At 47.6% G+C, this 72,089-nt stretch overlaps 2 protein-coding genes across 3 annotated transcripts; one reads left to right on the forward strand and one right to left on the reverse strand.

Annotated features, from left to right (window-relative positions):
* Positions 1–11,982: 11,982 nt before the first annotated feature.
* LOC119406372 (uncharacterized) lies at positions 11,983–45,402 on the reverse strand. The gene is given in 15 exon segments (XM_037673113.2): positions 11,983–12,145; positions 14,372–14,473; positions 17,576–18,385; positions 19,609–19,622; positions 19,820–19,916; positions 25,247–25,261; positions 25,263–25,406; positions 25,981–26,085; positions 29,076–29,204; positions 37,052–37,324; positions 40,712–40,855; positions 41,961–42,059; positions 42,967–43,195; positions 44,847–44,934; positions 45,105–45,402. Coding segments are annotated over 15 exon segments (2,472 nt in total). The 5' UTR covers positions 45,178–45,402; the 3' UTR covers positions 11,983–11,995.
* A 246-nt stretch (positions 45,403–45,648) lies between these two features.
* Positions 45,649–51,264, forward strand: LOC119371821 (40S ribosomal protein S21). 2 transcript variants are annotated; one of them, XM_037642283.2, is made up of 6 exons: positions 45,649–45,702; positions 45,785–45,864; positions 45,985–46,048; positions 46,863–46,934; positions 51,102–51,157; positions 51,222–51,264. In XM_037642283.2, the coding sequence occupies exons 2-6, from the start codon at positions 45,815–45,817 to the stop codon at positions 51,229–51,231; spliced, it is 252 nt and encodes an 83-aa protein (XP_037498211.1). In that variant the 5' UTR covers positions 45,649–45,702; positions 45,785–45,814; the 3' UTR covers positions 51,232–51,264. The 2 variants fall into 2 exon arrangements, with proteins under 2 accessions (XP_037498211.1, XP_049275603.1); XM_049419646.1 differs by having other exon boundaries at positions 45,678–45,864.
* Positions 51,265–72,089: the final 20,825 nt, after the last annotated feature.

A 72,089-nucleotide genomic window follows, 5' to 3' on the forward strand; every position in this document is an offset into this window, starting at 1 on the left:
AGGCATGAAGCACTGGCAACGATCAGAGAGAGAGAGATAAAAAATGGTGCACCTGTTCTGCAAGCAGAGAGCATCAAATACCTTTGGCCCTTGGTCTCGTTGGACAACGAGGCCGCAATTAAGAGAGGTCGCTTACATAAATGACGAGCACGCCTTCCCCTTGCTAGCTATTTTCTATTTCTTTATTTTTCCAAATATATTTGGAGTGGTTTTCAGGGCTAAAAGCTGCAGTCTTCAGCTTGACAGCTCTTTGAAACACGTACGTGAGTTGTATCTCTAAGGGTTGAAAATAACTGCGTATAGGGAGAAATTAAGTAAAAAAACAAGAGAGGACTCTTGCTGCTGAATAACCCCTTCGGACGGCACGCCCTGAGAGTGGTGGTGTGCATTGTCAAGGTGTTAACACCCCCTGGAAACATTAATTCCGGAGACCCCGAGCTCTTTCGCGTTCCTTTTGTTAGCGTCAGGATGGCTGGGCCGTAAAATAAGACACAATTGAAAACGCAACGCACGACACACAGTTAAAAGGGAAAAAGAAGTTTACATTTAATTCTCAACAACTTGGTTACAACGCAAAACTCATAACACAAAGTCGCATACGCATATTCGCTCAAATCGCACTACTAACAACGCACAACCGCTCTAATCGCACCGCTCAAACGCACAACCGCTCAAGTCGCTCGCACTTTTCAGACTCTCCTCGTCGTTTATTATTATTACAGACCTCGGATTTCACTCTTGCGCTGCGCTGCTGACGACCAACAACAGGCAGCATCAGCTGTACAAGCTACTGCGAGCACAAAACAGGAACGAACTACACTACCCGAGGCCTGAGTTTCTAGCTCTTTTGGTCAAGATAGTGGTCTTTTTTCGATAAGGCCTCTGAACACCTGCCACGCAGGAATGTGCTAGAAGTTTTGGAAACAGCAGCCCAGCCCTACTTGCAACGCGCTCCCATCTTAAGCTGCCCTGAAGGCGTTGACGACAGCCACTCCCGACGATCCGCAGATCTCATAGCCGAAAAATTCCCAAGATTTTTCCTCGTCAATCACTTAAACCAATTGACTGACGCAAAACGACAAGCCTTCCACCTACGCACACAAGCCGACTAGGAAGCATTTTAGGTTGTGAACGAGACATTTGTGAAGTCCGGAAAAGTTTTCACTTGAAAGGGTTCAACTATTTGCGAGTGCTTACGAGCAATAAATATTTATTTCTAAACCTCAGAATGTCTATACGTTTGATGGCGGAGAGCTGTACTCCCGGCTCTTGCATTTATACGTTTTTCGATAAGCTTAAGCTCGATGCACGTTGCGCATATAAGAAGTCAAAATAAACCATTTGTGCGTCTTCAACGATTAGGCAACTTGTTTTTCAACGCGCGGTGAGTGAAGAAGCGCGCCCGAACCACGGTGTAAGATATATACTCTTTAGGGCAGGGTTCTATTTGGTGTCGCAGAAGTCTGTTGCCAGACTCGGGGGTCAATGTTGCCAGACTGCCGCCAGATTTGGCGGATAAATTTGCCCCTGCGGTTTCAGCTTTCCCGTAAGGCTTCTGTGTCATCCGCGGTGCATTTCGAAAGTGCCTGTGCGACATCGGCCGTTTTAACGAGCGGAACGAACGGACCCCGCGTGCTGCAGAAGTCGGGACGCGTTTTTTCGCTGCGTGCGCCGTACAATTAAGATATCTGACTCGAAGTAGGGAATCCAGGCGCAACGACTCGTTTGAGTCCACGTGCGCGTAGGGGAAACTGAATTAATCGCCGAAGCCCGGACACGCGTGTGCGCCGTGTTGCAATACATCGGACTCGTGTCCCCGAAGTACAGATTATCTCCGTAGCTGTGCGTGCCGTGTCGACCATGCCCAACGACGCTCACACTTGCGATCGCATCGCTCGACGAGTATGAAACATACATACCACGGCTGGAGAATTGATGCACGTCGCATATATCAGTGCTCGTGCACCGTAGGCGGCTTTAAACGCCGCTGCTGGACGACACTGCTAGGTCTGAGCTGGTGGTGGGAGGCACGCGACTCGTGGAACTGTAAATGGGGGGCCCTACATGGAAGAGGGGCTCCACCCACAATAACCACAAACAACCAAAATTCCAATTAATGCATGTTATTTTCTCCGGGCTTGAAAGAGCGCTATCAAAAAGTAACAAAAACGAATGAAAACAAAACAAAAAAACGCACACAGCAGGTGATCAATCTGCATTTGTCGCCCTATCGTCTTCAAAGGGGATACAGGCGTGCGATGGCCTCGATGAGCCGAAGGAACTTGTCCTTCACGTTGGGACGTGCGTTCACGGACCTCCACCACAGCCAGGCGAGGTGAGAACGCATCAGAGCGGGAGTCGTTTTGTTGCCGTTGCGAACGAGTCGTCGTTTTGCTTTCTGCCACTCGCTTTCGATGCGTTGCGTGTTGGCGCCTGTTGCAGGGTCGATGAAGTTGACGCTGTGGTTCACGGTGTGCCAGTCGAGGTTTAGCGGCGTCCCATTGGCATTCACGAGGCCGGGTATGCACCGGTATGCGGCCCACTCGTCACTGAAAACCGTCGTCCCGGGAAGAACGTATTCTTTGCGATCAGAGGACCAAGGGTGGCCGCGTCTCTTTTGTCGACCTCGAACAGCCTTAGCTCCTTCGTGGACACGCACAGCATGCCGAAAATCCACGGGCCCTTATCTGACACACCACCGTAGTTGTTGCGGCGCCTGGGGGGAACATTGTCGCCAGTCAGAAGGCGGCCTCGGTTCGCCTTGCGTCGTCCCCTCATCAGGCACTCGTCTATTTGGACCACCTGTCCTACTCCTCCCATCGGCGGCTGTTCGAGAAGCTCTGCGAGAGCCACTTCTCTGACACAGTCGGTCCGCGTGGTGTTACTCATCTTGAACTCCTTCTCTATGAGTTCCTTCGTGTTCCTCGACGAGAACCCTTTAATCATTGCGTAGGTCAGCCATATCACCTCTCTTCGAGCGATTTTTATGTTCGGACGTCCAAGTACGTCTCGACAAGCAAAAAAGGAGCCTTGCCCCTGCCGTGCAGGGCGTCCGTCCCGCGGAGCTGAGACAGCTGCTTTTTGCACCGATTGCACTTGAAGCTCGGCCTGATCCCTTTCTTGCATGACGACTTCTCCGTCGCATCCTGGCTCGCCTGGATTAAAGCCGAGGTCCTTGCATATCCCCCAGTACTCGGAAGCCGGTGGCCGCCCTTGTAGTGTTCCGGTTGCCTGGGGTCGAGCAGATGGCGTCGGCACCAGTCTAAATTCACGAAGAAAGGCCTCTTCTGCGGCAGGGTATCTGATGATGTCGGCGATCTCGAGAATTCTCGACGCCCTGCACGGTAGGCAGGGGCAAGGCTCCTTTTTTGCTTGTCGAGACGTGCTTGGACGTCCGAACATAAAAATCGCTCGAAGAGAGGTGATATGGCTGACCTACGCAATGATTAAAGGGTTCTCGTCGAGGAACACGAAGGAACTCATAGAGAAGGAGTTCAAGATGAGTAACACCACGCGGACCGACTGTGTCAGAGAAGTGGCTCTCGCAGAGCTTCTCGAACAGCCGCCGATGGGAGGAGTAGGACAGGTGGTCCAAATAGACGAGTGCCTGATGAGGGGACGACGCAAGGCGAACCGAGGCCGCCTTCTGACTGGCGACAATGTTCCCCCCAGGCGCCGCAACAACTACGGTGGTGTGTCAGATAAGGGCCCGTGGATTTTCGGCATGCTGTGCGTGTCCACGAAGGAGCTAAGGCTGTTCGAGGTCGACAAAAGAGACGCGGCCACCCTTGGTCCTCTGATCGCAAAGAACGTTCTTCCCGGGACGACGGTGTTCAGTGACGAGTGGGCCGCATACCGGTGCATACCCGGCCTCGTGAATGCCAATGGGACGCCGCTAAACCTCGACTGGCACACCGTGAACCACAGCGTCAACTTCATCGACCCTGCAACAGGCGCCAACACGCAACGCATCGAAAGCGAGTGGCAGAAAGCAAAACGACGACTCGTTCGCAACGGCAACAAAACGACTCCCGCTCTGATGCGTTCTCACCTCGCCTGGCTGTGGTGGAGGTCCGTGAACGCACGTCCCAACGTGAAGGACAAGTTCCTTCGGCTCATCGAGGCCATCGCACGCCGGTATCCCCTTTGAAGACGATAGGGCGACAAATGCAGATTGATCAACCTGCTGTGTGCGTTTTTTTGTTTTGTTTTCATTCGTTTTTGTTACTTTTTGATAGCACTCTTTCAAGCCCGGAGAAAATAAACATGCATTAATTGGAATTTTGGTTGTTTGTGGTTATTGTGGGTGGAGCCCCTCTTCCATGTAGGGCCCCCCATTTACAGTTCCACGAGTCGCGTGCCTCCCACCACCAGCTCAGACCTAGCAGTGTCGTCCAGCAGCGGCGTTAAAGCCGCCTACGGTGCACGAGCACTGATATATGCGACGTGCATCAATTCTCCAGCCGTGGTATGTATGTTTCATACTCGTCGAGCGATGCGATCGCAAGTGTGAGCGTCGTTGGGCATGGTCGACACGGCACGCACAGCTACGGAGATAATCTGTACTTCGGGGACACGAGTCCGATGTATTGCAACACGGCGCACACGCGTGTCCGGGCTTCGGCGATTAATTCAGTTTCCCCTACGCGCACGTGGACTCAAACGAGTCGTTGCGCCTGGATTCCCTACTTCGAGTCAGATATCTTAATTTTACGGCGCACGCAGCGAAAAAACGCGTCCCGACTTCTTCAGCACGCGGGGTCCGTTCGTTCCGCTCGTTAAAACGGCCGATGTCGCACAGGCACTTTCGAAATGCACCGCGGATGACACAGAAGCCTTACGGGAAAGCTGAAACCGCAGGGGCAAATTTATCCGCCAAATCTGGCGATAGTCTGGCAACATTGACCCCCAAGTCTGGCAACAGACTTCTGCGACACCCATAGAGTTTCCTAATATGACCTAGAGGGAACTCTGGCGCTGCGATCGTTCAGCCACCATGGGAATGATGGGTAGTACACGGATTTGCCTAGTCTTCGTGCTTGTGGGCTTCGAACGCACTTGTGGCTTTGTTTATTGCTATGTTTTGGTTTTCTTTCGGATAAGAGAATGGATCGTTGTGAACTTCGTGACCAGATTTGAATCGGTGAGCCTAAAGAAGTTGAAGTGGTGAAGTGAAACTGCTGATTTTTGCGGAACCTTGTTTTGCGACAAAGCGGATGCAGGCAACGCGGAGCCAAACGGAGCCGAAAGAACGAAGTTTAGACAAATCCGTGTACTACCCATGATTCCCATGCTGGCTGAAGCGCGATTACAGTGTTCTAGAAGTTTATAGTGCGCTCACTGAGCGGCGGAGCGTGACGCACTTCATGTCGCCGCCGACAGGCGGCGCGGCTCACAGCGTCACCTGAAACTTTCCGGCGGGTTGCAGGGCGCGGATAGCGCGCGTTGTTGTTTTGCGCGCAAGAAAAGTCAATCTTACGGTGCGCAACTCACGGAAGTTCTTTTGATGCAAGTTTTCTGTGTGTTGTGAAATAAATTACTGTCGTTGTGACTGATTTACGGAGGGCGAGCGATGTTTTAAGCGGCTATTGCATAAATGAATGCTCCTCCACGCAGCCGCTGCAATAGGTGTGTAATTGGGGGCGTTCGGTTTTTTTTTTTTTTTTTTGTCCGGCTGATCGATACGATTTTCAATGCACTTTCGCCACTGTAGCTGTCATAGCGACTTCACTCCCGCCTTTCGAGCCCCACTATGCCGAATATAAACAACGCCTCATTTAAAAAATTTTTTCGCGTATATATGATCTAGCTGGTCTGTGTAACTAACCCACTTAATGTTCTCTTTTTTTTTCGCGAATCAATAATGGGCGGAATCACTCGGCTTCGTAATAAATGTATCCGCACCGTACGCTTAAAAATATTTTTATTTACAGACGTAGATCGTACAAGGTTACCAAAACTGCAGTTGGACTCGTATACCCAATAAAAAAATATTTATACATAGTTAATATGAGTACATAACAAGTAACATGTATCACGTGCGTACACATTTTTATTGCACCTTGGAATTGCACCAGCGCGGATAAAACAGGACACGAAGAAACACTCGACAGTGTCACGCACTGACATACTGATTTTATATACACAAAACCCTGCCTATGTATGCGCAAATGTTTGCCATATCACAATATGAATTATCAATGCCGAAAATGTCACTCGTGGTCGAACAATAAACAGATGCAACAAACGTGTATGAACATCTGCTAGTCGACTACGAAAATGAAAAATAAAGGACAGCAAGAAACGCCGGCGATGTTTGCAGTCGACAGCCGACGACAACGTCGACCTACCAGCAACTGGGGCATCCCAAAGAGAGCCCAATCCCTTTGGACCTCCCCCGCTTTCTAATGAGAGCTACTTCAGCCCCCATCTACATCTCCTTTTTCTGTACGTCACTATCCAGCCCGTTTCATCCGTCAGTATAGTTCTGTGCTAAGGACTTCGATAGCGAAACAAGCAACGACGTACCAGCATTCTTTATTATTTTTTTAGAAGTACCCCTAACCCCCCCCCCCTTTTTTTTTTTACTAAAGCACGAGTATGGTTTTGTTGTCACCACCCTCGCGCGTTTTCTTGCTTTTATTGCTTTCACACTTGACTCTGCGGTCACTCCTAGCTTCGTTGGGTCCAGCTGTTTTTTGTTGTCAAACGCAGCCCCAGAAATTTCTCTGCACGTACGCTGCATGCTCTATGTGCACGACCGCCTGAGGCTGTAAAAAAGCGCGTCCCTCCCGTCCAGATGCAGCGGCGGGCCGTCTTTGAGACAGTTGCGATTTGCGGATAGACACAGATGCCGATCCTTCAGAAAAACAAGCATATATAAGTGCAGTAAAGCGGCACGCGGGGTGCCGACAAAGGTCCTTCAAGCGAATGAACGGAGTGAACATGCGCTGCAGGGCACACACAAATGGAAACAGCAGCTTCAACTACTTGGATCAGTTTAAAAAAAAAGAATAAAATGCTCGACTTCCCTCCCCTCCTCATTTTTTTTTTTTGTGATCTCTTTTTGTGTCATTGTGGTGGCCCTCTCCCCGCCACCAAGCCCGCGTTTGTTGATACCCCCGCAACTACAGCGTAACCAGCCTAACCCCCACCGACCAAGGGGACGCGCTCCACACCCCGCAAGAGTTTTCAGGAGAAACTGGCGGCAGCGCCCCTGGCGGGCGCTCAAGCTGTCGACGCGGAGAGGGCCGCGGCGGCGCGGCGCAGGGATACGGCAGTGAGCCCACTGCCCCATTCTAGTACACTGTAAGCGCGATGCATCGCAGCTCCCATAGACACTAGCGCCAGAGTTCCCTCTAGTAAGTATTGTAGGAAACTCTATGGCGACACCAAATAGAACCCTGCCCTCTTTAGGTGTGGACACTCCTCGGCTTGCATGCAGAGCGCGTTCGACCAGATAAAGTAACAACGGCGCGCGTCTGTTGGTCCGGTGACCGCAGCGGGTATCTAGCGGCGGGAAGACGCAACTTAAAGAGAGAAAATGCTTTCTGCACCGTTCCTATCCGCCTCGTGCGCTGCTGCTTTCAGTGGTACTGGTGGCGCCACCAACGGCGGACGGTGGCGATAGGTGGATCTGCGCGGCTCAGAGAAGCCGTGGGTAAAGCGCCTGTTACTCTCCGTTTTTCTATTCATGTTTCATTCTGGTTTGATATTTGTACTGCCGACGCTGCTCCACTAGACAACCATGCCGTCTGTTACGTCCATTGTTCTATATTATTTGTTTTAAAATGACAGGCCCGTTTTTTAATGCGTGCGCGCGATGCACTGCGTACGTTTCTTACGTGCATGTGTCCAAGTTGTTTGCGTGATCTGTTAACACAGATGAAATAAAAATTGTTGCAGTACAAAACAGCATTCTTGTTTTATTGAACACCCCAAACAGTACAACAATGACTATTACGGCTGTATGTCTGCTTAAGAAACGCACAAAAGACACGCGATTTTATCTTCGCCCAACACTCGTAGCACTCAACTAGGCCAAGAAAACCAAAATCTAACTTGCTGAACGTTTTAACAGCCGTCACACAGCTGCATAATAATGCGTGAAAGTACTGTACCAAATGACCAACAAACATTCACACAGCGTTTTTTTTTTTTGTTCACAGACCGTATTAACATATGAGGAAGTTCTAACTGCATTGCAATCACATATTTCAGAATATCTAATCACTTTCACCATTGAAGCCACAATCCTCTAACACATGCGCTTTAAATTGAGCATGGCATTACTAAGACTTATATAGGAAATGCGCACGCGTGGCATTACTCAGATTTATATAGGAAATGCGCACGCGTATAATGTATCTCGTATGCTAGATTCTCCTTTGGTACGTGCAGCTCAAAATAAAATGCGATTCTAGAAGTAATGTTCGTGGAGTAGCGAGCATATAGCAGAACAACTACTTACAGCTTCACTTACCTTTGCAAAAACGGTATTCCAATTGCAATTCAATATTAACCGACGCAACAACGATAACAACACGCCTGTTGCACACAGGCGTACCAGGTTGACGCTCGAGGCCAAGCGCGGTATTTTAAGTGTAGCACAATCGTGCGCGTACAGTACGCTAGAATATTCTGGCACAATGTCGTCAAGCTTGCAGTCACTTCAGCGGTTCCCACGATGTAGCACCAGTTGACGTCCTCGAATCATCAAACTGCTACGACGCCGAGAACTACACACACAGCTGACTTGGAAAAACGCGGTCTTGCAGGAGGCCATCTTGTCCCGCAACCAACGGACAAAAGTACACAACTGAGGCGTCTGAAACATTGCCGTTGATGAGATGGCAGCTGAACGAAATCAGGGCTCGTCGTCCGACGTGTGGCCACCGCCTTAACACAATATTAACGTTGCAACGTTCAAGGAAGACGCGACGAGCCCAGCCGGTCTTGTCGGGTGCGCTACAGCACAGTGCACAGCGCGCGCTCTCACGGCCACCGAAAGAAATAAAAGAAAGTGGAGAGAGGAGTTAGCTTGGAGCATGGCCAGTCGGTGGAAGCAAGAGGACGTGTTGCGTCGTCGGTGTGGCGTATTGTCGAGAGATGGCGCTAGTTTGTTTTTGCGCAACGAAATCGCAAACTTGATTCAAAATGCATGGGATCCTATGGGGGGTTGGGAGAGGGCACATCTTCCTTTCTCCTCGCTAGTCACCAGGGGAGCCGAGCGGTGGCGCCACCATACCGATGCACGAGGCGGTAACGCCGGCGTCCGCTGCATGTCTTGTTTTTCGCTCGTGAAAAACGCGGTATGCGTTTCTAACTTGAGTTGCTGGCGTGCCGTAGCCGCGTTCGCTGACTAGGAAATTCAGATTTCCCGCGAAGCGCCAGTTGCTACGGGATGGCTACGGGAACGCGTTTTTGTGTTGAAGTTGCATCGTTGCATCTTCCCGCCGGTAGGTATACCCGCTGCCGTCAGCGGTCCGACGGGCTCTCGGCGTTGTTACTTTATCTGGTCGATCGCGTCTGGCGAGTGTCCTCACCTAAAGAGTATATATCTTACACCGTGGCCCGAACTCATGTGCCGGCGTTGCGCGCGCTGCACGGAGCGGCGGAGGAGGGTCTAGGAGGGTCAGGGTCGCAGCGCCCCCCTCAAAGCAGCGGCGAGAGGCATGTACTACACCCGATGCGAAGGCCGTAAGAAGCGAGCGCGCGCGTGCAGTCTAGCCTGGCCGTGACACAGCCCAATATGACACTCGACCACATATGCCTACCCTGCCCCCGTTTCAGATCATAAAGGTACCCTCCCCCCCCCCCCCCCCCCAGAAAAAAATTTCTGCCTACGCCCCTGCCATGTAGTACCGTGAATCTCTTGCGGAAATAAATGGAATGGCACAGGGAACGTTTCAGTATGGATGTAAGACAACAGCCGATTATACGATGTACGTAAGCCGCCTCTATGCACACAGATTGACATACGGTCCTGTGTCACTGTGTGCGTACTGTGCATTGCAGGCCCGTAGCCAGGGGCGTTTAGCAGCCCGCCCCGTACTCCGACATTTTGATGGGGTGGGTGTGTTTTAGAGAAAATAAATATTGATAATATGTGCTTTTCTCAAACAATCAAGGCCTTCAGCAAGTGCCCCCTCCCCTGAAAAAAAATTCAACCACACACTAGTCTCACGCTTTGTTCGTGCCTTTTGGACACAGTGAGCCGTGTATTCTCCAAAGAAACAGCCTCTACGCGCAGATAAGGCCGGACTAGATCGTACGGCCCTATCTATTCATGCAGAGCATAGTTCAGTGCGAAGGTGGGAGACTCACATGGACATCATGGTTGCCCCTCTTCAGTCGCTGGACTCCGCACTCGCCAGGCAAGTGGAGGACGTCCACTATACTGAGAGGGCCCACACTTGTTCTTGTTCACCTTCAACTGTGGCTCACACCCACTGCGGGGGACACTGCGCTCGTCACTTACCCTCTTCTTCACACGATTCTGACTAACGATAATGATGATCGCAGTAAAACACTTGTTGTTGAGCAAGTTGATACATCCTTACTGCAATGCATAAAAGACGCGTATAGTCATCAAGGAAGAACTCGAGGCAGAAAAGATCTTCCTTGATGGTTACGCGTCTTTTTTGTATTTCAGTAGTAGTGATGATCATAGGCGTGCGCACGGGGGGGGGGGGGGGGGGGGGGGACGCTTGCTCCCCATCCGGCCGCATGATTTAGCAACTAGCACAGGTTTATAGTAGTGGTTTGAGGAAAGACGCTTATTAAGGTCTTAGATTCCTCACCAAACACGAAAACTGACCGTCGGTGTCAATGCAAAATTATGCTGATAATCATCATTTGATGACGTCACAATGACGCCAGATTGCCGATATTATTTGTGACGTCAATACGACGTGATCATGACGTCACACAACTTACCGTGATCACATGACATCGTCGCTTGGTGAAAGGCGGGCCGATCCTGGAGGCACTGCAAACCACATGGGGTGCAGAGAGCTTAAGGGGGGGGGGGGGGTATCAATACAAACGACTGAGAAGAAAATGCGTAGCTTCGATTCACCAACGTCGTGGACGTCGATTAAGAAGTGGAGCTGGCGGCACCAGCGCGCCTTTCCTCCGCTTTAGCCTACGCTCCGCGCGCCCTTGCTCCTTTCACCAGCACCACCTATGCTCGAGCGCACGCTACCATTGGTCGACTCCTTTAGCCGGCACAACCAATAGCGTTCCTGCTCTTTCCTCCTCTCTGCTCCCGCCACAGCTCCCTCCTCTATACCCAGCTTCACCCTCTCAACGTCGCTGCTCTTTCCCTACCAGGCTCAACTAGCATTCGCTCTCACCCACTTGGCTTTTTTCCATGCTCTCCATCTCGCCAGGCTTCGGTTTCGCAACCGGTCTAGAAAGTGCGGACGACGATCCCCAGGGATTTTTCTTCGGCTTTTAAAAGCTCCCCTCTTAAAAGATGGCTTGCGCCTTCAAGTCATTTTAGGTGAATGCATAGGGGACCATGTGACTTTTTCTGAAGCCCACTAGGAGCACGGCTCAGCGACGCTTCAGGGAGGGAAAACAGGAGTGAAGTAACCGATTGAGGAGACGCTATCTTCTCGAGGAATGAGAACCCGCAACACTGAGCGCCAGGCCAGTGTACCACTCTCCCCATTTCCAAAACCGGTGGGATGCTCAGTGGCACTGGGAATCGAACCCGATACCTCTCACATCGGAGGCGGATGCTCTAACCCCTTGACCACTGTGGTTGTGTGCCTCCCTCTCAATGTACAGATGAAGTCCGGCTCGGCTCCCTTGCAGTCAAAGGCACTCATCAAAGGTGCCTACTGTCAGAGGTGCCCGCACAAACCATTTATTTTCAAAACACACCAAGGTGCCAGGTGTGGCAAAATGTAGTGTGCCAGTCCGCTGCTGGCTTAGGCGTTTCTCTCAGTGGTGAAAAAGGCAGCATCGTAACAATTTTGTACAATTATCACAGGGCCTTTATTTTTCCTCTAGACAGAAGCTTCTGGTTTTCTCGGTTCTTGCGCGCCTTGGCCCTGTTGCGGTTCTTCACGTTGGCGTAGTCGTAGAAGTGGTGGCCCACCTTTCGCACCTTCTTCGCCTCCATCTTTCGTCGCTTCTGCAAATGTGAGAACACCGAATGCGAAATTGCAGGATTAGCTCCCTATCCTCGTTTCAATGCAGCTTGCATATAATGCAGAATTTCAGTACTATGGTAAAATCTCGAAATGACGAAGTGCCAATGTTATCAACTTAAGCACAGGGGACATATACGGCAAAACTTTATTATAATGAAATTTCACGAAAGAGAGTTGAAGTTTTGGGCAAGTTGGTATGGGTCAGCACTCTTTGCCACTGTTTGTTCTGCTTCCTAATCTGGTTTGCACTGTTAAAGGAGTACTGACATGAATTTTAAAATTTTTCGGGTTGTTGCTCTAAATGAAAGCACGGGTGTCGAGAACCCTAAAAAGAGTGTCGTGGTGCTTGGGGATGCATTGCATATATTTTTAATACCGCTTCTTTCAACCAGCAGTTTCGGTTTCGAGAGGGCGGCTTCATAGTGACGTGTCAAGTCGGCCCGTGACGTCACGGGCAGACTGCAACCCACGAAATATGCACCTGCTGTCCTTTGCTGTCAGTCGAACGTGGTTCATGATGAGTGAACTGTCGTCCAGTGCCTCCGACAGCGATTTCTGTGATTTAGGCTGCATGCAGAACCCAGATTTCGCAAACCAAGTGAGCTGACTTGAAACGTCATAGGGCTTTCCATGCGGTGAAGCTGCCTTGCAGATGCTGGGACATGAAAACTTTAAAATCAAACTTAAATATTTATACGTGTTTCCCGGATACGGTGTGGGGAGAGCGTTAACACTACATGCCAAGGAAACCAAAAACGTCCGTTTTGCTGCACTTCAAAATCGTGTCAGTACTCCTTTAATACTTACTTATGAAGTTTTGTCTGATAAAAAAAGAAACGGCTTCGTTATATATAGAAATTTGTTACAGACATACATTTGTAACAATGTGTCAATGCCAACAACATTTCTCATTTAGTTCATTATAACTGATAAATCAATAATTGTTACATCCATATTCATTCAAGGCTCAGTTTTTCCAGCTTGACATGTAAAGTTGCGCTCAATATGACTTGCACCCGCCACAGTGGTCCAGTGGTTATGGTGCTAGACTGCTGACCCCGAAGGTCCCGAGATTAAATCCTGGCCGTGGTGGCCGCATTTATGATGGAGGTGAAAATGCTTTAGGCTTGTGTGCTTAGATTTAGCTGCACGTTAAAGAACCCAAGGTGGTCGAAATTGCCAGAGCCCTCCACTATGGACGGCGGCCCTGATAATCATATCATGGTTTTGGGACATCAAACCCCAAAATTTATTATAATATGACTTGCAACACGGGAGTGTGTGGCCTCACGAGTTCAATGACTGTGCATGGCTTCCACTAGCCCTTATTTCCATAAGTAGGGATCGGCGAAAAGTACGGGTGAAGTTCAAAGCAAATAGTAATTTGGTCGAATAATTTAGAATTGAATAGTTTGAATATTATATGTCACATATTACTAAGAAAAATTAGCATCTTTGTCATGACCTAACTTGCACAATATCTGTAAGAATTATAACTAGGCATGTGCAAATGTTACTTTTTTTAGGTTCGAAGTGAAGTAGAAGCAACTTTGAATAGTAGCAAGATTTGTATGGCAGTAGGGTGCAAGTTATAATTGGTACAATATGTCACACTTCAAAAATTACTACGCTTAGTGCATGTGCACAACACGCTTTTAAACTTAAATAATAATTATTTGAGGTGAAGGTAATATATACATTTATCCTTGAAATGCGACTTCGTGACAGTGCGGATTTCTCCTGCAGGGTGGTTTCATGGCATAGCACGCCCATGCTGCCGTGAAACCACCTTTACAGGTGGTTGTCCTTGTATCTTCTTGTCGTCCGTGTTTACTACCGCGCAGTTACATACGTCGATCATGAATCACCAACTCGCCCAATCGTCCACCTTGATTTACAGGGGGTTATATGTGCTTGAACATACACATATTAATTCATTTCGAATACTTCAAAGTTTCGAATAATCTAAATTCGTGTCGAAGTGAATTCGAATACCGCAATATTCGTTCGAATATTCGAAGCGCCCGAATATTCACCCATCCCTATGACCATAGCTAAACGCTGTTCTCTCACTTGGGGATGATCCCAAAGAAGAAAATATCGCTTAGTTGTCGAACTGAGAACATGTTGAAGCCATGCGCAATCTTTCAATTTATGAGGCCATGCGCTCTTGCGTTGCAAGTCATACTGAGCATGACTGTACATACCTCTTTTCCGGTAAGTCTCCTAGCAGGCGTGTCGTCGTCCTCTCGTACAGGTTTTCTCCGCTTGGCCATCGAGCTCACAACAAACGTGCCACTGCTGGTTACCTGTTCAGAAGTGATAAGAAGAAGACATAAATTATGGCTCCATGAACACAATGGTTATGGCGTATGGCACAAGGGCCACGGATGACAACAGCACTGGTAACGTGGCATGTCTCATCAGTCATTGGGACTGAATAATGCTGTACAAAGAACATTAGTATTTTGGCTAAAATGAAGTCCAATAATTAACTGCTGCATGAGCAACTGGACTAATGCATTTAAAATACGGTAATACATGTGGCAAAATACGTTACATACATACAAGTAATGATGTTCTAAAATAATAGTCGAATCTGGATATATTGAATATGAAGGGGATAACAAAAGCCTTCCAGGAAATTCTATATATATAAAGTATTTCATATATTGAAGATACTTGAAGGGGATTTTACACCTGTTCGAGATACACAAGAATTCATTATATGTTTGTTCGATATATTTGCGGGTTTGACTGTGACAGCTCCGCTTGTGCCTCATAAATAACTGCCTACCCATTTAAATGGAAGAACGGCTGGATAGAACCAGCATATGGAAAACTAATTTTGACTGATCTCTCGAACGGGGCATAATTTCAACATGTAATAAAATATGGCAATAGAGAAACACAATAGCATACATCAGTGAACTGAAAACACAATTTAACCTAATTTTCGTTATGAGCACCAACAGCATATTAAACACCTATTAGCTCTCTCACTTCCACTGCTTCCTGAAGTTTCTGTACAAGTAAAGAGGGCCTCCATTATAATGAATTACACTCAAGCCTCGATATAACGAACACGGATATAACGAATTATCGGTTATAACGAAGTCAATGAAGAACAGTCTTGTCATATATAGAGTGTTACAAATATACATTTATAACGAATTTTCGGATATAACAAACTTATTTTCGTATCACATGCAACTTTGTTATAATGAGGTTTGAGTGTACACTGAATGAACACTTACACTTTTCAGTGTCCCTAATGTGCCCTGGCAAGCGCATACATTAGCGGTCCAGGAACTTTAAACAGGCACAAGGGTACCATGATAAAATGGTCAAGCCGGCGAACTTTTACAGTTAAAGGAACGCAGAAGTGAAACATTAGGTCAGCTTAGACAGATAAATTATTGTTTCAGAACTCTATGGTTATTGCATTTGCAATCATAGGACAATTATTGAAAGAGGACATAAAGGCCAAAGTTTCATTTCTGAATTTCGCACCGAAACATCTGCACATGAACGTCGATGCGACGTCACGGATTTCGAGGTCTTTTCGTAGGTTTTTGCCATATTGGTTCAAAGAAATTTTTTGAAACTTGCGATGTTACAACTCTGGGTCCATCAAAATACAATGTCCACAAATCTTATCAGTGAATGATTATGTAGGCTCTAGCAGATGCCGTCAAAATCTATGATGTCCCAGCAAGCTGGTGTGGAAATTTCAGGGTGGTGTCACCACATGTATTTTCTTTTTAATGCGATAGCGTTAGCCCATTTCACAGATATTCTGGTGTCGGTATCGCTGGTGGTGAGCGAAAAATCGGCGTTGTCCGTGACCAAGAAATTGAAACATATGCAAATTAATATAGAATTAAAAAATCTTCAGGTCGAGTCGGAATTGAACCCGGGCCTTGTACTTGGCAAGGAAGTGTTCTACCACAGAGCCACACCCATGCTTGAAATTACTTTGGAAAAAAAAACTGTATGAATGTTGTGTAGTGCGAGAAGTGTCATTAACACATGTAATATTGCATGGCAGTAGCACACAATTTCACCAGGCACCAAAGCATCTGAGTTGCCCAATGAGTGGCTGCGGACATATCTACTAGCGCGAAAAACACACAAAGGACGACGTAAAAGACGGCAGACACCCTTACGAAAATAGGTTTAGACAGTTTATAGACAGTCTAAACCCATTTTTAGGCAATCTATAGACTGTCTACATATATTTTTGTATGGGCAGGATGCAGCGCTAAACTTCAACTGATCATTTACTTCCACAAGAAACAGGAAATCACAGGCTGCGCAGGAGGCTGCGCCACACGGAAGAAAACATTAAAAAAACGCCCCCCATAAAGGTCACAGCTTTTTTCCTTCACATGCCGTAAGTTAATGAATCGCTTCATAACTAGTCCAATGGTTCTATGCGCAGATTACGTTCTAAGTATGCGCACTCTTTGTTGCTGAGGGCCAGCGACGGTACACTTGTCCTTTGTGTGTTTTTCGCGCTAGTAGATATGTCTGCAGTTAATGTGCACCAACTAGCCCAACTCGCTTCTCTAATAATGAGTGGCTGGCCCACCCATTACAAAGCACTCAGGCATAATTATTCATGATCATCAGCAACAGCATCAACAAAGTAGGCAGATGCGCAGGTGCACGTGCTGCCTTACGGACGCGTAGTGGGTACTTTGCAAACTTGTAAAATGGAGCATTATGACGTGAGGAATTCGCAAATGCACTTGCAGTAGACATTCTAGGATAGTTTCAAAGGGCCTATGTTACGCGCCCAGACGTATTTCGCCTTGCGGCCCGGCTGAGTTGTCCACCGAGAAGCGAAGCCAGGCCAAGCTAGCGATCGAGAAGGTGATGCCAGTGGGGCCCGATTACGCTACAGCGTTCTACTCTCGAAGGCAAAGCTCAAGAGTCCCCAAAATTTTTTGAGCATTTCTTTGCTTACCAAGCATCTGCTTGCGGTAAGAGTGGTGCTTTCAGTCTTGTGAAATTGTAATTTACTAGAACAACAAAAATCTCTTTTCTCTTTAGCTTATATGATTCAAACCAAAATGCAGTGTAGGTGATCTGTCTGACTCCAGTGACACCAATTGTACTTTGTCAGTTTCGCATAATGAAAATGACTGACCCTGATCAGTCGCATAGTAAGCTTTGTGAAACATTTTTTGTCTTACTGTCCATTTTTAGGAGGAATGGAAATGTTGCTTTCACAGAACGAGAGCTCCTGGCCCATCTGATGTGTGGTACTGTCCCTGCTCAGTGCTACTTCGTAAGTCATCTAAATGAAAACCCAAAATGAAACATTCATGGAAGAGAACTGCTGCTCTTACAAAAAAAAAGTTTCTAAGCTCATTTACAGACAAGATCCCCGCAATTGCACCTACCAGGGAGGTTGCTCTCTCCCGCTTTTCATCCTCGTCAGAAGAGTCTTCCGCTTCGAAATTCACGGGTGCCGGCGGAGCCGCCGGAGCTTTGTCGACGCTCGGGGCATTGCTCTCGGTTTTCGGTTTCTTCTTTGGCAGGAACTGGGCCCAGGGGCTCTGGGCCATCTTTTTTCCAATGAGGTCACAGAGTTCTACGTGCTGCGAATCTGCGCCTGACTTTTTCCGCTTCTTGGCTGGTGGTCTGTTGACGGGAACGTCGACGGCGTCACCTTGCGATGCTTTGGAGTCCTTCTCAGCTGCACTCGGTGCTTGTTCCTCTTTGGGAACACTGGAGGAGTCATTCGGCTCCTCAGCCTCGTTCTCCGCAGTTGAACGCACCTCTGCTTCGGCAGGTATACTGCTCGCAACCTCTTCGACAGCGGTTTTTGGAACCTTCTCTTCATTTCCCGGCTTCGTGGTAGCTGGCAAACCTTCGGAGGCATCTCCTTTCTGTTCATCTTGAGAAACATCTGGCGAAGACTCAGATTCAACAAAAACGCCACCGGGGCCCAGATCTGACTTAGAGTCCTGCCCTTCGTGTTCCTCCACTGCGGACTTCTCAACTTCGACGGATGAACTTTCAGAGGGTGTCTTATCCTTTGCCTCGGACTTGGCGTATGCCCCTGGAGTCGCCTTGACCCCTCGCGGTGCCTGAAGGTCCTCGGCCACAAACTGCGGACCCACCCGGATTTCGTCAAGGTCTTGGCGCACCTTCGCAGCTATGGCGATGTCGCCAGAGGGCTCTGCATTCTCTTGCGTTCCGGTAGACTCCTGCAAGAATTAGGGTTCTGTAAAGGCACTGCGAAGCATGAGCCACAAGATGCTGCGAGCATGGACCTAGCTTGCCAACTCATCTATTTGTTTCGCAAGGGTCGCACCAAAAGGCATGTAAACTTACGTCATATCAATTTTTCATCCACATTCTCTTGTTGAATTTACCATATTTACAAGATTGTAGGTTTATCAGTTTTATCTAAATTTGAAAGTCAAAGTTGGGGGGGGGGGTGACGTACAATCAAAACCAAAACTAGTACCACCAGTAACAGCAGGGCAAACGAGAAATCAGGGTCGCTGTAGCATTGTTACAACATTACATTTGCTTTCTGGCCATTTGCTTTCTGAGGAAAAAAAAAAGCGAGAGCAAGAAAAAGCTTTTTCTCGTTTTCTGTCTTTTTCCAAGCCACTGTTCACCGTCAGGAGTGCCACCGTTGACTGGCAAAGCAGCTCTTCAATCAATGATCGACATTTCCATAAGAGTCGCGTGCACACTAGTTTTAAAGTGTCAGTCGTTGATAGACGAGCCACTGTTCCAATCAGCAGTAGAATTTGCTGCTTATGGTGAACAGTGGCTCAGCGGCGATTTGTTTCAGGGGCGCCGGTAGTTGATGGAAGAGCTTCTCTTTTTGACATGCTTCTTCTTCTTTTTTTTTAATGGCTGCGTTTGGCAAGTGGGTGAGAATCAAAAGGTGCCCTGCGCCAACCCAACCCTCCCTCAACATCTCCGCTTTCCTGCCTTCTACTCTCCCCACATGCGTCGTACACACTTTTGGGTGCTAGTGTGCCGGAGCCGCTGGAGCCACTGACCTAAGTATTGTTATCTATCATGTGGAAGCGAACGTAGATCGATAAGCTGTGCATAGATTCACTGATGACCAGGATGGTTGGTGTGACACCGTTGTGCTTGATCGTCGTTCTTCACTATCATGAGTGCTCTCGGCCCCCAAAAAAATTTCGGCGCTTCTTCACTGCAGCAATTAAGAGGGCTACCAGTGCATATTCCACGCCGAAAAAATGAACTGCATGGCGGGATGTAAATTTGGAGTTTCTGAATGTGTGGTGCAACAGTGGCGACTGCAGGGTGACCAAATTTTACCATGTCATGCCCAGTGCTGAGGGTTTCTCTGGCTAAAGTCTGGATGCCTTCCGAAGCTTGAGGCACTCGTGAAGAAACTACGCGATCGGTCTCTGCTGATGACTCGCGAAATTGTAGTCACCAGCAGAGATCGAGCTGCACAGAACATTAGTGGGTTTCACAATGTTTCGCATGAAAGCCGTAAATGTGGCAGCAGTGTGCCTAGGTGTTCCAGGCACGCTGCTACCTTGTTGCCACAGGATCCTGTTGCACTTATTAAAGAGATGTCTGATGGCTGCCTGCACATGCAATGCTTCTTGTGAGCAAAATATAGCTGTGATGTTACTCCTTACCTCTCCACCAGGGTGGCTTGACAAAGTAAGGCAGTTTTCCTCTTTGCCAGTCATTCAGAACCATCTTGGCCACTGTGGATATGTCGGGTTCCCCACCCTGAAAAAGTGACGAGCAAAGAAAAAAAGATTTCGGTGACCCTAGGCAACTCCAACGTTCTATAGAAGTGTCTAAGCGCTATGTGCACTAGCCCGTAGCATTTGGTGAAGTTTTGGTTGACTTGGGTACACTATACGTTGACTTTTGGCCGCCGACTTCCATAGCTTCCCTGTATTCCTAGCATTAAATTAGGTCTTTACAGCTGCGCTTCCCTCTGTGTGGTCTCCACAATCGACACCGCCAGCGTGAAGGCATGTTGTTGGATTTGATTCAGAGGCCACATAGAAGGAGGCGCACAGGCCACGTAGAAAGAAGTGTAGAGGCCACATAGAAGTGCATGGTTGAGATTTGCTCTGCTATGTGCTGCAACGATCGCAGGTGCTCACGAGAAAGCCGTCTGGGGTTTAAATGAACACATTAAATTAATTTTCAATAATTATCCTGAGAGTTATATGGCCCTTATCTTAAGTAAACTTATGGTACGTGCACACTGGCGGAAAGCATGCCGGGGCGGTGTCCCGCCCGTCGGCACCTCCGCGCGGCAAGCAGCAGCATTTTCTCCACATTGCCGACGCGAGAGTCATGAGACACAAGCAGACATGTCGGGGCGCGCACGCCCACCGGCTTGCTGCTGGCTCATGATTTCTCCCTGAAAGACGGAGAGGGGTGGCACGAGTGAGGAGAACAGTGTCTGGTTGCTATGACGACAGCCCGTGTAAGAAGGAAGAGGGGAAAAAGCATCATTGCAGGGAACAGCACAGATACATGAGACTGACAGGACTTGACGCTGGCTAACCCAAGAAGCACATATATTTGTGCACATACAAAATAAACACTCATGTTGTTAGCCAGCGTCAAGCTCTCTCAGTCTCTCTTGTCTTGTGTATCTGCGCTGTTCCCTGTTATGAAGCCAAGCCAGCAAGCTCAAGTTTACACCCTTTTAGAGAAAAAGCAGGTGCTAATTAGTGGTTTGCTTGCGCAGCAGCCGGCGGCAGTGGTGAAAATAGGTCCCCAAGCAATTGGGTCGGAGGGAGAAAAACTTTGAAGCTCCGTGGGAGAAAGAGAGATAAGCAGCGTCGAGCAAGTGGTGAGAGTGCTGCGCCGCCAGTGTGTTTGTACCTTTATGCTCTGATATCATATGCATCCAATAGAACTCTTAACATGACCCATTACTTTCTTTTTATATGAGCTTCAGGGTTTTTCGTACACAACCAGAAATCTCAACTTTCGGTTGACGAGAGGCGGATAGGAATTCACCGAGCAAGGAATATAATGTCGCAAGAAGTTAGTGCCATAACATTCAACACAGCACACATGAATATTCCAAGGCCAGGCAGAACAGTGCGCTGTCAAGTGATCCCTTTTTTTGTAGTGAAAGAACTGAGGTTGTAAATGTTACTCTAGCAAAAATGAAAAAAATTATGCGAACTGAATGGAACGGAAGAGTAAAACAAGTCTGCAGACTTCAGCAATCGCTCCGGCTCTGAACTCACTTATTACAACAGCTTTAGCTACTTACACGTAAGACCCGCCTTTTCTCAAGAACAAGACGTTTATTGGCAATACTCATAACATTGTCGTTACAACATTCATGGTCGTGACTTTTGAGAATACGTGCACAGTCTCAGAATCTACCGTGTGACGCGTCACAGTCTATACAAGTTACAGAGTCAAAAGTGTGCCGTAGTGCAGTGGGTCGTGAATCCACTTGCCAAATGGACATTGGTAAAGGAAGATACATTCAAATCCAAGTGGTATTGGGGGGGGGGGGGGGGGGGGGGATGCACAGTTTTGTTTTTCGTAACCTTTTGTTCAGGTTCAAGCTGTGGTAGAGCAGGTGGCTTGACGGCAACATGATAAATACAGCCATCCACACAGTCTGCAAATACAGCTTCGAGATTTTAACTGCGGCTGCAGTAACTCACTGTATCAACAGTGAAAGCATTACAATATCTATGTGCTAACAATGTTAATTTGGTTCTTTTATGGCGCAAAAGCAGCTGAGGCTATGCTGCACCAGACTGCTAACAACAATGCTAAAAATGACGCTTATCAGTTCATTCTTGCATAGCCGGCACTCCTTCGACACTTCATAGCTTAAGCACGCACAGACAGGATGGGCAATAGACCTTATGCAAAATTGCTGCCATCTGTCGGAGGTTTGACGAAGCTACCCATTCGGCGCCATGTTGGAGGCTTGTGGCCGAATCGTATTGCTGTCACTGCTATAACTTCTTGCTTGTGTCTGCTTTGATAGTGGGCAATCGGGGCACAAAAACGTCAGATGAGTGTGTAAGGGCCTGTACACGTTACCGGCATTTCCTAGTTATTAAGTTGACGTTTATTGCGTGTAAAGAACTGCCTGACAGCGAGAAGAAAATACAAGTTTGACACTGTGAGTCACATGTAGGCCTGGCGTCGTCGAGAATGAAACTTCGCGCTAGGTCACAAATTTGGTCTGTCTGTTTTCTATGTAGCGAATAAAGCGTTGTTAGCTATCTGAATATCATGCATGTAGTATAGGATGGATGGGAAGAAGCGTTAACGCGCGACACGGCTAGGCACAGCGATGACGGAAAGAAAGTGCTGTAGACCCAATTTAAAACGTATTTCGTAAGGGACAGCCTATGTCGAGCTGACGCATTGTGCATCTAATTTTAAATTAAAGGCGTGGTACTCGTTTTTATTTTTTAAATTAAAAAATATTTCGCGGCATTAGTCACCGACGTATGTTATGTATAAAATTACTGCATGATTAAAATGTAAGATATTTGCGCATCTCACGCACGTGAAAAGTGAACGTGAAAAGTGTTGTGTCTCCAAGCAGTAGATGCCGATCAGCTGGTGTTTATTGAATATCCTTCCGACATGTGTTCCTATATAACACGATACGCCAAGAATATCCACGTGCACATCGTCGCTTTTGGGGCCTACTGGTGCCTTACAGTGTCAAGCCTAAGCGGCAAGGCAGTTTTGCGTCGCCGACTGAACGCCTGCGAAACCACGAGCAGTAGCGCACCCATGGTCGAATGCAGCACATTTCCCGGAACATCATTTTCTTTCACTTTCATAAGAAAAGTGCCACGCACTTGAAGCACATGTTAACATTTCCTAGCACACAGCGGTGAATTAACCAAAAAAAAAAAAGGAAGGGGTGAGGGGCAGTCAGGATATCCGGGCCACCCGTCTGAATCTGGCAGTGATACCACATTAAATGCTTCAAAAATACGCATAGTGAAGCAAAACGCGCGCTAAGCTTCCCGCCAAACGCTACCTTGTTAAACTCCACCAATCGAAAACAAACTACAAACAACATGCTGCAGCACAATCGGTCCGTTCGCTGAGAATCAATGACGTGCACGAGCTACCTGTCTAACATGTAATTGTTATCGCAGTGCAATAAACAAGGTAATGTCAACAGCAGCACAGGCGTGCGCGAGTAGCCGCGATGCAGCTTTGAAGCTCGTACACGAAGCGGGTTTGTCTGTGCCTGTAAGCACACGGCGCGAAAACTGTCTCGTTCCGGCATGACATGAAAGAGTGTTTTCTGATGAGTGCCGATGCTGTCCCATACCGCATATATTAAGAACGGCGAACGTAAACATGGCGTTAGTCATAAGCAGTAGCCGGAGCAACGAAACGATCTGCTCATTCTCGTCGGCCGTAAGAAAATCTAATAATATGAAGGTTAGTTTCCTGCAAACGTTTTTTCAGCATCGCAATTTCTTGCGATGCTGAAATATGCCGACCGCGAAGGGGGGGAGGTACAGCGATAGCAATTATATGGACACTGTCAGCGGGATTTTGCGGTCGCCGCTGATCTGTACAGCGTCCAAACCGATAACATCGCCTACGCATCGTCTGTTTCACGTGCGAGTGAAAGCACGCTAGCGATAGGTGCGAACGTGGTTGAAGCAGAGATATAGCGACCCGGCCATCACCGTCGCGCAAAGGGCACATGCAATAACATCGCTCCGCGTGCGAGGCCTGTCGTCGCTTGCTTACCAGTGTTTTCATCGGGCAAGATTTTGTGTGCACACAAACGCATCATCTACGAAATATTAACTGCTGAAGGAAGGAAGAAACAAGCGGAAAGACAGGGAGGTTAGCCAGTTCTTAGACCGGCTGGCTAACACATGTGGCCAGACAACTTTGCTCATGTGACCAGACAAAGCACTGGACGCGCGGGGCAAAACTGGATTTTCGGGAGATTTTCCTATGACCCGTACAACTGGGAGAACGGTTCCAAATCCGGGAGTCTCCCGGGTAATCCGGGAGACTTGGCAGGTATGTAATATAGACTGAGCCCCTACGGTTTGAGATACAAGGAAGGGACCAATGGTTTTTTTTTTTTTTTTTCAGATATCTTACATAAGCGTAATAAGTGTGGTGAGGTGGCAACAACTCATTACGACGTTTTCAAATGCGAAAAACAACTTGGTATTCAAACATGCGCCATTTGACCCGAAACGATTAATTTGGCATACTGATATCAAGGAAAGAAACACAACAGAAAAAGGCACCTTAGTACATGAAGTATGAAGGAAATGACTGCAAGCAAAACAATCTTTGCCTCATTTTTACTGCAGTCCGATTATTCTTTAGAGTTTCGCTAATGTTGGCTGACACAAGTTTTCAACAAAAGTGCTTGCAGAGAGAATGTGACATCCATAAATGCCCACTGAAATTGCTGACGCACTGCGCCGACTGTTGCGCAATGTGTAGGTGACCCCCCAATGTTGCAGCAACTACAGTCAATCTGTTGCATACTTCTGTGTTCTTTTCAAGCGAAACTTGTTATAACTCACAGAATTCGGTGACATCATGTGCAAAAACCCTGGTGGCTGCGAGCGCAAAGAAATGCGGCCCTGTAAGGTATGCCAGTCAGATGCGTATTTGTATGTGCCATTTTCCAATTACTGGCGCTCTCTCATTCATGGGCTCGTCGGCATTCAGTCGTACCTGATACGACAATCTGATCTTCTATCGAGGTGACTTGTCATTTCGCGTTACCACATTTTATTGTTGCCTGGATATCAACACACGACCGCTGTTGTTGCATGTAGCAACTGAAGTGTTGTGCTGCTAAGCACGTGGATGAAGGTCCAATTCCCGTCATGGAGGAGAAAAAGTTAGGAGGAAGCATTGTACAATGCAAAAGACAAAAAGAAAGAAAGAAAGGGAGTTATTACGTCAGGCACACACACAAGCCAAGCTTCGCTTGACCTCCATTTCCCTGACAAGGCAAGGGCTCCTGAATTTTTTTCTTCAAAAGCCCAGCGACAGCATCTGCACTGCTAGTTCAAGAAAGAGCATCCGGTTGTCCATACCTTGAGCAGCTTGCCAGATCTTCCGGCCCAACTTTTCGAGGAAGTCCTCCGGGTCGTCCCACGAGTCGATCTTGTATGTCTTGACAATGTATTCGGGCCTAACGCGGTCTAGGACCGCTGGGATGTGATCTTGGGGGTCCTCGATATTCTCGACACGAACCTGAGATTATAAAGAGAGTGCACAAGCCTTACTCCACCGACACTGTGTAACAATAAGGCCCAATAAATGCTCGAAAGCTGCGCTACAACATCTGCGATGGATGTACCTGACCAACAATTGTGCCGAAAAATTGCAATAAAAATGCTCCTGACCTTCAAGGAAAACGTCGTCACGTAATGAACGAAAGCCGGGGAATAGATCAAGGGCTCGTTTTCTTTGTTAGATACAATCTAATTAAACCAACTGTCAATGAAGCCAACGAAGACATAGGGGACATTATAATTTTAAACTGCAGTGCATACAGCAATAACATGTAATAAAAGCAGTATAACTATAACGTAAATGAAAAGGAATTAAAGTGGTTATAAAAAGAACTTGTTGCTGGTAGGGACCGAACCTACAGCTTTCGGATAATGCATCCGATGATCTACCAGTTGAGCTACGGCGATGGCTATGATACTGTATGAAGATAATGCTGTGGCACCTCTTTAGTTACGGACAGTTTGGATGACTTGGTATGCCAGCATCACGTCAGTGAACAGGATTTCATGAAAGGACACAACTGGGTACTTACCACTCCTTTGAGGACTATATCCGTGTCAGTGTCGCCTGTGGGGTAGACGACACCGGGACAGTCTATTAGGTAGATCTTGCGCATTAACGTGATGTACTGCCAGACCTGCGAAGTACAGTGAAAGGTAATGTAGCCCACTTACAGGGAACAGCACACTTGCCATTTGGTTAGCACTGACTAGTAGGAACACTAAAGGAAAATAACAATTTATGTCAGAGAGAAAAGGTAAATGCTTGAGAACGTCAGAAAGGTCAATATTATATGCAGCAGCACTTTGGGAAACGAGAAATTAAGGTAAATGTAGGACACGATTTATGCCACCAGTGGGACATTCTGGAGCCCAATGACATTAGAAGGGCCTCTATACAATTAATCACAAGTACTCAAACTACCCTTGACAGAAAAGAACTACAAGATGGAATGAAGTGCAACTAGTGTGTTTCAGCCTGATTCACGCAAAAAAAAGAACTTCTTGGCGATACCCTTCTGTTTCATTTTCGCCGGGCTTTGCTCAGCTAAAACACGTAGCTCTGTTATGCCACAGCGCCAGCTGTCGGGCAGTAAAGTGTGTAAAGGGCGGGCATAGCTACGTCAGAAGGCTGTTCTCGGAGGTGGGCAGTTTGAATTGCGCTAACGGTACCTAGACCACTAAAACGGAATTTTCTTTTGAACTAAGAATACCCTTGGCACGAGACCAACACTACGAGGTTTATGGAACGCTATTTAAACAATCAATGTCGGTTTAATATTTGCCTTTAGTATGCCTCTTGGATGGGATGATGATGATGATTCCGATAAAAATGTAACGCTTCCATTGAGCAGCCTTTGGTTAAGAAATGAGGAGACTCTGGGCTAAGGCGAGAAGAGCTCATCACCAAGTCAGTTCTCGGGATGCAGACTAGATGGGCCATGACAGGGGTCGGGAAAAGGGGGTATGTGGGCGAGTGAAAAGCTATGTGGTCTCATCTTCTTCAAGGCAGCAACTATTGCTGCCTTGAAGAAGACAAGACCACCTGTGGAAATGTTGGCTTTTTCATCTCTGCAAGCCTCCATCTTTGCCTGAACTCCTGTCTTGTTTGGATTACATAAAGCAGTGTTCTACACCTGCACATGTCCATGAGCCATTGAGGCACTGTGGTGTGGGGGGCATGCTGGTGTAAATAAAGTTTGACTGGCGTATGAAGAAGACTGAAATGTATTTGGTGGAGGATGCAAGCTTCGTGGATCGATTTGTAGGACTGCGGCAGGGTAGATCTGCTTAGCGTGACTTTTGGTGTGTCTATAGTATCTTTGTACTACTGTACACTCATAGCCCGCACTGTGTTAATTTGGTTTATGGGATCCCCAGCAGCTGGTCTATAGCAGTGCAATCGAGTAAATAAGCCGGCTCGTTGCCAGGGATGCCCATGTGACCAGAGATCCACCGAAGTTTGATTGCTCAGAACAGTGAGCGTGGCATAGCCCAAATGTTTCTGAAGTGTACCCTGAGAGCACACCTTTTATAGCGTAAATGAACACCGCATTAGCATACATATATAATACTGGTGTCACACAGTCACTTTTAATCGGGATAGGGCCTGATCCGGATCGAAACTTCTTGACCGTGTTTGGCTGCAGAAGGGAGCTAATCACTGTTCGGAAAAGTGATACAAATCATGCTTAATCGCCATCAGAAGTGCACCGTGTAACACTGGTATTACATGATGTATAAGATAATGAAATGATCGCATATTCACAAACTTCGTGAAAAAATTGAGAGAGTTAGCATGCATACAAAATATCCAGCGCTTTGCCATGAGTTAAGTGCTAACCGGCAAAGAAAAACTACACCATCGAGCACACATGACAAGTGATGCAACGATAAATTACAACCATGGCATAAGAATGGTAGATGCTGCATGATTTATGCAGCGCTAAAGATGGAGACGTAAAGGAACACAGAGTGCACAGGACGGGTGATGTATCGCAACTGAAAGCTTTATTTCAAAAAACAAACCGAGAAAACCAAGAAGGGCATAGCAGACATGCGCATAAGACCGTAAAGCAAATTAATGAACGACGACACGTGCACCTTCTTTGGAGCAAGTTCAAACATGTCACCTGTTATAGCACGAGCCAAGCAGATAAGCAAACTCCTTGTCCGTCAAGACAATTGACGGATGGCTCACGCATGCGTGTCCCATTTTTTTAAAGGAGTACTGACATGAATTTTAAAATTTTTCGGGTTGTTGCTCTACATGAAAGCATCGGGTGTCGAGAACCCTAAAAACAGTGTGGTGGTGCCTGAGGATGCATTGCATATATTTTTAATACCGCTTCTTTCAACCAGCAGTTTCGGTTTCGGTTTCGAGAGGGCGGCTTCATAGTGACGTGTCAAGTCTGCCCGTGACGTCACGGGCAGACTGCAACCCACGAAATATGCACCTGCTGTCCTTTGCTGTCAGTCGAACGTGGTTCATGATGAGTGAACTGTCGTCCAGTGCCTCCGACAGCAATTTCTGTGATTTAGGCTGCATGCAGAACCCAGATTTCGCAAACCAAGTGAGCTGACTTGAAATGTCATAGGTCTCTCCATGCGGTGAAGCTGCCTTGCAGATGCTGGGAGATGAAAACTTTAAAATCAAACTTAAATATTTATACGTGTTTCCCGGATGCGGTGTGGGGAGAGCGTTAACACTACATGCCAAGGAAACCAGAAACGTCCGTTTTGCTGCACTTTAAAATCGTGTCAGTACTCCTTTAATGTGAAGGGCCTCGATAACTTCGCGTGCACTGTGTGTTCCTTTACGTCTCCGTCTTTAGCGCTGCATCAATCATGCATGCATTCCAACTAGCCAAACTTTCCATTCTACTGTAGATGCTGTATTGATTACAGAGAACTTATGCATTTACTAATAGTATTCTAGCTAACAGCTTATCTGTTAGAGCAAAGAAATAGATGCCCAAGAGAAGGAAACCCACCTGAGGGCAGCAAATGATTAGATGAGGGTGATGAGATAAATTTGCAGGGGAAGTCTTTGTCCTACAATCCGTTTACTCTAAACTAATAACAAAAAGGAAGTTACAACCAAAATATCTGTTCTCATGAAACTTGCCTTGGTCTCCCCAGCAATGGGTGCCACGTTGCAGACTTTCTTAGACCTCAAGGCGTTGATGACCGACGACTTGCCAACATTGGGGTAGCCGATGAAGCCCACGCTGATTTGCCGCTTGTCTGTGTGCAGCTGGGTACGATGATAACACAGGTGATGAACAAGATATGACGTCGACATTGCTACAGATACAGTGGACCTACACAGCAGGCTTCTATTAAAGTAAACGCGTGAACACTTTTGAAATAAAACATCACACAATCAACTTCTGCTACCTTGATAATGAAGGGACTGACATGACTCACTGAATTAACCAGTGGGCCGATTCAAACAGGCATAAAAGATGTCCAAACACATTACTGTTTAACTTGGTGTCTTCGAAACACATGATCAAGGAGAATTTATGAATTCCTAGAACAATAAATATGTACATCCAAATATAATGAGCCCCAGATTAAGCGGTAAGAAAGCGTGGCATGCCAACAATTATGGGAGCCACAAATAAAATTAAATATGTAGAGTTCACCTTCACTGAATTGAACTTTATTTATATTTCCACCTTTATACTTCCACTTTATATATCCAACATTGTCAATTTTGAACAACTTTCATTATTTCTTATAACAGAGCTATTCCGGCACCAAATGCATCTGTTATAAAAAGGCTAAAGTGTACTTATGCACATTTAAATGGACTGGTAAACAATTCTCATGGCACCTGTTTTCATTAGTGCAACAGAAAGCTTACCGGTCAGTGTCTAATCATGGAGGGGTAATGCGGAAAATGCCGTGAGGCATCTTTTGACAGAATTTTTCGATCTGCAATGGTAACGATGTACGCACAACACATACTGAAGAGAGTGGTAGGTGAGCACAACAGTGGTTCGTGTTTGTGTGCTGCAGTTTGCTACGCACGCGGGTATGCTGTCTGCATGCGCCACGGCTTGACATGGTCTTACTATTGTCGCGAGGGCAGCGCTGCTTCTCAGCATCAACTCGTTTTACTTATAATAAGCGTAGAATAAAGTGGGGATGCCTAATAATATACAGAGTGTAATTTTAAGGGGAGATGCGGGTCGAAAAACACGAGTTTTCTAAAAAATTATCGATTTTTTGTTTTCGCCTGTTTTGTTAAGATTAGTACCTCTACTGTTCTGAAAAAAAAAATCAATGTCGAGACTCAACTGGAAATGATTTAAAATTGCGTCCAAAGAGCACAAGGTGGCTGTCAAAAGGCCGAAAGTGTGTCATCTTCGAGCACCTTGCTGCTGATAATGCGCCGCCGCTCACCATTGTCGACCGCATGAGGCGAAGAGCCGAGCCTCACTCTTCAAATAACAACAGTTTCCCGCGCTGCTGCAGCGCGGGAAATAATAAAGAGAAGCACGCTTTTGCCGTCTTCTTCGAGCGCCGCGACTGGCTTTAAATCACGTGGTACGGATCGGGAGCCGCCATTGGCCGCTGCGCGCCTGTGTGTGCTGTGAAGCCTACTTGCAGGATCCATGTCTCGTCAAGCAGCGCAGCTGAACAAAGCTTTTCTTGAGTGCTTATCCGTTATGGATGAAGAAAGCCGTAGGAAGCGCGGTCACCGGCCTGTGAAGTTTCACGCGACGCACAAATTTCGAGGACGCCGGCGCAAATCAAAGCCGAACACTCAAACCACGAAAAGATCGTCTGCTGCCGCAAGGCGTAGTGGCAGTGACGCCGATGCGTCTGACGAGTTTGCCACGGCATTCGAATATGTGAGTGCCTCCCAGAAAAAGATCGGACTCTTCGAAGACGAAAAAAACATCACAGGACGACGAGTCTTCGTTGATTGCTGATATGACAGCACTGAACATGTTGGTTTAATCGAGGGCACTCCAGTTTTGAACGTGTTCTGGAAGAGCTTGGCGTGCTCCCGTCTCATGATCTGGTTGCTCTTGGCACATCACGGGACAGCACACGCCAGAAAAAAATGTCTCAAAAACTAACAGGAGAAGCAAGGGCCCGTCGGCGTGCGCTGAAGAAAAAATCTCTTGTCGAGGAGTCAGCTCGAAAGAGCCGTGAGGGCCAAACCTATGGTGCTGGCGCATTTTAATGGCAGTGGCCACTACAAGGAGGATTGTTCTTTCTTGTGTACAAATTTCGTTGCATTCAATGACATCTTTGATAAATAAACATGCAATTTTGACTTTAAAACTCGTTTTTCTCAAAACACAAATTTTGCCATTTTTGTCAATGTGCCCCTCCTTTTTCGGGTACTTCTGGTGCTGAGATCTGCATGAAATTTTTCCCAAAGTTTTTCCAAAGTACGAGAAATGCAATTATCTTGTTTAAGTTTCCATATTTTTATTATAAAATAAAAAAAAGTTATGTAAACTTTCACTAGGGTAGGAGAAATATGAACTTCCAACGTTAAAATTTTTCACGTCTAGTACATATTTTTTATGGAGTTCCTAATTAGTTATTTGCATTCCGCACTTTATTTGAAACATTATGAACTATCAATTGTAAAAAATTATTGAAATTTAGGTCTGAAAAGAGGGGGGGCAAGATGCTTCAGTTTTTCACTTTGTCATGTTGCATAACTAAAAGTATGCAACTTGCAAGAAAACTAATTATATATTTGAAATCAGCATAAAAAGTTCTATAAGCAGCTCAAGTTTCATTGCTCTAGGGTGAATATTAAAGAAAAAGTGTCTTCGAGTAGCATCTCCCTTTAAGCACGAATTGTGGTGTGCCCAAACCAGAGCAGACTGCATCCAGCAATCTGAATGGCTCATTCGTGCAGTACTAAGGCTTGCCCACCAAGCGACACGACGTGCCGGTTTTTATTACTTTGAAACGCGAGTTAGAAATACAAATTCTATTCAAATTGCAAAAGAATGCTCGACTGTGTCACTATATTTCACAGCCTTTGCAGTTCCACCAGTGTCTTGTTACACATTCTGACCTGCTGTCCGTTCCTTTAGCCCTTTGATGCGCTTTGTGCACATTTGTGTACGCAACTTGTTTTTGCTAGTTGTGTCGACTAGTGGCTAAAAAAGAGCAAGATACATCGAGTCTTGGACGAATTGAAACTCCTGTGTAATAAATATCTTTATTTAACTTCATTTTGCAGTGCACTGTTGCACATGAACTCTTTGCTGAAGGCGCTCCCATGCTCGACGAGTCGTTCGACGTGCCGCTTCGCGCAAACCCCGTCAAAAGTACAATTTTTCTTTGCTCAATATGAATATACAGTCGAACCCGTTTCTAACGAACTCGAAAGTGCCACGAAAACTGGTCGTTATATCAGTAGTTCGTTGTAAATGGACTCACCCTCAAAAACATGCATTTAGCGACCCAGCCGCTTTTTTTTTCTGCGCATTTTTATTGAAAAGTGCTAACAACTCCTCCGGTGAGAAGTTAGGCCTTTTCGCGTTGTGAAGCGAGGCCCGCTGCGTGCACGAGTGAATTAAACAGCCTTTGCAGTGAACCGACACCGTTTCACTGAAGCGCGGTACCGCTACGTGGAGCCGATCATCCCTGGCTAGTTGCGTGCAGCGCGTCGTCTACACGGCTCACGCCATCACTGCCCGGCCGCCTGCATTTGTATGCGCATTTGTGCGCTCTTTGTGCCCTCTTCACTTCAGACCGTACACGGGTGCGGAGAGCGGCCTGTTCGTTCAACGTGGCGAAGACAAGCATTTTGCAAGCAACGCGCACTACGTCTCCGCGATGCTCTGACGGCCCTGCACGACAGCGCAGCGCGCTTGGGTTGCCGCTTAATAAAACACGCAGTATACGCTCGCTGTAAGTGCATCGACGTTTCTCGGTGCCCGTGTCGCTCAACAACAGCGAGCTAGTTTCGTTTACACGAAGCGACGCGCACTTTATCTCGCACGGCGCGGCGGCGGCGGCGGCGAACTTTCGAACGGCAATGGCATCGCGCGCTTGTACTGCTTGTACCGCCGTCACCCCGAACAGTTTACGCCACATGTGCAGCCGAGCCGATAGCTGCAGATGAGTGTGATAAGGCTGTCGGCGATAAATCATAATGGCACGTTCATCGCCGGCCGCCACATCGCCTTCGCTCTCTTCTGATGCTTATCCGTGAAGGAATCGCCGCAATCGCGCGGAAGTCGTAATGATCGGCCGGTCTCTGCCGTTACCGAAAAGATGAAATACATTTTGCGGCACATTGTGACGTCGACGCACTCGCAGTGAACATTTAAGCGCCGAAAAGTTATCGCGGTCATATCGCTTATTGCATTTTATGGCTTCTTGCGTTCCAAGGCATAGGTTCATCATAGGCGGTCGTAGCTGCAGAGAACGGCGCCAGGATAGGTTGCCGTGTGAAAGCTGACTGCAAGGCTTCATGCTGCCTACTATTTCTTTGTTTCTTTCTTTCCTTTTATTCCCCACTGCCATTCTGCCACTGAAGAAATGACTGGAAAGCGAGCGACCTCGCTCGTAGCGTCCGAAAGCAGCGTGTGCGGTGCTCGTCGATATCGGGTATCTTCGTCACGAGTAAACTGGACCGCGGCACGCGCGAGCGTGCGCCTCTCATGCTTTAGAAGGCCTACTTTAACTTTTTTTTCGCCTTGTATACGATATTTTTACCGCGACCGTGTCTGAAGTGTTCGTTGTAAAAGTAGGAGGCTTTGAAAAATGTTCGCTATATGTGGACGCAATTTCAATGGGTACATAGGAAAATCGTAAGTGCACCGAAATATGGTCATTATAGATACATACCTGCCAAGTTTGGAGAAACGGAATCCGGGAGATTTACTCAACGGGGGGGTGGGGGGGGGGGGGGTACTGCGATAGCAATTATATGGACATTCGACAGTTATAGAATAGCGTACGCAAAGCTTTGCGTTGGCTTTTCGCGCAACTGCACATGCGTCGTACACTAACCGCTTGCGGGGTCCCGTTAATAGGCAGTTTTAGAATAGCGTACGCCAAGTTAGCGTTAGCGTTTGCGGCCCGCTATTTCCGTCACTTAACGGGAGCCCGCAAGCGGTTAGCGTATGACGCATGCGCAATTGCGCGAAAAGCCAACGCAAAGCTTTGCGTACGCTATTCTAAATGACGGAAATAGCGGGCCGCAAACGCTAACTTAGCGTACGCTAATCTAAAAAAAAAGCGGGATTTTGCGGTCGCCGCTATCTGTACAGAGTCCAAACCGATAACATCGCTTACGCATCGTCTGTTTCCCGTGCGAGTGAAAGCGCGCTAGCGCTAGGGACGAACGCGGTTGAAGCAGAGATGAAAGGACCCGGCCGTCACCGTCGCGCGAAGGGCACATGCGATAACATCACTCCGCGTGCGAGGCCTGTCGTCGCTTGCTTACCAGTTAGGGGCGCCGTTGAGACGGGGACGGTCGCGATCTCGACAGACATCGGTAACGGCTACCCTTTTAAGTGCTGGTCTCTCCACTTAAAGCAGTAGTGACACAAAATTTTGAAGGCGAGATAACTTGTGGGATAGATTTTTTAAATTGCGTGTAGCGCATCTGTACGCGAAACGTCCCACCTCGCGTCACGACATCAAACAACAGCCACCTGCATCACGTGCTTGTGTTGGCGCCATAATTCTTGCGAGCGCTCTCTCCTAGCGAAAACGGAGCGCATCTTTTTTATGTGCTTATGTACGCATCACAGGCAAGACGCGGCTGCAGCGCTATGACACGTTTGCGTTGGCAGCACTGCGGCACAAAGTGCACAGCTACTTCATACGCAATGAAACTGAGTTGAACGTTTCTACCATCGTTAAAAAAAAGAAGAAGAATCCTTTCTACTACGTGGCCAGACAACTCGATCTGCTCATGTGGCCAGACAAAGCACTGGACGCGCCGGGCAAAACTGGATTTCCGGGAGATTTCTCTATGACCCGTACAACCGGGAGAAACGTTCAAAATCCGGGAGTCTCCCGGGTAATCCGGGAGACTTGGCAGGTATGTAGATAGATCGTTATATCTGGGATCGTTATAAGTGGGTTCGACTGTATAACTAAAAATGAAATTGCCCTATATTTCTAGACTGAGACACGATCCTAATATGCAAAAACAGAACATGGATGAATTAGTTCACGATAAATACATACTTAATTACAATTTATTTAGCATTCATTACTACACTTGAACCTCTTTATGACAAAGTAACACTTGACACGAAAATAACTTCACTATATCTGAAAATTCGTTATAAGCATATTTTCGAACCACTGTGTCTATTACCAAGGCTATTATTCATTTACTTCGTTATAACCGATAATTCGTTATATCTGTGTTCGTTATATCGAGGTTTGAGTTATAACACGTAAAAAAAGAAGCGTGGGTCTCAAATTTTTATTTATTTATTTATTTTTTTTTTGCGGTGAACTGAATGAAATTTAAAGGGGTACTGACACCTTTTTTCGAAGGTGAGTTTACTCTGCCATACATATCTCCTGTATGCAGAGACGGCTCTGAGCAAGTGTGAAGCTCAGCGAATGCTGATAAGATATTTCAATTTGATATTAGTCAATTTTTCCATGGGGCACCTACTGACATCGACACTAGCTTGACGTCAGGCTACAGTACAAATTCAGTTGACTCCACGCAGCAGTCTGGCTGGTTGTGATGACGTTAGGTACCAAAACTTCCAAGATGGCCGCTTGTGCATCATCAATACTTCCAAAATGACCGCTTGTGCGGAGCGGCCGTGGAAACGTCACTATATATTGTGCGAGCATGTGAAGAGAAGCTCATACCGTGTTGTGACGTCAGGGTACAGTAGGAACCGAAACTAGCTTTTAAGAACATATTGTAATTACTTTTTCAGGGCACACTCGTGCTTAGCACTACCTTTTTGGGCTCTTGAGGGCTTGACCTTTCATCGGCGAAAAAAAAAATGAGAACTGAAAATATTCGTGTCAGTACCCCTTTCATACACTTATTCATTTTGTTCTGCAGATTCCAAATGTCGAAGTAAAATTTAAATGGCTGCATCAAAACAAAATACATGTGCAATTTATATTAGTATGTTTCTCACGGGGCTTTTTGGCAACTTCTTTTTGTCAAACACAACTAAGTGTGTGGCAAGGTTCCTAGATAGCTTGTCTAGCTGGTGATGCAAATTTGATTGTTTTCAATGAACTTCGAATGCCAAGTAAACAGACGCAAACATGAGTAAATTTTGCTGCATGCTATTTAAGATTATTGAGAATTATCATTTGGTGAACAACATTATACGAAAATAAATAGCATCACCAGCTAGATCAGCCCCCTGGCAATCCTGCCACGTACTTTGTTTTTCTGTTTGACAAAACAAAGTTGCCAGAAAGCCCCATGAGAAATATGCTAAATAAATTTAAGAAATTGCATATCTTTTGTTCTAATGCAGCTAATAAAAATCTAGTACTTAGAGATTTGGAATCTGCAGAAGAAACTGAATAAGTGTATTAAACTTCATTCAGTTCACCCAACTATTAGAAAAACATTTTTTAAAACCCATGTGTCCCCATCTATCAATGAATTATGACGTCATTTTTATGTTAAAGAGACAGGGCACAGAAACACGGACACAAGATGGTTGGCTCACGCATGTGTGAGCCAACCATCGATTAACCTGCACAAAGAAGAAATCATGTGTCTGAACAGTTATCTTTCACGTAGACCACCACGCGTACCGGACAGAGAGGTTCGCCTATTGCATGGGCATGCACAGATAAGTTTTCGTGCCTTCTTTCTTTTCTGCTGTTGTGCTCCTTTGCAGTAGTTAGCCGGCATTTGTGGTGTCTTGATTTCTCTCTTGTGTCCGTTTAGCACACCCTGTCTCTTCAACATGAATGCTCACCAACTAGCTCAGCTCTCTGTTATTCTAAACATCATCTTTGTTGCAACAGAATATTGAGAGCCTTGAAATAATGTTTTGCATACTATTTGAAAAACTTGCAGATGGTTCTTCATGAGTCGTGCCTGAAAGGGTAAACAAACATTTATCTTCCTGAGCAAATCAGCAGAGCAAGTACCTTGGAGAACTGCCTGAGGAGGTTGATGAAGGCTCCCTTGCCGAAAGGGTTCGTAATGCTAGCGTGAAACGCCATAGTCGGGTACTCGGCCGAGAGGAGGGCAACCCAGCGCTGGGTCACCCAAGTGGGCACCAGGTCGCACTTGTTGAGCACAAACACCAGGTGCTTGTGGGGTTTCTCCTTGCGCATGAAGCGCTCGATGAAAGGGCTACGCGTGCCCTGTGGATCCCGGACGTCCAGCACCTGGATCACCACGTCCGACGAGTCGATCACCTGCGAGGGAGGTGTTGGTGACGACTCTACAGGCGCACTTACGAGTGAGGAAATAAATTCTTGGGGTTTTAAGTGCTGAAACTGCGATATGATTATGAGGTGCGTGATAATGGGACACTCCTAAGTAACTCTGACCGCCTGAGATTCTCCAAACATACACCTAAATCCAAGTGCACAGGTGTTATTGCATTTCGCCCCTATCAAAATGCAGTCGTCATGACTAGGAAATGAACCCGCTGCACCTTTGTGCTTAGCAGCACAATGCCATTGTGGTTGAGCCACTATGGCAAACGCAGACTTCAGCCGGCTATTTTGTAAAAGCTACATGCTAAAAACATAATTGCATATTTGAAATCAGCACAGAAATACATATAAACTCAACGAATTTTGCCTGAATCAATAAAGAATTTTAAAACAAGTTTTCAAGCGCAGTGTGCCCCCTTAAACGTTTTCCGCTTGTACGCGGAAAGCAAATTCTTTTCTTCTTTGCAATTTCTTTTGTTATTTCATTTGTTTTATAAAATGGCTGACTGAAAAGCGCCCTCTTCGTGTGTTGAAAACTTTCAACATGTGCCAATTTAAAGTGATGCAAACATCCTGGTTAATGCTTTGATGCTGACAGTTGTGGCTGCCAGGATTATGTGTTCTGCATGAACACAGGATTTTCGCTGCTGTATAATCCTGCTCACAGGGCTGAAATTCACTACCCCAGCAGCTTGTGGTATAAGTGGGCTATGTTACACACAGGAAGGAAGCAATTAATAATAATAATATCTGGGGATTAATGTCCCAAAACCACGATATGATTATGAGAGACGCCGTAGTGGAGGGCTCCGGAAATTTCGACCACCTGGGGTTCTTTAACGTGCACCTAAATCTAAGTACACGGGCCTCAAACATTTTCGCCTCCATCGAAAATGCAGCCGCCGCGGCCGGGATTTGATCCCGTGACCTGCGGGTCAGCAGTCGAGCGCCATAACCACTAGACCACCGTGGCGGGGCAAGGAAGCAATTAAGTAATCATGAAAGTGCGTTTAGAAGTCATTTAGACTTCTAGAAGTCATTTAGAAGTCATTTAGAAGGCTCTTTATATATTTGACGCCATACCTCCCTGTTCCACACCATTCATTGACTGACACTGGAAATACATTGCTGAAAGGTGAGATATTTTGTAGCATTTGAGGTGTCTGTTTCGAACACCCCAAAAGTTTGCGCTGCACAAGTGTCGGTAGGGAAAATTTAACGCTTCTGGATAAAGCTGTGTCAGCAAAAACTACCTTGAAGTGCATTCTACAGAGATAGCATTAAAGTCACAAGGTCTCCAAAAGGCAACGCGATATGCACAGATGAACTTCACAAGTTAGTGAGGTGGTTGAGTGAATTATATCCCAATTCATCTTATAAAATGAACAGCGCAAAAGGCAAACATGGACATCTTCGGTTCTTCATCAAGTCAAAAGTGAATTCATGCTCCAAACATAAATTCACTTTTGAACATGTGAACTGCATGAACGTTTGCGCTGTGTCGTGCATGTTTCTTGGTGCTGTTCAAAGCTGTTTTCGCACTAGTCAAATATGTGGAAAAAAGTAAACGCACTCGGCTCTGAAAGATCAACTACCAAGTTGTTTTGTGCATCGACTGGAAGACTTAGTCTTTTTCTAATATGCCACCTGACCGGATGAGTTTTTTTGTCGAACTCATGACAAGAACGTCTTGGGCCTGACTACAGACAAACCTTATTATAACGAAGTCCCATCTCAGACAAAAATAATTTTGTTATATCTGAAAATTCGTTATAAACATATATCTGCAACACTATGACAAAACTATTCTTCATTTAGGGACAGTAGTGCCTAGTATCGCTTCACCATTTTAGTATATTTCATGCGTGCCACAGTTTTCAACCCACTGCATGCATTTCACATCACTTTCATTGCTTGAACTATTATATATATTTGATGTAAACTTAGTGTACAGGCTTTCAGGGCCCTTACACAGCCACCTTGCACTATCACTGTTCACATACAATACCATGTCCTTGCACTCCTTGGCTATCACTGGCCCTTTTGCCATTAACCACCATACATCATCATTTACTTTATTACACCTGATGATTCATTATATCTACGTTCGCTATATGAAGGTCTGAGTGTATGCCCTTATTTGTCTTTTGCAGGGATGGGCGAATGGTAAATTTGACGTTCGAAGCGAATAGTGATTTGGTCGAATATTTTCAGTGGTTCGAATAGTATATACAACATATTATTAAGGGAAGTGAGCATTTTTGTCATGACCCAACAAACTTGCATAATATTCTTAAGAATTGGGACTAGGCAAATGTGAATGTCACATTTTTGGTTCAAAGTGAAATGGAAGCAACTTTGAATTGTAGCAAGGTTTGCATAGCAGTAGGGTGCAAGTGACAATTGTTACAATACGTTACATTTTAAAAATTACTATGCTTAGTACATATAAGCCTGTATAACACGCTTTTGAACTTAAAAAAATAACTGAGGTGATGGTAACATATACATTTAACCTTGAAGTGTGGCTTCACGACAGTGCGGATTTCCCCTGGAGGGTGGTTTCATGGCATAGCATTACCTTGCTGCAGTGAAACCACCTTTACATGAGGGTTGTATGCGCTCAAATATACTCATATTCGTTCATTTTGAATGCTTTAAAGGAGTACTGACATGAATTTTGAAATTTTTCGGGTTGTTGCTCTAAATGAAAGCACGGGTGTCGAGAACCCTAAAAAGAGTGTGGTGGTGCCTGGGGATGCATTGCATATATTTTTAATACCGCTTCTTTCAACCAGCAGTTTCGGTTTCGGTTTCGAGAGGGCGGCTTCATAGTGACGTGTCAAGTCTGCCCGTGACGTCACGAGCAGACTGCAACCCACGAAATATGCACCTGCTGTCCTTTGCTGTCAGTCGCACGTGGTTCATGATGAGTGAACTGTCGTCCAGTGCCTCCGACAGCGATTTCTGTGATTTAGGCTGCATGCAGAACCCAGACTTCGAAAACCAAGCGAGCTCACTTGAAACGTCATAGGGCTCTCCATGCGGTGAAGCTGCCTTGCAGATGCTGGGAGATGAAAACTTTAAAATCAAACTTCAATAGTTATACGTGTTTCCCGGATGCGGTGTGGGGAGAACGTTAACACTACATGCCAAGGAAACCAAAAACGTCCGTTTTGCTGCACTTCAAAATCGTGTCAGTACTCCTTTAAAATTTCTAATAGTCTAAATTTGTGTCAAAGTGAATTTGAATACTGTAATATTCGTTCGAATATTCAAAGCGCCTGAACATTCACCCATCCCTAGTGCAGTCTATTCACTGGATAGGTTGTGCTGTCCACTGAATAAGCGAGGCCTGCTCACCTTGTACAGTTCATTCCAGATGCGCTTAGACTGGCCTTTGGCCATAATTTCTTGACGCACGGTAGCCCTGGCCTCCTCTTCTGGCGCATCCTTCTTGGTCTCCTCGTGCTGTGCTTGAGAGGTGTCAGCAGCCTGTACCAGCTCCTGGAAACACAACTTCAATTGTCTTTTTGCACTAGCACGCCCGAGCTAGACAAAGCTGTACAAAGCAGAGGGCAGAGGGCTTCCTATAAGGAAGCCAAGGAAAGCGCAGGTGGCATTATTTGTAGATTTTATTTGACGTACGGTAATTACGAGACGCAAAAAGGAATGAAAGGGCATGAAAACACAACTCTCCACCACTGGGGACCGAATCCATAACTTTCATATGTGGATGATTCTTTTTTTTTTTGCTCGAAAGCTTCGCATGGGACATGAACTCTGCTACTGTCACATCAGCTAAGTGAGCTACAGTCAGAAATCTAAGCAAGGCAGACGTTGAGGACAAGATTGAAGAGATAAAGAATTCTTGAACAGGGCGTGTCGCTGGACAATGGACAATCCTATGGTTCTACGATTTTTCACCTTCACAATAAGGAAGACATATCAAAAGACAAAAAAAAATATATATATGTGTGAAATAGGAACGCTGAGCTGGCTGCTGGAGCTGTTGATTCCCTACTTCTAGCAAATACCAGGAAAAAAATAAAACAAAAATATGCTAATTTTGTTACATCAGAGAAATGCGATGGCAGCCGCTGGACCTGTGTCGATAATCCCAGAGGCCCACACTTCACCATTGTAGCAACATTGCAGTAGAGTACTATGGCTCACTATATCACTTGCGGTTCTTCAGCAAAGAAGTAGCCCAACTTTCAATACTGTTGGAATTTAGTGTTCCTGTTTCAACATAAAGAAATGCAAATATGTTTCATGCATGCAACAACTGCTCTTTTTAGCAAACTACTTGTAATACTACTATGAAGGCGCAAAAAATAAATTATGAACTATAATGTTGATAAAATTTGACACCTCAAAGGCAGACAATAGTTTTGAGACACGACACAGCAGAGGGCTTCACATTAATTTCGAGTGCTAGGAGCTCTTTGAATGAGCATCTCGAGCACGGTACCCCAAGTGATTTTTTTGCTTCCTGCCTTCATCAAAGTGAAGTGATATCAGCTGAGAATAGCCAACAAATGAGCAAGCAGCAAAAGACCAGCACCACTCGTTCACTGTAGTGTACACATAGAATTTAAATAATACCCACGTTCAAGTCTCCAGCCGAGATACGTGGCTTCTTGCGCTGTGCTTTGGGACCAAACGTTGCCTCGTAGCTTGCCGTATCCAGGATGTGCACTCTGGCATTCTGCAAAGAGTGCTCCAGTTTATGCATGCACCAAGGGCAATACTTTTTTTAAAATGCAATCTAAAGTATTCCATACCTCCAGCACTACTGTGTACTTACGTAGCATCTCATTTATGGTGCAGCTAACTGTGAGGCCATCGTGCCTGTGTCATGATGCAGGCTCTTTATCAACTGCGTCCCCATGCCATGACACAGTAGCATGACCCCAGCGACGTGCTAACACTTTGCCAGATTAAAAACAATAACCCATGTTCTTTGCACCATAGATGGACGTAGTATTTTGAAAGCTCACTACTGGTTTCTACTGCGCAGTATACTACAACACTAATAGTGCTGCTCATTTATAATGCAAGTGCTAAAGAGCTCATTTCAGAGAAATTTCGGTGTCGGTGGCGGCATCTTTGATCGTGAGCAAAAAAACAGTGTTGTCCATGAGCGAAAATTCCAGGTAGATGAAAATAGCGTGATGCATTTACCCGTTCGGTCGCCACGCATCCCCTAGCATACTAACGGCAAGCTATTTATTTACACCACTTAGCGTTGGTGGTAAGCACATCTCAGAGGTTCTTCAGCGGCTTGACACAAGACTCACAAAATGGTGCAAAGAGAGCCCATGGCTGCACTTTTAAATGACATCGCCCCGCTGTGTGGCTGTGTTTCATCGCGCCGCACACATGGATATTGAAACTAGAGGGTGTCCGCACTTTGGCTTTCCTTGCAGCACAGTCTAAGTGTCAACTCTAAAACGAAGCCAGGCTCACCATTGGGAAGGCGATGCGAACACGTTCCGATTACGCTATTGCATTCTACTCTTGAGAGAGGCTAAAGCACCTCAAAAGTTTTCACACTCACAAAACAGCGAAGGTTACAAAAAGACTAGAAAAAGCGAGGTGACTTGGATAGATACCTTGGCCTTCTCATTCAGCAGGCTAACAGGCAGTTTGCTCTGTCGCATCACCACTTGGTAAGGGTCGCGCATGGCCTGTCCCAGTTCTTCCTGGAACTGCTGCAGCGCCCCCTGGCTGACGGTGCGGGTGTTGCCGAACCACTTGGGGTTCGGTGCCACTCGGGCCACGGTGCCAGATGTCACCCACGACTGGTACGGTGCGGCTTTCACTATCTTGCCCTTGCGGTCCCTGCGGCATACCATCACAACAAACAGCTTTAGCTACACAGATACCAGGTGGAATAAAAATATTAATTTACCCATTTAATGAAACCAAGGAAAGCATAGGAGCATTATTTGTTGTTTTAAAAAAGTGGCATAAATCCAGAAAAATCACAAGGAGGGACACACATCTTACCATGGTGGCCATTTTGTTTTTAGACATATAGGTTTTATTTGTCCTCTGTCCTCTCAGGGCACTAAATAATGCAAACATAGTCGAGCAATCAGATTCGTATTTCATAGTCCATGGCTTTCAGCAAGTCATCGATATAAATAAATAATGATAGATGATTGGGGATTTTTTTATTTACAGTAGATGATAAAGCCCAGCATGATCAACACTGCGGCATGCCAGAAGTGGCCTGTAGCGTTGCAGAGAGCTTGTTCTCTACAGTGCCGTTTCAATCTAAAAGCAATTCTCACTTCTGCGCTTCATTTCTCCTCTTTGGAAGGGCTTCAGAGTTTATGTTTGATGTATAAATCTCAAGGTGGGACATTTGCAAGGGGTGTCCCCCCAGCCTGTACACGGGACCCCCCTGACCCTCCCATGACTTACAACAGTGTTTGTAACTGTAGTGTAATTATTATTGCCTAAATTAAAAGGAATTAAAGTGGACGAGAAAGCACCCTTTCCGTCGGTAGGATCCGAACCCACAACGTTCGAATTTGAAGGTTGTGGGCTCGAATCCCCCAAACGGAATGGATGCTTTCTCGTCCACTTCAATTCATTTCAATTTGCATCATAATAATTATACTACAGCAAAAAGAACAACAAATAATGAACCCTGTGCTTTCCTTGTCTGATGCATTAACTTGGTTGTGTCTAATGAAGAACTGGGCCCCTCGAACAATTCCCCCTTTTTTTTGTAATTTACCCACTTGCAGCAGAATGCTACTAAAGTAAGTAATCCCCGCTGACTCCTCAGAACGAAAGGTTCTAAGGCGACAAAAATTTGTTCACGGGTGTTTTTGCCTAACGACCTCATCGAAATGCGGCCGTCCTGGCCGGGAATCAAACCTGAGACCTCGTGCTTACTAGTGGAATGCCATAGTCAAGCCAATATAAGCTGGTCACTGAACAGAGAAAGTTAAATGTATTTGTGAATAAGTAGTCAGTAGAAAAGACAAGCACACAGTTTCAATGCGAAATGGGTCACTGTGACACTCTCCTACACAAGTGATTTTTTTTATGGTCATGGGTTCACTCGTTTTGGGTTTATGGTAAAAGGTTACCCGAAAAATCATGAAATGAGTGTCAACGTGCAACCATCAGACACAGATGCTCAAAAGTTGTTGAACTTGATTTGTTTGACACTTGTGGACATCAACCTGCTGTTATGGTTATACATATAACCAACAGTGATTGAGACTGTCTGAGCAATTATGTTTGGTGGTTACGAATGGCTTAGTTTTTCATGACAACAACAACATGCCTATTTGACACCAAATTACATCACGGCTGACCACTGCTGTTAATAGCCATCGCAGTAACCTGCGACAGCATTCAGTACCCGAAATCGATCGTACCATGCGCGACCACTGTTATCGCAGCCAAGAACGCACAGCATACGCCGCGAGTTTCGGACACGCGCACATCAGTGATTGACAATCGTGGTTACCTGTATGGTCTTGAGTTCTTGTACATGAGGAGACGCTTGATGGTCGACTTGTCTCGCATTGTGCTGTCATTGCTTTTCTTGGGTCGGTCTGCAACGACACCGAACACGTCAAAGCATTAACTGTCACCACGTTCACACTGGCGATCAGATCATGTAAGGGACCGATCTTTTCTTCAACAGCTCACAGATCAAAGCGAAACCACACAACTCACTGCGATATACAAACAATTGGAGATAAAGGGACGTTCAAGCAGTTACCTGGGTTCAAACTGTGAGTTCCCTTGTTGAAGGAGCTTGTTTTCTTAGCTCCGATCCTCTTTGCTTTAGCCATGCTGACGACTTAATATCAGCGATACACAGAGAAAATAAACGAGAGTGGCGGGTTTGAACGGGTCACAGCCGAGGAACGGGTTGCTGCGTGCAAAATGTAAAGTTTATGTGAACTTAAACTTAGCTGTTGGTGATTAATTCAGTTATTTGCAGCCGCACATCGCCGGCTGCGACAAGATCGCAGCAGCCAGCAATCACACGTGCTTGAGGTAAACGTACAGACATATGTACACAATGCAAGCCCTGAAGCCATTTAGTAATCGCCTACTAGACATACTAGGCATACCAACACAAAGCTGACGCCTTGTGCCTAATCGACATAAATAACTAACATTAAATTATATTTACAAATTTGTTAAACCTAAAGATGGGTGCAAAGTTCTTATGGTAGAACTTAGAGAAAATAGGGCTCAAAAAACAACATGCTTAAAGTTATTCTGTTACTAACGCCACAGTTTAGTAGCGGCCGCACACGACGAATGCGATCAGTCCCAGTCCTTTCTCAACGCTGACGCCATTGCTGAAGGTATCGTGAAATTTCGGCCGGCGCCTTTGTGGCATATTTGCCGTGAAAACGGTGCTTAACCGCGTCTTTCTTTTTGTGACAGTGTTCGCGAGCAACTTCAGGTTAGCCAACCATGCAGAACGAGGCCGGAGAATACGTCGATCTGTACATTCCCCGCAAGTGGTGAGTGCACGTGTTCTATCCTCATCAGCCGGCCGCTCATGTAACTTGTTGCGTTGTCCTCTGAATTCCCTACTGTGAACGCTAGAACTGAGATTTGATTTTCGAAAAACCATTTTGCAGCTCCACGAGCAACCGCATCATCCACGCCAAGGACCATGCTTCCATCCAGATCAACTTGGCAATTGTAAGTTGCTTGCAGCATTTTTTGCGACACGCTTTGAATAGGCATCTACACATGGGAGCGTGTTCTACAGTATGTTGATTATGGAACTGTAAGCACTGCGTGCTGTGGTGCTGGGTTAGTCGTGGGCGCACCAACCGCGGTAACTTGGTGTCAGTGGTGTTGCGCTACGAAACACGACGTCGCGGGTTCGTCTCCCGACCAGGGCGCCGCATTTCAACGGGGGTAGAATGCTAGAACAACCGTGCGCTTTGCTTTGCTTATGGTGAGTTTTGTATTGCAAAGAACCGTATGTGGTCAAAATCAGTTCTCAACCACCCAATACTGCGCGCTTCGTATTTATGTGGCGTCGGCGCGTCAGACCAGATAATTAAATCATTTGTTTTCTCATACTTGTGAACGGCTGGTGTTAGGCACTAGACACGGTGGGTAGCGTTACCTTGTACAGTCAGCGTAATAAGTTTCAGAACCACGAGGCGTTAGAAACGGCTGAATATTTCCGCTGCTTCGGCAGGCCTGCAGTCATGAATTTTGATTTCCGGCCTGTTCTAGAACGCGTTAACATGTAGTACTCTGCATTTCGACCGAATAGTCACAAATTCTTGGGAAATTCTAAGTTTTCTCAGACCTAGTCGTCTTCATAAACATTTGACGCCGACTGTACGCGTTAGAGATGAGTAATTTAATTTGTGTTCATGACAGTAATGTTGTGAGTACTTACCAGCTAATAGGGTGCATTGCTAACAGGGAATTATAAGAAAATTTTTTTCTTTTTAAACCATGTTACCTAGTCGCCATTTGTATATTTGTATTCCAGGTAGATGAGCAGTCCGGCCGTGCGACCGGGGAAACAACGGCCTACGCCATCTGCGGTGCCATCCGCCGCATGGTGAGTTTAGTATTGCAAATGATCTGCATAAGCTCTTAGCCCTTGTTCACACTGGTGATTGACAGAGGTTGCATGGTGTGAAATTCGTGCCGCCTAGCGGGACCCACCTGTTGTCACGTTGGAGTGTCTCGTGATCAGTGTGATTCACATCTACTCGCACCACCATTGGCTCATAAAACAAACTTTGCGACTGCAGAGATAGAAGCAACTCTATTCACGGCACAACGAGGTTGTTGAAATTAACGTGCCAGTGCTTTGAAGTGGCCATTTGCTTGCTACAACCGTTTCGGTCCAGTTAATCAGTGGTGTCGCCTCACCACTGTAGCTCCCTGCTTAGTGTTGCACCTTTTGTGCCCGTGCAACTCTAAGCAAGCACTAAACAATTTAGCCGGCAGAAATAACTTCCCATGGGGCGAATTTTGATGGACTGCGGATAATTGTGCCAAATTTATGGAACCTATAATTGATACCCTGCAGCAAAAACGACTCTCTGGTTGTGTGTTGATCTGGGCATTTTATAGTGCGAGTCATCATAAGTAGTGTTGTAATTATCTGTTTATTCTCCAGTCTGTTGTGTTGCATTTTTTGTACGAGAAATTTGATCACTGCAAAGATTTATTGCTAAATAGTGCCCACGCTTTAGTTTCCAGCATCTGCAATTTGTGTCATATCAGCATAATTTTTACTCTGAACACTCACACGAGAGCCAACATTACCTTTAGCGACCAGATTTGCAGTGACATGATGCGGTGATCACGAGCAATCGCTCATAGCAGTCATTATACTAAAAAAAAAAACAATGTCGTCTTTTAACCCATGAGTACTTTAGATTGTCCCTTTTAAACATGTTTTCACAGACTAGTCCAGCTGTACAAACTTTTTGCTGCTGGAATGTCTTAGGGGTTTATGCATTTACACCTTTCATCCATCTACGGTGCTTTACACAATTGGTACACTCTTTTACGTTGAACACGTGCAAATATTATGCCAGTGATACCTTTGTGTGCACATTTTTCTTATAAGCTGCTACTACCGCATGCCCCTTCTTTCGTGGTGCTATAATTGTTCCAAAACAGCTGCGTATTTGTTCCTTCAGTGCTTAAAGGCAGAGCACATGGATAGGCACACAAAATAAACTGCACGCTATCAAGCCGTGACTTGGTAATTGGCCGCCAGTATCAAAGTCACGCCGCACAGAAGTAACACTTACCAGGCTAAGAACAGGGCATACACACAGTACGCACACATACTTTTTGTCCAGTGGCGGTCCACCTTTGTGTGAGAGATGTGGTGAAGCACTCACTGTGCTTCACATTTTTAATCCAGTGTAAAGAACTAGACACGCTTAGAAAACGACTTTCCATTACCCTGCCGACAACAACTACCATTTCACCCATCAATGTTCATCGGTAGGGAACCGGTTTTTATTTTTAAACATCAGTCACTGTTCGTGTTTTTGAAAAAAGTCCGTAGCTTTCACGTCGTATACCCAGGCAATCCGTAGCACGACCTCTGAAAAGAGGTTGTTGCTGCGGTAGCTACATTAGAGAAAGCACCTGCCCCCCTGCCTTTGGACTCAAAGGCCTTGAGGAGGCATTCATGCTATTTTTCCCATCTCTCACTTGTAGATACTACGCTCACTTGTAATTCATTCCATACCCACAGACCACATCACGTATCACTGCCACAATTTTATACTCTATACACACCTTTTACGCTTCTATATAGCGCGCGATTTTAGGCCTCTATACAGCGATTATACACCCTGTTATCGTAATCATGGGTCATCGCTAACACCACATAAATGACATGGCACTCTTTGGCCATCCATGGCCCTTGCGCCACAACACTTCACTCATCATCAACGTATTTGTTCCGTGGGATCACCAGAGGGAAAGAGATACGTGCTCACCTGCCCCAGTTTATTTAGGTGCGTGCTTCAGCACATGCCACAATTACCTTCCCCTTTCCCACAGAGGGGCCCTGCGACACTTTTTTAAGATAGGTGAGGAAACACTGCTGATTGGTAGTCGAGGCTCCCGAGAACACGCGAGCCAAACATAATGCAGTATGCAGCGTAGAATTTGCAATTAATTCTTAAAGCTAGCTGAAAATCGCATCCTCTTCTCTCGACAAATGATGCCATGTACCCAAAGTCACCACCAGGCCCGTGGCCAGGAATTTTTCTCGGGGGGGGGGGGGGGGGGGGGGGGGGGGGGGGCTGGTCACCGCTATTGGCTGATCTGAACATTTTGAGCTCAACCGTTGCCGTGGTCACCACGGGATGCTGCCACATGTTTTTGTGCGTGCTCATGATCACACTGAAAGTCAGCCGTGCATTTGAAGAAAAAAAAAAGTGTTCCAGGTCATGACGTGCGCTGACAAAGGGCCGCACCTTCTTTTCCCCCTTGTAATCCCCCTCCCTGCGTGGCTTTCAGTGCACTCACTGGTATGAGGGGGAGAAAGCGCTTGAAGCATTCGATACGTCCCTGTAACTCTGCTTGTACTTGGTGGATTCAAAAAATTTTTGCGCCATGCGATTCGTGAAGCGTCATACGTTACTAGCGAGACTATTTCATTATAACTTAGAAAAGTGTTGCATGGCCCATTTAAAATAGTAATGAGGCGCTAGAACTCTGCACAAAATAACAAGAGACCTGTATGCGCCACAAGAGACCAGTGCGCACTGTTCTTTCATAACTGTGGGGGAGAGAATATAGATTTAATTTAGCCACAACTTGCTAAGGCATAGTATTACGATGTATTGGTTGAACAGCAGTCCTTTTCACGATGTCGAGCTGAATGAACCATAAAGAAGCCCTGCCTTGTTGATGTTGCTTCACGAGTAAAATTTACACCAAAGTTGTGCGCTATCATAAGTGGAGTGATTATAGCCATGGACATAGCCAATGAGCTGTGTTCACACTGTCGCCTTTCTCCCAAGCAGAGCTTCCATTGTAATAGTGAATCCAGTTTAGAGCAGACAGGTTGTCTCGGTCACCGTTTTCTATATCGATGGAATTTATTTTTGGCATAGGTTTCGAAGCCAGAAAAATTATTCTAAAGTTAGTTTCCTGGAAGAAAAAAAAATTGATTTGCCTAAAAACACTTATGCATATTTTAGCTGACAGGCATTGGAGTACTTTGCAGATATTTTGAAAAGAGGAAAAACGTCCCATCTTTACTGCAGAGTTTCCTGCGGACTTTAAAGCACAGCTTTTGTGTGTATTTATTTGCTGCCTCTGGCGAGATATATCTATAACTTTTTAGCAGAGTGTTCTTTACCTCCTACTGTGCAAATCAGTTCACATATTCTTGAAGTACAAATAGCTGCATTGACAGGGTTTGTCTGATGAGCAAAGAGAAGCAGTGTGCTGTTGACTTGGCTGCGAGATGGTGAAGCCAGGCAAACATGCCATCACCATCCACTCTCTCCACTAGGAGCATTGCACTAGCCGCTGATAGCACGAGCCTTGTGCATACTAACGCCAGTGTTCAGCGCAAGGTGCCTAGCTATTGTTGAGTTGTTGACAGACATTTAAAATTTCTCAAGAGTTGTAGCTAATTGTGTGAGCATGCCGCTGCTTTACTAGTGAATAACAATATTGAAATGAAAAATGTCACTGCAGCCAACATCTTGACAAGAAAGCTTCATCAAGGCTGCTGCCTTGATGAAGACAGCATTTGCTACCTTGATGACAACGGAGGTCCTATCGCAACAGCAGCTTCAAGAACAATTTTTGTTTGACCATTTCTAAACTCCATTTTCCTATGAATTGTTCTGCGTTATCCGAAAGTAAGGAAGTACTAGCCCAGACACCCACGAGTGAGGTGACACATTAGCACAAGCGCGCTCGTGTGCACCTGTCCTCTGTTATGGGTGTCTCTCAGCGCTGGTACTTCGTTATTGCAAGATTAACTAACTTGTTACCTGAATTGTTACTGGGATGTTTTTGGCCACATGTTTACCGGGCCCATAAAAAATGGCAGCAATATTTGCCGCGTGATCGTGACATTGACATGAACACGCATCCACTTTTAAGGAGGCCATAAAAAGGGATAAGTCTTTGGCAAGCCCTACTATAAGACCATCTTGATTACTGTTCATCTTGAATGCTTTTTGCCACCTGTGTTATTGACGTTGCAACAACCTTTTTTGTTTGGCAGGGGGAGTCTGACGACTGCATAACGCGGTTGGCGCAGAAGGATGGCTATATTCCAAAGTAAGGATGACATTGTCAAGGTGGTGCAGTGCAAGTCTTACACAATTTTTTTTTCCTGTTGCAGGGACTACTGATGGGAGCTCATAAATAAACATTGGTGACCACCATGGCAGTGTATTTTGTGTGTGATTTCATTTTCGGATGGCGGTTTTCGAGTCACTGTACACCTCCCCGCATCGACTTCCTCCGTGGCGGAAGCCGCTATTCTGGCCGCTATTAGCCAAAATTTCGGGAATTTGGGCAATATTTAATACTGCGTCACTGCAACATAATACTGCAGCGACTCATCGCACACAGAAAGCGTTTGGGCGTTGTGAAACTGGGACTTTGTACTATATATTTTCTTTCAGCTGGTTTGTCACCGCAATAGTCTGCACTTGCGCGGCTGTTTGAGGACCACATTCTGCGCACACTTCATCGTGAAAGAAGGCGCTTAATTTGCTTTCGTGTTTAATGACGAACGTAAACTTCCTGCAGGAGAGAATAAACTGGAGATAACAAGGAGAACATAGCAGGTATGCATGTAGTAAATGGCTAGCTCATGCTAACGCATTTGTACCCTTCATACCCTTCCTTCTATTTCGTGCGTTCGATTTGTTTTACTAGGCTGCCTCCCACGCTCTGCTGTTTCAAGCCTTTTCGTGCCAAGCTGAATGTGGCCGCGGTACCAAAAGTAAAAAATTACGTAATTCGTGTCTCGTTCACTTGGTGTACACGAAAATTGGCATGGAGGGGCACGAATGTATGCCTAACATGGCCGATACGTCGTGACGTCACTAACTTGAAATTTTTTCCATTTGTGTAACGACTAACAATAATGTGTGGCGCGCAAACCCACTTTCTTCGGCCAGAATTAATTCTGACGATTTGTCCCCATCAGGTGATAAAACGTGGATGTCACCAATACCGGTATGTCAACATGTAAGACTTACCCATACATTTTGAAGAACCGACCGTATAGGTAAAATGTATGCGAAAAAATACATGAAAAGAAAGCAGAGTCCCTTAAGCGATTCGCCTGAGACTGCTCGAAAGCCATCTTCCTTTTAGTCAATCGATGCATTTATCCTCTCCGAAAGCTTTCTGCACATAACGTGACTTCGGACTGCCCACGGGATCGAAGGCATTGCAAGCTTTCTGCACCTCACCTTGTTTTACATTGCCTCCGTGATCGGCTCCAGATCACGGAAGCAATAAATGCAAAGCGACCATATGATTTGATGGCGTCACAAATACGTCACGGTGACGTCATCACGTGATTTTTGTGCGTCACTCGTGTTCGCGGTGCGGGACGCCGACGGTCAATTCTCTGGTTTGAGGAGGCATCTAAGGCTTCTTCTGCCTTAAAAGAAAAGAAAAACGAAGGTAAATGAAATGATAGTGCAACATCGTGTATGCCTCACTTAATGTTACGAGCGATCGCCCGAAAACAAACGTGATTCTCAGCTCAGAGCAGCTGATTGCACGCGTCAGCGGCACAAAAGAGGCTTGCTTTGCCCGCCTGGTCATCGCTTTATATTTATTAAAGATATGACCAGACGCGCTGTTTAAGTACTCCAGAGTTTCAGCATGAAAGCGTGGTGGGCGCTATATTGAGCTCATCAGGAAAAAGCTGGAAATTGTGGTCGGGTGTCCTGTTGACGCACACTCAATTGCCGCGGAAACAATTGTATTTTATGTAACTACTCGTTCATCTTTTTGTAAAGTCTCTGAACCGCGCGAATGCTACCGAGAACCGTGAAAACATCTGAAGTTGAGAATGAGTTGTTTGAAACTTCATGTCGTATGGTGAAGAATTGAAGCAATGCACGCATCTCGCACGAACGTTTCATACTGACGTTCAGCGATCCCTGTAGACAGAAACAAGACCGACGCATGAGTGCACGCAGCTGTCTCCGAAACACCTAGTATATATATACATATATATATATATATATATATATATATATATATATATATATATATATATATATATATATATATATATATATATATTATCGCATGTTGCACTTTTTTCAGGCTAGGTACAGAACACATCTCTGTAATTGAACAATTTTCTGAAGTGATTGACAGATTACACTTGCATATTCTTAAATTTCTTACCATGTTTTCGTTCAGGCAGCTATTTTACGTTTACAGCAAGAATGGGATTATTTGTAACTTTATTTCTTGATATCTGGATATTTGTAAAGCATTTTCTATATTGCGCCTGTTATGCAAAAACTTGTGGAATAAGGTTCGTTTACCTGGCATTGCTTTTCTTTCAAATGTTTGCGCGCGGTGAGCCTTGCTGTACGCTACCTCAGAAGCAAAAATAAGCAAACAGTATTGCGGTCGTATGGCTGTCTCTACTCTTTCTTTTGTTTCCCTTACGTCTTCCCGGTGTGCTTTGTCTATAATAAAGTGCTAGGGGAGGCTAACAAATTGTCTAATGAAGCGGTGTATACATATGGCTAGCAATAATCCACTGGCGACCATGAGTAAAAAGCTCGTAGCGTGAAGCGGTCACCGCGCGTGTAATTTACTTTTTTATTACTCGTAATTCTTGCATGCGTGGTGATATTCCCGATTACCCGTGAGAACAAGTTCTTTTCGTTCTTTCCTGGGTGATTGTTTTGCGCGTTTTTACGCACGCACCAACGTTCTCGAACTCTATCACCGGAACTAGGCCACGCTGATGCCGATTGACACGTTTTTTTTTTTTTTTTTTGCAATCTGTTGTTGCCCTAGCACTAACACAACGCTTAAAGATGGATAAGCGCCATTCCGCACCGCATTATAAAAATTAAAGGGCCAGTAAAAAGCCGAGAGGTCCGAAAAATTGCAATGAAAAGAAATATGCGCACTTCTGCTATGTGAACATGCTGCCGCAAGAATTTTGCGAGTACGTGCTATAATAAGGAAGTTACAGGGGTTATAACATCCGTTTCAGCTGGTTTCAAATTTTCGCGCGGCCTCGCCACCCTTCTCCGCCACAGGGAGGGGAAGGCGTAGCCCGTCGTCGTGACTCCGCCCACTTAGGTAACGTTACACGACGTCAGCAATTAACGTCATCGACGAGCTCGATCAGTCGCAATGCACTTCAGCTTTCTGCGGCTCCTGGGTGTTTATTTTTTACATTGTCGCACGTGCTCCCTAACTTGACGGGCAGTTTTCGGCTCTTCGGTATTTTTAAACCTTTGTGACAGTTCACAATGCAGCAGGAATGCGTGCTCGTTTTTCAAGACGACGAAGGGGCGCGAGAGAAAATCGTGGAGAACCCTGCTTGCCGCGCGTGCAATGGGAAAACCAAGCAAGCGCGACCCGTCCGAGCTAAAGCCCCTATAGCCCCTATACCTTCGGTATAGGGGCTTTAGCTCGGTATACGCCTTGTGCACCGCCTTTAGAGGCGCCACTGATAGCCACCTAGCGGGCGCCGCCGACAGTACTTGCGGGAAGCCGAGCAGACGACAGCGCTTTGCACAGCTTTGCTGTGAGGAGATGAATGAAGTTCGCGGCTGCTATTTCCCCTTCGTGCGAGTGCCAGACAACTAATTCTGCACTGGCAGCTGCAGGAAAGGCACGGGCCTTTACGAAAGTGGACTTGTGCACGATGTTTGTCACGAACGAGCGCTTAACTAAGCGCACGTCGCCGATTTCGAATGACGGCATGAAAGCCTGGCGCCGACGGTTCGTGCGCGACAGAGCGCGCGCATCGAAAAAACAAGTATAAAAAGGCGCCGGGAGCGCGCCCGCGCGCCTGTTACCCTCTCCGCAGAAGACGCCACCGACACAGCCAACGAACGCGAAAGATCGGGATATTCGAGAAAGCAAAGCCGAGCCAGCGGCGCCGTCTGATTCCGCAGACGAATCGGTGAGAGGATCTCGCCCTTTCCCTAGCTTTCGCTGTGCTACGCACAGACGAATCATACGCACCTTCCCGAACCCAGGCGCGAGCCGATACAGGCAATGCAAGCAATGCAAGCGCAGCAAGCGTGCGGGGGCAGAGTCAGTCAGTGAGGAGTTAGTCGGCGAAGAAGTTATGTTGTTGTAGTGATAGCATCGTTCGCTCGACCGCAGAAGACGTGTTGTTTGATGATCTAGTGCTGTGAGTTAAGTATCAAGAGATGACAGTGACAAGTTTTGAAGAGGGTCGCCGAGAAGACATGTGATGACCGACTGCGGAGGAGAACGAACGTCCGCGTGGAGTGAATCGTCATGCCGGTGAAGATCAAAGGTGCGTCGCGCAGACCAGCGTAACAAGATCCAGCTATGTGGTGCAGCTGGTGGTGAACATCCGCTTTGTTTTGTTTACAAAGGTGACGTCTCAATCACTTCTTGTTCTTTCTGAAGTCAACTATTGCTGCATTTCTGTTTCTGTAAATAATAAATATAGAACTTAGCTTGTAATAGCGCGGTACATGTACCGCGCTAGTACAAGCTAAGTTCATGGATGACCAACTCGCCCGAACTACAACACTTCTGAAATATAGAACGTTTGAGCGAAGTGCCCTGCACAGCGGTCGAACTGAACCAACGCATGCTCAGGCTGATAACTTTGGTCGTCTACCAGTGTCAACATGATCGAGTGCATCCAGCGAGCACCGATATGGCAGAACGAAAGCATGAAGCGACGTGTTAACCCGCACAATGACGAAGCGGCTCGTCTTTGCCAACGAACAGCGGCGATCCATTGCTTCCGTCGCTCTTGATCAGGAGGCCTTGCGGTAAGTGAGTAAAACCGTGTTCCGGGCGCGTTTTTGTAGGTGTTTGAGCACTCCACTCCACAGCAATTGTTATTCGACATCCCTTGAAGTTTCGGCCACCACACATACGACGAACGTTGCTTATTAAATGCGAAGCATTTCTTAGCGAACTTCTGCGAGTTTGAGCGTATCTATCTATCTATCTAGCCGCCTACGACTTTGTGCTCTCCTGGCCGTTTCGTTAATCGGATGTATACCAAAATTGGTATGGAATAACATGACCATATCACGAACATAAATGACAGGTCATAACATGAAAATCATGACAGGCATGTCATGAACAGCATGATTTACATTCCACGGCCTTGGGGCTCTTGCGGCCATTCTGTTAATTTCATATATACCAAAACTGGTATGACGTGACAAGAGTTCATAGCGAACATAATGACCGGTCCTAACGTGCAAATCATGAGACGCATGTCATGTGCGGCATGATTTACATGACATAGTCTCGGGGCGCTCGCGGCCGTTTAAATGAATGGATATATACGAAAACTGGTATGACGAGACATTTCGACATGACGAACATAACTGACACGTGGTAACATGAAAATCATGACACGCGTGTCATGCACGTCATGATTTACATGCCACGCTCATGACGCATTCGCGGCCGTTTCGCTAGTTTGATATATACCAAAATTGGTATTGCGCGATGTGACTGTATGAAGAACATGAATAACAGGTGGTAATATTAAAACCATGACATGCATGTCATGTATGTCGTGATTTACATGCCACGCTCATGGTGCATTCGCGGGCGTTTCACTAGCTTGATATACGCCAAAATTGGTATTGCGTGACGCGCCTCTATGACGAACGTAAATTAGAGGTGGTAACATGAAAACCATGACATGCATGTCATGTATGTCATGATTTACATGCCACGCTCATGGTGCATTCGCGGGCGTTTCACTAGCTTGATATACGCCAAACTTAATATTGCGTGACGCGCCTCTATGACGAACGTAAATTAGAGGTGGTAACATGAAAACCATGACATGCATTTCATGTATGTCATGATTTACATGCCACGCTCATGGTGCATTCGCGGGCGTTTCAGTAGCTTGATATACGCCAAAATTGGTATTGCATGACGCGCCTCTATGACGAACGTAAATTAGGGGTGGTAACATGAAAACCATGACATGCATGTCATGTATGTCATGATTTACATGCCACGCTCATGGTGCATTCGCGGGCGTTTCGCGGGCTTGATATACACCAAAATTGGTATGGCGCGACGCGACTGTATGACGAACGTAAATTAGAGGTGGTAACATGAAAATCATGACATGCGTGTCATGTACGACATGATTTACAGGCACGCTCATGGTGCGCTCGTGGCCGTTTCGCTAGATTGATATGCACCAAAATTGGTATTGCGCGATGTGACTGTATCAAGAACATGAATAACAGGTGGTAACATGAAAACCATGACATGCATGTCATGATTTACATGCCACGCTCATGGTGCATTCGCGGACGTTTCACTAGCTTGATATACGCCAAAATTGGTATTGCCGCCTGTACGACGAACGTAAATGAGAGGTGGTAACATGAAAATCGTGACAGGCAAGTCATGTGCGACATGATTTACATGCCGCGCTCATGATGTGCTCGCGGCCGCTTCGCTCGCTTGATATACACCAAAATTGCTATTGCGCAACGTGACTGTATGACAAACACATATGACAGGTGGTAACTTGAAATTATGATATGCATATTGTCACGTGGTCGTGACGTCGACGAAGACAGCAGTCGGCGTTTGCAGAATGAAACTGTTTATTTGGCCGAACTTGTGGCCGGGAAAATGAGAACTAGAACTACAGCAATACACGCTGCACAATGATAGCGGCGAACAGGGCGTCGTCCGTCGATCAACTGACAAGCAGTCAAGCGCGTCGGCTTTTATACAGGCGCTATCGAACTTTCCAGCGATATCGCTGGTGGCGGCGTTATCTCTCGACAAAGCTGAAACATTCTCGTGCGGCGCGCAATCTTAACAGATTGTTCCAAAACAATCGCGAAGCTTCCTACACATCACGGCGAGGCCTGCGCAGCGCGTTGCCCACAGTCTTTGTGGGTGAAGCTTACACTCATGAAATATAAGACTCGCGGCAATGCCCCCCTCTGAAAAAGCATCGTCCCGATGCTTAAAAACAGAACATGAATACATGCAATACTAAAGAAAACTAATAAAGAAAGCAAACATTAGAGTCCTCAGGTGCGCTAACGAGCATAGTACGGTTTAAGGCGCACCACATGCACGACCTCGGGTCGAGCTCGGCGCCTCTGGGAGTTCGTGATGCCGTCGGGGACAACCTCGTAGTCGAGTGCGCCGAGACGTCGAAGTACCCTGTACGGTCCGAAGTATCGTCGAAGAAGCTTCTCGCTCAGTCCGCGTCGTCGTATTGGCGTCCAGACCCAGACACGGTCGCCGGGCTGGTACTCGACGAAGCGTCGTCGAAGATTGTAGCGACGGCTGTCGGTGTGCTGCTGGGTCTTGATGCGCAGGCGGGCCAGCTGTCGAGCTTCTTCGGCACGTTGTAAGTAAGCGGCGGCGTCGACATTTTCTTCGTCGGTGACGTTGGGTAACATGGCGTCGAGCGTCGTCGCCGGGCTCCTTCCGTAGACCAACTTGTACGGCGTCATCTGCGTCGTTTCTTGGACGGCCGTGTTGTAAGCGAAGGTCACGTACGGAAGGACGGCGTCCCACGTCTTGTGCTCAACGTCGACGTACATGGCGAGCATGTCGGCGATGGTCTTATTTAGACGCTCGGTGAGGCCATTGGTCTGCGGGTGGTAGGCGGTGGTGCGGCGGTGGCTCGTCTCGCTGTACTTCAAGATCGCCTGAGTTAGGTCCGCAGTAAAGGCGGTACCTCTGTCTGTGATAAGGACCTCTGGGGCGCCATGACGCATGACGATGTTCTCCACGAAGAACTTGGCTACCTCGGAGGCACTGCCTTTGGGCAAGGCCTTTGTCTCGGCGTAGCGGGTGAGGTAGTCAGTCGCTACGACAATCCACTTGTTGCCGGAAGCCGACGTCGGGAACGGCCCCAGTAGGTCCATCCCGATTTGCTGGAACGGCCGGTGCGGTGGTTCGATTGGCTGCAGAAGTCCCGCTGGCTTAGTCGGCGGTGTCTTCCGTCGCTGGCAATCTCGGCAAGTCTTGACGTAGTGGGCGACGTCGGCAGCAAGGCGTGGCCAGTAGTATTTTTCCTGTATTCTGGCGAGCGTGCGGGAAACACCGAGGTGTCCAGCCGTCGGGTCGTCGTGTAGGGCCTGGAGGACTTCTGGTCGCAATGATGAGCGCACGACAAGAAGGTAGTCCGTTCGCAGTGGCGAGAAGTTCTTTTTCAGGAGAACGCCGTTCCGTAAGAAAAACGATGGCAGTCCTCGCTTGAATATCCTCGGAACAACGGCAGTCTTGCACTCGAGGTACTCAATAAGGCCCCCCAGTTCCGCGTCAGCCCGTTGCCTTTCGGCGAAGTCGTCGGCACTTATAGTTCCGAGGAAGCAGTCATCGTCGTCGTCTTGCGGCGGCGCGTCGACGGGGGCACGAGACAGGCAGTCGGCGTCAGAGTGTTTTCGTCCGGACTTGTACACGACGGTAATGTCGAATTCTTGAAGCCTTAGACTCCATCGTGCGAGACGACCTGAAGGGTCCTTCAAGTTAGCTAGCCAACATAAGGCGTGATGGTCACTGACAACTTTGAAGGGCCTGCCATAGAGGTAGGGGCGAAACTTTGACGTAGCCCAGAGGATGGCAAGGCATTCCTTTTCTGTTGTGGAATAGTTTGCTTCTGCCTTGGATAGTGACCGGCTAGTATAACTGATAACCCTTTCAAGCCCGTGAGTCTTTTGTACAAGGACGGCACCGAGTCCTACGCTGCTTGCGTCGGTGTGTATTTCCGTATCGGCGCAATCGTCGAAATGCGCAAGTATGGGTGGCGTTTGCAGGCGTCGTTTAAGTTCTTGAAAGGCTTGCACTTGCGCCGTTTCCCACCTGAATTCCACGTTATTCTTCGTGAGAAGCGTCAGTGGTTCGGCGATACGTGAAAAGTTTTTGACGAAGCGTCTGTAATAGGCGCATAAGCCGAGAAATCGGCGCACGGCCTTCTTGTCGGTGGGTGGCGCGAAGTCGGCGATGGCAGCTGTTTTCCGCGGGTCTGGGCGCACTCCAGACTCAGACCCAGAAACAAGAGCTCTTCGTACGCGAATCGGCACTTTTCTGGCTTCAGGGTAAGTCCAGAGGCCTTGATTGCTTGAAGTACTGCCTCAAGCCGCCGGAGATGCTCGTCGAAGGTCGAGGAAAATACGACGACGTCGTCCAAATACACAAGGCACGTCTGCCACTTCAATCCGGCCAGTACGGTGTCCATGACACGCTGGAACGTCGCAGGTGCCGAGCAAAGACCGAAAGGCATGACCTTGAACTCAAAGAGGCCGTCGGGTGTTATAAAGGCAGTCTTTTCTCGGTCTCTCTCGTCGACTTCGATTTGCCAGTAGCCGGTTTTGAGGTCCATCGACGAAAAGTACGTCGCGTTGTGAAGTCGATCCAGGGTGTCGTCTATTCGTGGGAGGGGGTACACGTCCTTCTTCGTGATTTTGTTCAGGCGCCGATAATCAACGCAGAAGCGCAGTGTCCCGTCCTTCTTCTTCACTAACACCACGGGTGACGCCCACGGACTCTTGGACGGCTGGATGATGTTGTCACGTAGCATCTCGTCGACTTGTTTCTTTATCGCGTCGCGCTCTCGAGTCGAAACTCTGTAGGGGCTCTGACGGAGGGGCCTCGCACTTTCCTCCGTTATAATTCGGTGTTTCGCCACCGGACTTTGTCGAATTCGTGATGACGACGAGAAGCAGTCCTTGTATTGCAGGAGCAGGGTTTTCAGCTGGTCTTGCTTGACCTTCGGGAGGCTCTGGTTGACGTTGAAATCTGGTTCGGGACCTCGATTCGTTGAAGCAGGTTCGGCAGCATCGAAGAGGGCGAAAGCATTGCTGGCGGCCACACATTCGTCGATGTAGGCGACCGTCGTACCAGTGTTGAGGTGCCTATATTCGTGGCTGAAATTTGTCAGCACTACCTTTGCTTTACCGTCACGCAGTTCGGCTATACCTCTTGCGACGCAAATTTGACGATTCAAGAGTAGTTGCTGATCGCCCTCGATGACGCCTTCAATGTTCGCAGGTTTTTCGGTTCCAACGGAAATAATGACACTGGAGCGCGGCGGAACGGTCACCTGCTCTTCTATCACGTTCAATGCATGGTTCCCTGGCGTCGCGTGGGGCGGGAGCGCTTTGTCTGAGGTTAGCGTTATCGACTCAGACCTCAGGTCGATGACGGCGCCGTGGTCACTTAGGAAGTCCATTCCAAGTATCACATCCCTAGAGCAATTTTGTAGGATTACAAAGCTCGCAGGATAAGTCCGGTTATTGATGGTGACTCTCGCCGTGCAGACACCAATCGGCGTTATCAGGTGGCCTCCAGCTGTCCGGATTTCGGGTCCACTCCAAGCGGTCTTTACTTTCTTCAGCTTGGTGGCGAATCGTCCACTGAAGACAGAATAGTCGGCTCCGGTGTCGACGAGAGCTGTGACGCTGTGGCCGTCGATAAGAACGTCGAGGTCGCTAGTTCGTCGTCTCGCGTTGCAGTTAGGTCGTGGCGTGGGGTCACGGCTGCGTCGGTGTGTTCCGCTGCTTCCATTTTGCGTCGTCGGGTCTTCTTCAGTCCACGAGATTTCGTCGTCAGGGGTCTGTCTGGTTCGCGTCGTGTTCTGAAGGTTTCGTCGCGGCGTCGTCGTCGGCGGCGGAGGATCTTCGGTAGTTCGTCGTACAGCAACCGCACCTCCATCGGTTGCTGCCCTTAGTTTTCCGGATACGGGCTAGGCGACCGGCCCCGGTTTGGGCCAGTGTACGGCCGGCGGTGCGGTGACATGTAGCGGCCGGGCGACGGCGAGCGGGAAGGTCGTCGTTCTTGCCACTGTGTTCCGGTGAGGTAGTCGTTGATGTCGCGCGGCCGTTCGCCTGGCTACGGGCGCGGCGCGTTGATAGCGAATCCGCGTAGTCCCAGCTGTCGGTACTGGCAGCGGCGGTACGTGTGGCCGGCCTCTCCGCAGTGGTAGCAGAGCGGGCGGTTGTCGGGGGCACGCCAGACATCGGTCTTCCTCGGGGTGTTGCGCTGGCCGACAGGTGGTCGGTAGGGCGTCGGTGGCGGCGGCGGCGTCTGGCGACGGTACTGCGGCGGTGTGGCGTCTTGGCGGGGGCGTGGAGGAGGAGCATGACGGCGGGCTGCAGCAGCATAGCTGATAGCTTGCGGCTGCGGCTGTGCTAGCTGAGGCGCGCCGAGTGAATGCTGGATCTCCTGGCGCACGACGTCGGCGATGGACTCTACTTGAGGTTGCGACGGAGGTAGAATTTTTCGCAACTCCTCTTGCACGATTGCTCGAATCGTCTCACGCAGGTCGGCGGGTCCTAGGGCTTGAACGTCGGCGTAGCTTGTAGCCGAGAAGCTGCGGTTGTATTGCCGCGTTCGCATCTCAAGCGTTTTCTCGATCGTGGAAGCCTCCGATGCAAATTCAGCGACCGTCTTCGGCGGGTTCCTTATCAATCCAGCGAAGAGTTCCTGTTTGACACCCCGCATGAGGAACCTCACTTTCTTCTCTTCGGGCATACTTGGGTCGGCGTGTCGAAACAGGCGATTCATCTCTTCCGTGTAGACGGCAATATTTTCATTGGGTAGCTGCACACGGGTCTCCAGCATAGCCGCGGCCCGTTCCTTGCGGACCACGCTCGTGAACGTGCTTAGGAACGTCGTCCGAAAGAGATCCCATGTTTGTAGGGCGGATTCTCGGTTCTCGAACCACGTCCTCGCGGCGTCTTCTAGATAGAAGTATACGTGGCGCAGCTTGTCCTCGCAGTTCCAGTTATTAAATGTTGAGACCCTTTCGAAGGTCTCGAACCAAGTCTCGGGGTCTTCACATGGCGAACCACGGAACGTCGGCGGCTCCCTGGGTGGCTGCATCACGATCGCCGTAGGGGGCACTGCGTCAGTCATCGTCTCGGCGGTCGATGTGACGGTCTTCGGCTGCCTGGCGTTTTCGGGAAGGAGCCCGTACTCTGGTCGTAGTCCCTTCTGCCGGCGGCTGGTTCGAGGATCCGGTTTGTCCTTAGAGTCGTCTTCTTCGCGGCTTGGGCTTGGGTCAGCGCTCCGCGGTGGCGTCCGGATCATGAAGCAGCACCTCCACCAGATGTCACGTGGTCGTGACGTCGACGAAGACAGCAGTCGGCGTTTGCAGAATGAAACTGTTTATTTGGCCGAACTTGTGGCCGGGAAAATGAGAACTAGAACTACAGCAATACACGCTGTACAATGATAGCGGCGAACAGGGCGTCGTCCGTCGATCAACTGACAAGCAGTCAAGCGCGTCGGCTTTTATACAGGCGCTATCGAACTTTCCAGCGATACCGCTGGTGGCGGCGTTATCTCTCGACAAAGCTGGAACATTCTCGTGCGGCGCGCAATCTTAACAGATTGTTCCAAAACAATCGCGAAGCTTCCTACACATCACGGCGAGGCCTGCGCAGCGCGTTGCCCACAGTCTTTGTGGGTGAAGCTTACACTCATGAAATATAAGACTCGCGGCAATATCATTTACGGCATGTTTTACATGCCCCGCTCATTGTCCGATCGCGGCCGTTTCGCTTGTTTGATATACACCAAAATTGGTATTGTGCGATGTGACTGTATGACGAACATAAATGACAGGTCCTAACATGCGAATTATGTTATGTATGTCATGTACGGTATGATATACATGACACTGTTATGGCGCTTCCGGCCGTTTAGATAACTGGATATATGCCAAAATTGGTATGGCATGACAGGAGTGCGTGATGAACATAAATGACCGGTCATGCAGTGTATATACCAGAATATACGTTTCATTGACATGGTATATACCACACTGTGCATGCACGCGCGCATGGCAAACATGCTATATATGGCGAACTAGGTGCCATGGCATGAATGATTTCATTTGGGTCAAAAATAAACAAAGCGATGTATGCAGCTATTTTCTGGCTGCTTCGCATTACATCGATTCCCACAGTGCGTGCGATCTGCCGGATTTTTCAATTTGCAACCACACATGCTGCTCAGCATTTTCCACCTTTCCCTGAAGGTCGACGCAAGGACTTGACGTCGCGCCGTGGTCAACTTAAATGTATAAACGCCCTGCTAAAAGGTGGCAAGCGACAGGATGAGAACGATAGAATGGTGATGCGTGAACGTAAACGTAGGCGTCTTCGGAAGACATGTTGAGGGGAGAAGTGAGCTGTCTCAGAGGCGTTGGTGCTTTGTACTGAGCCTTGTTTCACTACGGAAACGTGAACAACGCGGAAACACACGTACAACGACGTAGGAAACCACGGCGGCCGTCTGCTTGCTTTCCCGAGAGCAGTGATTGAGTTCGCCGCCTATACACCAATTTCACAAGGAGGCTGCCATTTTTAAAGCACTCCACCGCCGCAGCGCCGTCTATCGTCTGCGACGTTTCGCCGCCCTTCCGGTGTGTGGGGTTCGGCGGCGGTGTATGCAGCGTATGCGCTCGGTTCACAAGGTATTGCTGTTCTTCGCGGTACACGGGCAAAACAGGGCAACGCTTTTCGAGTGTAAAGGCGCTGATAAATAATCGCTAAGCTTTCAGCTTCAAAATGGCTGAAACAGCAAGCAGCGGCGGCCCACGAGACGTTCCCGCAGCAGCGCCGACGATGAGAATAATGCCAATGCAATTCTTAAGCAGCTTGTGTAAATTGGTAATTGCTTTGTATGTTTTGTTATAGCTGGCCAGGTGAGGTTCTTGGAATAATCACTATAAAAGGGCGTTAACATTTAGGACAACTGTCGAAGTATAATCGGAGAAACGTAAATGGAGACGAGCGAACACGTAGGTCATTGTCCGGCTGCGCGCTAGGTGCGCGCATTAGTGTTTAAGATGGCTCCCAGGTTTCCGTGCCGTGATTATTCAAGTTCAACGTAACTCTAATCCCTAACAGACCATTTTGGTTCCGCTTGGCACGTTGCAATACAATGTTCACGGAACGACAGGAGCACAAACACCGATGCCTGTGTTTATTCGTGTCGCCGTCGTAGCTTGTGGCCTCTGATCCTTGCACAGGATAAGGAAGAGAAGTACGACGTGTGAGCTCAAAATTCGGCGTAGAAACAACACCGATGATAAAATAAAAATAAGCCTGTTGCACATCTGGAAGCGTGGCATGGCGTAAGTTCGCTTCGGCGCGAGCCGCCGCCACTAGCGATACGCCGAAAGGGCGCTCGTTTTTGGTAACATTATTGTCGATTTGTTTTCTGGCGAGTATTTCAGAAGCATTACGACGAGCGCACGTGTCCAGGTAACGACCTGGCTTTAACGAACGTGGGCCGACTATTCACGACACCCAGGCTGCCGCGCGAAAAAAAAAAAGTGCGGTTGTCATAACGCTACCCCAGTTATCGTCACAAAATTGACAAGTCGAGAAAGAACGTGTTCTCGACGAAACGTTAGATACGCTTACCTACGCCAAAGAACACATGTCGTGCGGGCCTTTCTGTCATGTAGATTGAAAAGTGCTCATTCAATAATCTCGAAATTGCACGCACTAAGATGGAACATTTTCTAGCCGCAGGCATTGTAAATCATGTGCTGTAGCATATCAGAGAGGTTCATGAGAACGACTCTTGGCCAAACATTTTGTGTATTAATCGTCAGTCTTGACATTGGTTCTCTTTGGTGTAGATGATAAAGTGTACCAGCACCCAAGCACAATCACAAGCTGGTGTGGTGACTTGGACAAATGGCCATAAGTGCAGACACCACATATAATAATATACTACTTGTCGGAGAAGAAGGCGTGCGACCTGAGAGAAGCGAAGTCATTTAAAAACATTGTGCACTTCGCATGCCTTGGCTGACAGTGTTTCAGGCTTCCGTAGCTGTTGCCGCAGCCAAACACAACGCAGTGGTAGCTTGTCGACCTGTTTTCGTCAGACATTTCGATTTGCGACAGCACAATTGTTTCAGCGCGTCGAAAAATGGAAACACGCTGACCTCTCACGCACCACGCAGTGCAAAACTCGGGAATCCGCACACACCAGCGGCAGCGGTCAGCCGAGGTGGAGAGAGAGAAAGCGGTGAAAATACACCGGTTCGAGGCTACGCTCTTCCTCTCCGTGAAAACGGTCTATATAGGTATAGGTGCTTTAACGGGTCTTGCACGGCAGCGCCGCGGCGCGGAAGTTCACCGCATAAGGCCCTCGCTCCTCCCATGTATTCGCGCGGCGCTTTGAACACTCTCCTATTCTAGGTCACTCTGATTCTCAACGCGAGAGAGGTCCGCTTCTCGCTGTATGCAATAGTTTTGAGCAAGAAGAAAAGATGCAAAATTCACTTTCATGGGACCTAGTAAGGCACTTTGCTAAAAGAGACAACGCTTTGCTGAAAAGCTTATTCATTCATCATCGGTATCGCGTTTTAAAGACATATTTACGGTGTTGGTAGCGGAAAGCCGCATGCTTGAGTTGTGAAACTATGGCGGTAGAAGATGATATGGATTAATACCGTTTCCGGTTGAGTGGTTTCAACGACACACGCTCTTGTTCACTGACGTTCTCGGCCTCTTGGCTAAGATCGTATGTAACCTGTCATCGCTTCGCAAACAGTATGTACCGTTGTGGTTCAGATTGTGGTCATTGTGGTCTTGGCTGTGTTAGTTGGTCGCTGACGTTTCAGGGCGTCCTTGGGCTGGCGGGCGCCCATCATGGCAAGCCAGCCACCGAAGAAGGCGTGAGCCTTCGATGTCGTTGTCCCTGAGAGGGCAAGTCCCGAAGACGTCGTTGACGCGACGTCTTCAATAGTAGGAATCGAAGAAGTATACTGCGTTCAACACTTCGGAGGCCGGAACTACCAAGTTACCGTCAACAGTGAAGCCGCTCTGGCTCAAATCGTGGACGCGTCGCACCTCAACATCCGAGGAGAACGCGTCGCCATTGTGCCGCTGGGCCCTCAAGTAACACAGGTCACCGTTCTCTTTCTGCCGTGCCGCGTCCCCAGTGAGGCCCTCGCCCAGGCGTTGTCTCCTTACGGGAAGGTGCTCCACATTACCAGAGGACTTATGGGGTCGCGCCCGACTGTGACCACTGGGACGCGGTACGTCCGCATGGAAATGAAATCGTCGTCCCCTGTGCCAAACTACCTGAGGGTGGCAGGTCGCCGAGTGACCTGTGACTACAAAGGTATTCAGCGCGTGTGTCGACGCTGTGGAGAAAGTGGCCACTTCAGGATGAACTGCACGGCGCCGTTTTGCGGGAGGTGCGGCACCTATGGCCACGACGGAAAGGGCTGCTCCCTTCCGTGCCGTCGTTGTGGAGACCCCCATGCCACCGTCGCCTGCACCATCCGAAGATCGTACTCAGAGGCAGCCTCTAAGGACTTCCCGCCGCTTCAACCCGAGACGCCAGCTACGGACAAAGGCGAGGTCCCACCGACACCTGTCCCAGGCCCTGCCCAAGATCAAAACCCACAGGACGCGACGCCACATCCCACGCCCGCTGCGTACCCGGTTAGCCCAGACCTGGCCAGCGCTACCACGGTCGATGATCAGGTGTGCGTCTCGCGCCGACCGGTCATCACCATCGAACGACATGCCGGCACTTCGCTCCACAGCGTATCTGCTGGGCGGACACACGCCGACGACAGCGTGACGTCCGACATTAATCACGCGGCCTCCCCATCGTCTGCGAATCCTCCTACCATCGAGGAGTCTCCGTCTACAGACGACAGCGTGACGTCCAACGCTAGTCACGCGGCGTCCTCATCGTCTGCGAATCCTCCTACCATCTAGGAGTCTTCGTCTACAGCTGACGGAACCATCCACATTGAAGACTCAGACAGCTCTTCAAGTGAGACGCCGCTGCAAATGACGAAGACGCTACTCCCAGCGACGTCAGCCGGGAAAGTGTCGACGTTCTAGTGCCCCCCTCCGTTCAAAGTTCCAGCATCAAGCGTCACCGAGTTTCCAGCAGCGACTCGGAAACCCATAGCCGTGACAGAAGTCCCTTGCGGACACCAACGCGACCCCGGAAGCCCCGCGCCTCCGGTGCGTCGCCCGGCCGCAAGAAATGACTGAACTGCTTGCGGGGCGCGTTCACCCGCTCCCGCGCCCATTGAAGGTACTTCTGCCTTTCCGTCACTTACTCTGTATCCTTATCTTCTCTTTCATCATGGCTCTCACTTTAAAAGTCATTACATTTAATGTTCATGGTTTCCGCAACCCTCAAAAACAGGCTGAAATTATAAATATTGCGCGTTCAGCATCTTGTGACCTACTTTTTCTGCAGGAAACTAACTTTTTCAAACTCTCAGATGTTCTGACATTCAAACGCGCATTTAACATTGATTGTTACTTTTTGTTCGCTAGCACGCGTTCGACCGGCGTCGGAGTTATTGCTTTTAACCGCAGCCTTCTGCGTGACCACCATGTCACTTTCGATGCCTTTGGACGCGTGCTGGCGTTCGACTGCACGTTTTTTTCTTTGCGCATCAGATTTGTTGGCGTCTATGGGCCGGCGGTGTCCGCAAACTCTGCCGCATTTTTTCGCTCCCTTGACACTTACCTTTTAAATTCTCGACATTTGGTACTTTTAGGAGATTTCAACTGTGTCTTAGACTCCCACACTGACGTCCGAGGTCCAGGTCGAGGCCGGTCTAACTGGAATGCCAAAGAACTTGAGCGTCTCGTACATCAGTTGTCACTGACAGATGTATATGACCGTACGTATGGCGGGAGGTATGTTTATACTTGGCGTCGCGCGACGTCGAGCAGTCGACTTGATCGAGCATATGTATCCCCCGGCCTCATGGCCTTTGTACGCAATGTTGAGGTGCTGTCACTACCACCTACGCCCGTGTATATAAGTGACCACCGCCCGGTTGCGCTGACCTTACACCTGCCTGCGGGGACGCCGGCGGTTCAGAGGCCATGGCGTCTGGATTGCCGCGTCCTTCAAGACTTTCAGACGGCCCAAGGTTTGTCCCGAGCACTACACGCATCACTTATTGGCGCAAATCTCACTGACTGGGATCATCTGAAAGAACAATGGCGTCACCATTGCAGTGCGTCGGGCAGGGCACTTCGTGCTCGTGTGACGCAGGACGCCAACGTTTTAATGCAGAAAATCCGCATTGCCCACCGGGACCCATGCCCCTCTCCCGTCATGCGTGCATGGCAAGCAGAGCTAGTAGACAGGTACCAGCGTATCATGCGCGCCTCTTCACTCTCAGCGGCAGCTTGGCGATGTAGACGTGCGCCATGTGCACACTCTGAGGTCCTCCGGTATGCACGCCGGGCGCTCATCCGTCCGTGCGGCTCGCCTGCTCACACGCTGCGCCCTATAGCTCCTGCTGCTACTGGCTCACGCGACTTCCAGGCTTTCACGCGCCACTTTGAATTTATGGCTCAGTCAGCTACTAGCGTAAGTTCTGTCGCAGGGGGTTCTTTGCACTCCCTCCTACAAGATTTACCCCGTTTCTCCAACTCGGATTCTGACACTCTCCTATCGCCACCATCGGATTCTGAAATCAAAGATGCCTTAAATGCAATGAAAAAGGGTTCGGCCCTTAAACCCGATGGCCTCCCCGTCGAGTTCTACATCGAGTTTTGGCCCATTATTGGCCCATTTATGTCACGTGTCATCAGGCGCTGTTTCCACGATCTTTCCCTCCAGCACTCTTTCCGTAGCGGCCGTATCACACTTATACCCAAGAAAGACTCCCAATCCATGCGACCCGAAGATTGGCGCCCCATCACCCTTCTCAATGCGGATTACAAACTCCAGGCTAACATTCTGGTACGCCGCATCAGTCCGTCTCTTCCATCGCTAATAGCTCCCCATAAAGTCTGTTCCATTCCAGGCCGCGACATTCATAGTCATACCTGGCTCACGCGTGACATAATACAGTACACCACTGGACGATGCGCCCAGGGGTTACTGGTTTCCTTAGATCAGGAAAAAGCTTTTGACTTCGTTGAACATACCTATTTATTCAACGTCTTACAATCATTCGGTTTTCCTGACAAGTTCATTCGCCTCATTCGTGCTATGTACGCTAACTCCGAGAGTACCCTTTTCCTAGATTCGCGCGAGAGCCGCCCATTCCAGGTTACACGAGGAGTCCGTCCGGGTTGTCCTCTCTCCCCCGTCTTATTCGTCCTTGCCTTAGAGCCCTTTTTAAAGGCTATCGAACGAGATCCACAGATTCGTGGCTTACCCCTTCCTGGCCGCACTGAAGTTAAAGTAACTGCCTATGCCGATGATATTACTCTGTACATACACAACGAACAGTCACTGCAGCATGTCCTGAATGCCTTTTCCCATTTCGGTGGGATTTCCAGTACTCGTTTAAACTTGTCAAAAAGTCAGTATTTCTTCATTGGAAACCCTGCCGGACGTATGAACATCACGTTGCCTTTGCAATGGTCCCCCACCATGGAGATACTAGATGTCACTTATAATGCTTTCGGTATACACGAAAATATCTGGGCATCTGTTATACAATCTCTAACAGAAAACATAGACGCTGCTAAGCACTTCGATTTTCCCCTTTTAGAACGTCGGTACTTGTCGCAATCGGTTTACCTCGGCAAATTTTGGTACTTATGCCACACCGTCAAACCCCCGCTCCGCGTTTCACAGAAAGTTCAGCGTTTAATCACCTCGTTCTTTTGGTCTGGTGGTACGGAATTATTATCGCGCCCCACGTTAGCGCAACCGCGCAGCCGAGGAGGCTTCGCGTTCCCCGACGTGGCCGTTACGGCTTCCATTCTGTCCCTCCGCACTTTATTGCGCCTTTTAAATAATGATGGTACGCCTGCGCAGACACTCGCACGTTACTACTTGGGCCCATCCCTGCGTGTCCTAGTGCCCGCTGGTCCTTTCAATTGTGGTCCGCAGTCCTCTCATTTACCGACTGTGTATCGTGCCCTCCTAGCCTTCCACCGCCGTCTAGAGACTACATGCCCCGAGATCGATGTAGCCGAAGCGAAAGTAGTGGACACAATGGCCGCCCTAGTGCAGCCTTTAGTACCCCGACACCGGCAAGCGGTAATGAGTCGCCCGTGGAAGCACATGACCGCAGCGGCGTTGCCGGGTCACCTTCGTGACTTCGTTTGGCGGTGGGGCTGGGGCTTGCTCCCCACTCGAGATCGGCTGCAACGATGGCAGGTGGTACGCAGCTCCACTTGTCCGAACTGCGTCATGGTTGAGACCAACCGGCATGCGACGATCGAATGCGTCGTCGCCCGACTTTTTTGACGTGCGGTCCATGCTGGTTTTCGTGGACAAGGTGTCCGAGGGTTCGTGTCTGGCGGCGGGTTCCCACGAGGGCGCTTCGCGGCACTTTTACTAGTTGCCGGCCTGTTCAGCCTTTGGCGCAATCGCTGCGAAGCCGTCGCTGGGAATTGCCGTCGACGTGCGTTATGGCCGATATTGGGGCGCATGAGGCGTGAGATCCTCGCGTTCCTCTCTGAGGAGCTTTTCTTCTTGGGGGAGCGCGAGTTTCTGCGCCATTGGTCATGCCCTTTTGTCGGCGTTGAGCGTGATCGAGTTCAACTTATTTTTCGGCCGACATGGTGCTAGGCCGCACCGTCAGTTCGGAGTTTATGTGCTTGTCTTCTCGACCTTTTGATCTGTGTTCGCTACCTTGATATCTCATGTCCTAGTGAATCTACCACCACGGTGATGTGCACGATGGAAGAGAATGGTCACCCGCCCATTTACCCTTTTACCCTATTCCCTATTGTGTCATTTGTGAGCTATGTTCGTTTGTTGTTATGTTGATCAGACTTCTGCTGTTCGCCCTATGTGAAAGTGTCAGTTTTTGTGATGTACAATTGTCAAAATGTGAATGTGTCCCTGAACACTGATATGTCACGCAGGATGTATGCTCTGTACGTAGTGTAAATAAATTTTTTCTAAACAGATGGATAAGCTCCATTCCGCACCGCATTATAAAAATGAAAGGGCCAGTAAAAAGCCGAGAGGTCCGAAAAATTGCATTGAAGAGAAATATGCGCACTTTTGCTATGTGAACATGCTGCCGCAAGAATTTTGCGAGTACGTGCTA

Source organism: Rhipicephalus sanguineus, chromosome 10 (genome assembly GCF_013339695.2).
Source record: "Rhipicephalus sanguineus isolate Rsan-2018 chromosome 10, BIME_Rsan_1.4, whole genome shotgun sequence".
Classification (NCBI taxonomy): domain Eukaryota; kingdom Metazoa; phylum Arthropoda; class Arachnida; order Ixodida; family Ixodidae; genus Rhipicephalus; species Rhipicephalus sanguineus.

Coding starts and splice junctions, on each gene's coding strand:
- LOC119371821 (XM_037642283.2), top strand. CDS start 45,815: ATGCAGAACGAGGCCGGAGAATACGTCGATCTGTACATTCCCCGCAAG. Junction 46,049..46,862: donor TCCAGATCAACTTGGCAATT/GTAAGTTGCTTG, acceptor TTTGTATTCCAG/GTAGATGAGCAGTCCGGCCG. Junction 46,935..51,101: donor GCGGTGCCATCCGCCGCATG/GTGAGTTTAGTA, acceptor TTTGTTTGGCAG/GGGGAGTCTGACGACTGCAT.